At 47.3% G+C, this 72089-nt stretch overlaps 1 protein-coding gene across 1 annotated transcript; it reads right to left on the reverse strand.

Annotated features, from left to right (window-relative positions):
* Positions 1 to 3952: 3952 nt before the first annotated feature.
* On the reverse strand, positions 3953 to 48040 carry PRAG1 (PEAK1 related, kinase-activating pseudokinase 1). Its single transcript, XM_036250647.1, has 5 exons — positions 47720 to 48040; positions 43692 to 45511; positions 22792 to 22949; positions 11537 to 12294; positions 3953 to 5190 (listed from the first exon to the last, which is right to left on the reverse strand). The coding sequence occupies exons 1-5, from the start codon at positions 48038 to 48040 to the stop codon at positions 4042 to 4044; spliced, it is 4206 nt and encodes a 1401-aa protein (XP_036106540.1). The 3' UTR covers positions 3953 to 4041.
* Between the last annotated feature and the right edge of the window lie 24049 nt (positions 48041 to 72089).

Below are 72089 nucleotides of genomic sequence, written 5' to 3' on the forward strand. Positions count from 1 at the left end.
TCATAACCTCCTTCTCAGGGCACGAGTCCTTCTAGGACACGTCCTGCCAGGAATAGTTCTCCTTGTCTGTCCTTTACCCTCATTAATTAGCATTGGAAAAAAGAAAGAAAAAATAATTTGTCAAGACATTCACCCCATGGAACTTCCCCCAAACATTCTATTCTTGTCTTTTATTTTTAGCAATGACATCAGTTGGGTTAGATTTGGGTTTCTAATGATCAATTCCATTCACATTGCCCTCTATTAAATATGCCAAACAGATTTTACATTACAAAGCTACTACTTTTTAATGAGATTTATTTAATAAGCTTATCCTCAGATCTTCAAGGATTTATAGATATTCAGCAGAGTGGGAAAAGGCTGCCTCATTTATTGGCGATACATTTAAAGAACAAATTTTGGAGAAGCCATTCAAGTAACATGTGTCTTCCCTCTTCAAAACCCTCCCAGTTGCGTGGTGTACATGTGGGCGTCACAAAAGAGCGTCTCCAGCCCCCTTCTTGAAAACCAGGAAGTGTTACACAGAACCACAGCTCCCCAGAGCCCTGTCTTTTCAGATCCGAGCCATGTGTTATGAGAAAGAAGTCATCTCTGAAGTGCTTATCTTGCTTCTGGCAAGGATGTAACAATTCAGATGTACAGCTTCATAACGCCTACAGGAAAGGATTTAGGAGAAGAAAAGAACCCACATTTCGGCATGACAAAGGGGAAGGCACGCTAGCAACAGAAATCACCAACGTGGAGAGGCTGTAGGGTGACTTGACTCAGAGCGGGAGAGGAAAAAACCTGGAGTTCAATACCAGTAGTTGGGTCTAAAGCCAAGAAAAAAGGAGATGAACTCACAGATACCAGGAGTATTAAATAACCAGATGTTATGAGACTGTCATCATAGCATCTGGTTATTTAATACTCTTATTTCTGAGCCTCAGTCCTGTGGAATAAGCTGTTGTTTCTGGACTTAATCTATTTAGGGCTGAGCTTTCTGTGAGATGAAGCCATGCATCCCAGGTGTATATTGAGGTTACAAAAACTTTGTATCGAGCCCCTGACTTTAGTGTGATTGAAACTGTTTGCCAAGCCTGGTATTTGTAGCCAGGTACATTGCCAGCCGTTTATGCAAAAAGCCAACCCATGGAGATGAATGGATGGCAGTTACCCTGTAGAATTTCCCTGGTGGACCTGGCTTGAACGCTACCTAACTGGATTTTACTGACGATGGATATGAGAAATTGCTCTATCTAGGAATATGTCCTAAGATTCTTTTTCTTTATTGTTGAAAGTATTACAGGTGTCCCTCCTCCCCCCGCCTCCCCCCACATTTACACCTTCCTCCCCACCCCCACCTTCCCTGCACTGTTGTCGATGTCCATTGGTTGTGCATATATGCACATAAGTTTTTTTATTTATCTCTTTCTGCCCTTCCCCCTCCTTCCCTCTGAGGTTTGTCAGTCTGTTCCCTACTTAGGAAATGTCTTTAACGTAGACAAATCCCCTTCAGAACCAACCACTGGGAATGGGTTTCTTCCTCAGGATCAGCTGAAGTGTTTTCCTAAAACCACACATGGAATTGTGCAACCAGCTGTCGTCTGCTTTTTCTAGTTGGTGGGAAGCTCAGAAGTACGTTTTATGTTTGATTGTTAACATTCTCCTCAATCAGAATTTATTGCTGTTGTTTTTTCCTCCACTTTTACTTTTTGGTTCATTTTGGTTCTTACAAACTTTTTTACCATCTCATTTCCCCCCACCTAAAGTGGGTGGCATATAAAAAAGATGCAGTTAGCCCTGGCCGGTTTGGCTCAGCTGTTAGAGCATCAGCCTGCGGTCCAGAGAGACCCGGGTTCGGTTCCCGCTAAGGGCGCGTTCCTCGGTTGCAGTTTGTCCCTGGCCCTGGTTGGTCGTGTGGGTGGCAGCCACTCAATGTGTCCCTTTCACATCGATGTTTCTCTCTCTCTGTTCCTCTCTCTCCCTCCCACTCTACCTGAACAAAAAGTGAAAAAATGTCCTCAGGTGAGGATTAAAAAAAAAAAGCAATTAATTCAGAGCTTTAAAGTGTGCCTCCGGAGACGTGTGTTTTCAAGTGGCATTGCCTTCCCCTGGCAGAATATGTGTTTCCTCCCTCCCCATTGTTTATTTACCCGAAGTGAGAAAGGACAAGAAAGCAAGAGAGCAAATCCAAGGTGGAGGATTTGCCTGGAAAATTCTCAGGAACAAACAACTGACAAAATAACACACGCTGAAACGAAGATAGGTCCTGGGGAGAATTATGATTTCAATGTTCAAAGACTTTCTCTTGTACAAAAACACATAGATGGAAGCTGGTTTTAGCCAGTTCTTTCCTGAATGCTCAAGTAACAACTGAAATAAGAAGCACCCCCCCAGGTGCTGTCTGCACCCAGAGGCATGGAAACGTGGATGTTTACCGACAGTCCTGGGCAGGAAGCTGCAGTAAGGTGCAGAAGGGGACTGGGAGATTTATCGGCCCTGGTTGCTAGCCACATTCCCAGATTTTTAGGACATCCATTAAAATCTTTGCATTTGTCTCACATTGTCCAAAATTACTAACAAGGTTTTTGAAATTAATTAGTTCACAGATTGGAAGATTATCCTTTAGATAAAATACATGGGCCTTGGGCCTGTTTTCCTTCAAATGAGTACTTGTTGACTGTGTCATTTCGAAGAGGAAAGCCCTGTGCTCCCTAATGCTCTCTGCGCATGTAAAAGTAACCTTTTTGCTATTGATCTTAGAGAGGGAGAGGGAGAGAGAGATAGAAACATGGATGAGAGAGAACATCAATTGGCCGCATCCCGCATGCCCTGCACTGGGGATCGGGCCCACAACCTGGGCATGTGCCCTGACTGGTAATTGAACTGGCGACTTCGCGCGGTCGATGCTCAACCAGTGAGCCACACTGGCCGGGCTCTCTGTGCATTTTAAAGACAGGGCAAGAAACATTGCCTATCGTAGATAGTAGTCAATAAGTGTATTCAATGTATGAGTCTTTAAAACGGAAACCTGAAGGAGCGTAGACCAGCAGGTGCTGGTCTGGGAATGGGAACACAGTTCGGTTTCCACACTGCCATTACCCTCTGCAGCAGGAACAGTGAGTGTGTGCCCACTGCCACTCCATCCATTCACCCGTCCCTGCGCGGAGAGGCTGGCCCCACCCAGTGCATCACCCAAGACCCCTGGCTGTCTGGTGTCCCATTGGCCTCGGCCTGGGGATGACAGGTGGAAAACAGTTAGCAGGTGGTTCTCCCATGCCGGCCCCTGCTTTTGCCTCATCCTCGCTGCTTCTCTTAACCATGCCCACTCCTCTCTAAGTGGCCTCGTTAAGGCTTTCACATTGGAACCATCTGGAGTGAATCCTATTGTCAGCCAGGCCTCTGAGTGACACAAACAGCAACCAGCACCAGCACACTGGAACAGTGTGGAGCAGTGTGCTGCGCCCCCAGCTCGTGGGAGCTCACCAGCCACGCCGGGACTGCCAGGTAGGGAGAGAAGAGGGACGACTGGCACCGGCCAGCCCGGCCCTACGGCTGCTGCTCCATCTCCCCGGACGTGTAAGACCAAGGACACTCCCAGGGCCCAGCCACGGCTTCCGAGGCTTATATTCAGTGCTACCCACCAGACACACTGATGAACTTGGGCATTTGGGGAGAAAAGCTTTCTTTGCTCACGACTCAATCCAAAAAATTTTAATGACTTTTTTTTTTTTTTAAATAACATTCGACAGGAGGGTGAAGAGATCCCATGGTGGGCAGCGAGGCTGGAGTCCAGGCTTCATTCTGTTTGCCCCGCTGTCCTCGGGACCTCGACTCAGCTAGAAGTGTGCACAGTGCGGAAAAACGGGAGATCCGGGCAGAGGCGGCCTGAGTGCGCAATGACATCCCCAGTCCATTATATTTATACATTTTATATATATATATTACATCCAAGTAGACAGTCCTTTGTACCATTTCCCAGGGAGGCGGGAGGTTTCTGAGGCAGGAGGGCTCGGCGGACAGGGTGGCGCAGGGAGCTGGGGGCTGGGGCGGGCTGCATCACAGGAGCTGCAGGAGCTTGAGGGACTGCAGGAGGGCCGCGGGCTCTGCGGACGCCAGGTACTGGCAGCACAGCCAGTCCTCCAGCTCCACCCCGCGCCTGCGGTCCACCGCCTTCTCGGCGAACTTCATCATCATCAGGGCGCGCTTCATGTCGATCCAGTTCCGCAGCGTGCCGCTCAGCGCCTCCTCCGAGGGGCCCCGCGGCTCCACCAGCTCGCGCCGGGGCCCCCACAGCAGGCACTGCAGCACCCGCTTGGCCTCGCCGATGCGGATGCGCTTCACCGGGTCGGCCTCCAGCAGCAGGTGGGCGAGCTGCTGCAGGCCGGGCGAGTAGAGGGACAGCGCGGGCAGGGGCGGCAGGTCTTCCTGCCGGTAGTCCTGCTCCCACAGCTGGGCCCGCACCTCGAACGGGTTGGGCTGGTGGAGCAGCTCGTAGATGAGGATGCCGGTCTGGAACTCATCGAACTTGCTGTACTGGGAGGCAGACACGATCTCGGGGGCCAGCCGGGCCTGGCTCTTCTTCTGCTGCAGGTTGGTGGTGCCGCCCGGCTTCTGCTTGGCCTTCAGGAAGTTGCTGATAATGAGGCGGGGCAGGTGCTTCTCACTGGGCACCCCCTGACAGGTGGGGGCGGATGGGGGGTGGGGAGCGACACTGGCGGGGAAGGTGGCAGAGGGGCAAGGGGAGGGAGTAGCGGCAGGGGCTGTGGTGGAGGGAGGGGCGCTGGAGGTGGCCGAGGAGACAGGGGCACCGGGGGAGGCCTGGGGGGTGCAGTGCACCAGCAGCAGGTTCTCCAGGCACAGGTCTCGGTGGATGACCCTGTGCTCCTTCAGGTGCTCCAGCCCGTTGCAGAGCTGCAGCAGCAGGAAGCACACGCGCCGCTCGTAAGCCTCGGGCTCGGACTGATGGTGGCTGGCGGAGTCCCGCACAAAGTCAGAGGCAGTCTGGTGGGGCACCTCTCGGGTGATGACCACCACGCAGTCTTGCTCCTGAGCAGGGGGGGGAGAGTCCTTGGGCACGTCAGGAGAGGCGAGCATGCTGGAGGGCACCGAGGCCACGAAGTGGCCGCAGTCCTGCTGGATGTTGAAGTGCACGGGCACCGACGGGCTGCAGTAAGAGGCCATTTTGGGCTCAGGCGTCTTGCAGATCTGTCGGGAGAAGGACAGGTAAGGTCAAGAGCGGGATCCCTCATCTGTTCACCAAATGGTGCTGGGACATTTGGAAATCGCCAGGTGAATTCTCACTTCACGTCACACACACATCAACTCAAAGTGGTCACAAAGACTTTGGTGTGAGAGCCCAAACATATATGTTTTAGAAGAAAACCCAGGAGAGAACCTTTGAGACCTTGGGTTGAACAAAGACTTCTGATATCACACCAAAGGCATGGTCCATAAAAAAAGAATTGAAAAAGTTGACCCCCATCAAAATTCAAAACTTTTGTGCTTCAAATATAATTTTAAGAAAACAGAAAGGGCCCTGGCCAGTTTGGCTCAACGGTTGGAGCGTTGGCCTGTGGTCCGGAGAGACCCGGGTTCGGTTCCCACTAAGGGCATGTGTCTCGGTTGCAGTTTGTCCCCGGCCCTGGTTGGGTCGTGCGGGTGGCAGCCACTCGATGTGTCCCTTTCACGTTGATGTTTCTCTCTCTCTCTCTCTCTCCCTCCCACTCTATCTGAACAAAGAATGAAAAAATGTCCTCGGGTGAGGAGAAAAAGAAAACAGAAAGGCAAGTAACAGACTATGAGAAAATATGCACAAGACACATATCTGATAAATGATTTGTATCCAGAGTTTACAAAAAGACTTACTACTCATTAATAAGACAAACTTCTCAATCAAAAAGTGGGGCAAAGATATTAATAGGCATTTCACCAAAGAAATATGTAAATGACTGTAGGCACATGAGAAGATGTTCAACATCATGAGTCATTAGGAAAATGCAAATCAAACCCACAATGAGATACTGGCTGACGCCCACTAGAATGGCTGTAAGAAAAATAACAAGTGTCTATGAGGACGTGGAGAAATGGGAACACTTATGTATTGCTGGTGGTTTGTAAAATGGTGCAGTCATTTTGGAGCACAGTTTGGCAATTTCTTAAAAAGTTAAACATAAAATTATCATACAGCCCAGCAAGAGTGGGGTGCCAGTAACAGCACGCAGCGTGGCCTCCTGGTATGGGTAGGAAGACCTCCCTCTGCCCAGTGAAGGCCGGACAAATTCTCAGGAAGCCAGATCAGAGCTGACACGGCCATCAGCCTTGCTGCCCACCCCCCGCACCTGAATCGGCAGCTACCAAACAGGGGGTGTGCTTGACTGTGGGGGTGCACCGTTCTCAGGGAACCTCGGGGGCAGATGCAGGCCCTAAGCTTCTAGGCCTTGGCCACATTCTCTGAGGCTGCCCTAGATCCAGGTAAATGTGCAATGCCTACTAGCTGGCATGATCTGCAGGGCTGATTCAATGAAACTGCTCTGTGGAAACCTATGTGAGTCAGAACAGCTGAAAGAAAACAGGGCCAGGGAACCCGAAGGGCCAAAGGCACCCTCTGAGCAGAAAGCAGGAATAAACCAACAGCTGATCTCAAGCTCCTCTGGGGAATTCCCACAATCGCCTCTTCAACATTTTCTTGGACTGAGGGCAGCACCAGCCACCTGAGGACCTTTGGCCACACTGATCCTCACTGGGCCGCCACCCCACTGGACAGCCTTGAGCCAGACACCATGGGCCTCACGTAATTACACTGGAAGGGACCGAAGAGGGTCTGTGCTCTCCTCTCTAAAAGGCTATTGTGCAGCCTCAGCCACGCCTTACAGAAAGGTAAGGATCAGCATGTAATCCCGAGAAGAAAGGCATCTCGCATCTACCCAGAAGAAAACATCATCCTGCGGAACAATCCTGAAACAACCCTCGGGGCTGCGGCGCTGCCTCCCTCAGGTGACCACGGCGGTCACGAGGTGCCAAGATGCTCACGGGTGCTGGTTTTAGAAGTTCCATGGCAAGCCCCTTTCCACGGAGATTTATTTATATTGCACTATACAAACCTCAGCGAAACCTGGGATACAAGAGTTCAGCCTCTTAGGAAACTTTTCTCAAGGTAATTGGGAGGTGGGGAGGTAACGCATTAATACAGTGATGTCTCTGTTATAGATAGAAATAAAAGAAATACAGTGATGTCTCTGTTATAGACAGAAATAAAAGGCAGTGCATTTGTCCCAGACACTGGTTCCGGTCGCACCAGCAGGCATGGTTTTGGAAAACGTATCTGAAAGGCATCGTTGCAGGCTCTTTCTTATTCTAGCCCACCCAACAGTGTTCAGCTTTTAAATGGCTGGCTTTGGGAATACTATTCAATTAAGTAAAATTTGAGAGGGTGGTCCTCACAAATAGTCTTGCATATAAATACCAACCACTGGGTATGGGCCTGTCTTGCTACGGGTATGTGGGAATGCAGTACTGATGTCGGGGTCACTCGGACCCGTGAGGGCTTCCCAACCACACGGACACCCACTGAACTCTTGCATGTGCGAGGAACCATGCCTCTGCAGCACGTAGCAGTGTCTCATTAACTCTCAAACCACCAGATGAGGCAGATGGTATTACAGGGGAGGAAAGTGAGGGTCCAAGAGGTTAAATTATTTGCTCAGGATTATACAACTGAGAAGTATTTGAAAAGTCCAAGTATGGGCTCAAGGGTGCAAAAAGACCTGGTTTAAATACAAACTCTGCAAATACTGACAAGTTACAATGGAGTCTGGCTACTTGCAGTAGTTCCGTTCTAAGAAGTAGCCGTAAACACTGCACTAGTGAATACTGAGCCACTGCTCTGGGGAAATGCAATGTGAAGTCCTAGAAGGCTTGGGTTACATTTTCATTAACTGGCCAATATATAACCTTATTTCATGTGAGTTTCTATTTAAAGATGCCTTTTTAATAGATATTGTTGATTCATTAACAATGAACTCATGGTCAACAGCACTATACCTCATGCCTGAATGAAGCTGACCTAATACTCTCCCAAAGGCATACCACAGCCTTCTCTTTTGCTTTATTGATTTTAAAGAGAAAGGAAGGGAGAGGGCGAGAGAACGAAACACTGACGAGAGAGAACATTGATTGGCTACCTCCTGCCCACCCCCAAATGGGGATTTGGCCCACAACCTGGGCATGTGCCCTCCCTGGGAATCCAACCAGCGACCTCTTGGTGCATGGGTCGATGCTCAGCCACTGAGCCACCCTGGCCAGGCATACCACAGCGTTCTTGCACTTAGCAGCACTAGACAGGACTTCAGTGCTCAGCTCCACCATTTAAACAGCAAAATCACCACCAGTGAGCAGAAAAATGTGAAGAATGAGGCTCTAACTAGGCCAGGGAAGGGACTGTCCACAGTGAGGGCTGGAACAAGGCAGAGTACCTCCTGTGCCTCCTCAGCTGGGAATCTGCATGTCGGGGGACTCAAATCCCCCTACTCTGTGCATGTCCAAAAATGACCACAAAAATGCCACAAGTATTGATTTGGGTTACAAATAATTAGCAGTGAATTCACAACATGGGGTCCTCGAATAACGAGGGCCGCCTGTATTTATCTCAAAGGCGGCTCTCTCCTCTGTGCATGGGGCAGGGCCAGCTCCTTCCTCACTGGGCCACTGGGGGCATTAAATGACACAACACAGGTGTGGCTTTCAGCACAGTGCCTCGCCCAGGTGAGCAGTCACTGGGAAAGGTTGCTATGGTGATTGCTCTGGCAGGCTTGGCTGCAGCCAAGCCCAGTGCACAATCCAGAGCCAGCCTGTAGGTTACTGTACCAACCCCGAGGGCGCAGCTGCCCTGGGCCTGGGAAGTGTTTCCAAGGATCCCTTTTGTCAACGGTATCAAAGGCCTGGGCCCAGCAAACACTCCCGTGGAGGGGCTGGGCTGACAGTTTGCACAGAAATGTGGAGAAAATGGCAACTGGGCTGGATGTGGTTCAAAGTCAGTGAGCTGGTCCTCTGGCTGCACAGACAGCTGGGTGGAGGGACAGGAGACAGGAAGGGGGGCAGGAGGCTTCCTTTCCATTCCCATCTGCCCCCACCCCCTCATTTCATTTTCAGGGGGCCTGGACTTGGGTTTTGGTTCAAGACATTCACACAAATCTTTGATTCAGCTCAAATTTCAAATGTTTGAGCCAAGTCTCCGTTTAAACTTTGCAGCCTGGGCCTTATTCACTGTTGAAAATCTGGGCTAAGTCACGTCTGTTAAATAAAAAAGGCAGCCGCTCAACACAGGTCCCTAATTACTCAACCGAAGTTCCCGGTGACGGAAGAATGAACCAGGCTTCGAAACCTCACAGGCACCTAATGCTTTTTGCTGCCGTACACGCGTAGAGGACAGGGCCAGAGCGCCCTGCTCTCCTCGCTGCGCAGGGCGCCGAGCCGGAGCGGGCCCAGCATTAGTGGGAGCAGGTGCGAGCCCGCCTTTGTTCCTGCGACTTCCAACCAAGGTTCCTGCTGGCCAGGCGCGGATGAAATGTGCTCAGCGACAGACAGGCTTCGCAAGGGGGCCCCGCTCCCCCTCCCTCGGATTGCAGACGACGTCCTCCGTCTAGACGCCCAGCTAGTGAAGTGGAACAGCTGCACGTGCGGAGGACGCTCCGCCCCCGCCACCAGGCCGGGCACATGTGCAGACTGATATTGTTGTTACCCAGACTGAACATTTCAAACTCGTCTCCACACTTCCTTCTCAACGGTGCAGAGGTCATCTGTGAGTCGCCAAGTGTCTGGCAAAATCCTATGGGAGACACGGGCCCCTCCTCCTGGGAGGGCCAAGTGGTAACAGGCTAATCACGTTCGGCTCCCTGGAGGGTCTGCTCACTTCTTCCTCTGCTGGATACAGCACCATGTTAATAAGAGGCAAAAGGCCAGGGTTGTTTTTCTTTTCCTTTTCTCTTTTCAGGCGTGGTTGGGGGAGTGGCAGGGAAGGGACCTTACCAAGAGAGTAGCGGCTGGGTTTAGATGTAAAGAGGCGATGAAGCTCAGGAAATCCAGACTCTCATGGGCATCTGCCTTTTCTTCCGCCTTGCGCCTGCCGTCTTGGCCACACCCCTAGTCTTTCGGGGACCTTGATTTCTGTACAAGAACTGGATCCTCCTGGTAGCCACCCCCTCGCTAGTGCATCATACGAAGGCAGCAAGTACTTACATATAATTCCTTGAACACAGAAATCAGTGGTTCCCAATCTATATTTTATGGTGCCACCAATTTCTTAAAAGAAATTTGAAAATAAAATGTATTGCAATTTTCCTTGGCTAATAACTGTAATAACGCGTAAGTAGGAAGCTGCCCCACCAAGGCTGTTTCACGGTAGTTCACTATTTACTTTTTTTTCTAACTGGAAATAAAATATCTTGGGACAGGTGATGGCCAAAGAGAGCTCAGGGTTCCCCTCCTCATTCCCAACAAAAGCCTACACTTACAGAAGGGCCACAGCCTGGCAGGTTGTGGGCCTGATCCCCAGTGGGGGGCATGCAGAAGGCGGCCAATTGATGTTCTGTCTCATCGATGTTTCTCTCTCTCTCTCTCCCTTCCTCTCTCTCTAAAATCAATAAAGAAAAAAAAAATAAATAAAAAAGGACTATAGACCCATCAAGGGATACTAAAAGAAGATGAAAGAAGTCAGACAGAAAGGCTCGAGTCAGTGGCCAAGATCAAGTGGCCAGGTGTGTGCAGACGCTTAACCAGCTGGCTCAGATCTGCACCCCGAGAGCAGTGGGGTGTGGTAGCCAACAGCCCTGGTTGAGTGGCAAAGATTAAAGAGCTGTGTTACCTTCTACTAATCACTTAACTTCTCTAACTTCATTTTTCTTAACTGACATGCTGGTAGCATGGGCTTTGGAGACAAGACAAAGCAGGGTTCAAATCCATCTCAGCCACCAGCTAGCTATGGGCAACTACTGAATCATTTTAAGCTCAGATCCTCATCTGTAAAACCTGCCCACCCTGTGAGGATTCGAGGTCATATAGTTAACACACCCAGCAAAGAGTCTAGCTGTACAGTAAATGCTCAAGCAGTGTTCTTCCTCTTCTTGTTCAGGATGATGCCGAGGTCTAGCTCTTCTTCTGGCTCTATTTGAAAACAAAATACTCTAACTGTCCATCTTCCCTACTAGATTATAAGCTCCATAGGGACCTTATGTCCACCTCTCTACACTCAGACCTTGACAAAATAGCTGGCATGTAGGAGGCACTTAGTAAAAACTCACCGAATAAATGAAGGAACTCTCTGTTGAATTAAAAGGCAACTGTTTTCTTAATCTAACCAGATCACATACGTTCATGCCTAAAAACACAGAGTGAATCACCTGCTCATAGCACAGACCTCATTATGCCATGCCCCTCTCCAGGCAGAGACTCAGCCCTCCAGGAGAAGCCTGGAGAGGTGGAGGACTTGCTCGAGCCACAATTCCACCAAAGCCAAGGACAGCTGCTTATACTGCAGAATAGGAGGGGTGGTACCTACTTTCACAGCATAGGTGTTGCCAGGGTCCTCGGAGCAGGTGGCACAGTAGTAAATGGCATCCCCGGAGTCACAACAGGGCTTGTTGCAGGTCAGCTTGAAGAGCGACCAGTTATTCTCATTGAAGTGCAGCTCCTTTTTCTGGCCGCCCATGAAGAGGTCCTCACACTTGGCCACGAGGCGGACCAGGGACTGGGCGTAGAGCCCCACCAGCTTGGCGCAGGTGCCCTCCTTGCTGCTGATGCTGCTCAGGAGGCTGTGGAGCTGAAGCTGGGTGCTGCTGGTGGAGGCCTGGCTGGCCACGCTCAGCTGGGAGGACGAGGCCGAAGGCACCCCTTTGCACTGGAGGCTGGGGCTCCCGCTGCCGCTTCTGCTGCCTGCCAGCCCTGGTGCTGGGACCCAGTGGCCATTGCCTTTGAAATTTTTCTCCAGAGGCTCCGAAGAAGAGAAGGTATGATGGTGGCGGCTCCCGTGGCTTGAGGAGAAGCCGAAGCGGGACTCGTCACGCACACAGACGCTGATTTCTGAGTGGCTGAGGTTCAGCTTGGGACTGGCTGCTCTTGGTCTGGGCGAGCCCTGGGTCCAGAAGAAGCCATCTGGTGAAGAGGCTGCCCGGCTCACTAACTTCTTCTGGGGAAGAGGCGGGGGCTGCAGAGGGCCGCTGGGGGACACGTCCTCAGTGGAGCCCGAAGGGAATGGAACAGGAGCGAAGAGCTTCTTCCCGCTGTTGGTGGGCGAGGGAGCTGGCTCAGATGATGGGCCTGAAAATGAGAACAGAAACAATCAGGCTGAGGTCAGTGCATTCAGTTCCAAAGCCCTGTGGGCTTGCTTGTGTCTATCCATGTGTCTGTCCGTCCGTCCGTCCATCCATTGCAAAGCAATTCACTTATTTTATTATCTCTTGAAATGACAACATATGCACAATGAAAAAAATTTAGCCCTGGCTGGTTTGGCTCAGCGGTTGGAGCGTTGGCCTGTGGACCAGAGAGTCCTGGGTTCAGTTCCCGCTAGGGGCAGTACCAAAAAAAAAAAAAAAGAAAACAATTTAAATGCAAAAATGGTGTACAGTGCCAACGAAGCCTTCCTCTGCCCCTGGCCCTCTCGTTCGAGGAAACCACCGCAGCAATTCCTCACAAATCCTTCTGGAGATACGCCCAACAAACCAGCAAACGGGGTGCACACCTCTACATGGAAAAGAGCAAACGTGCCCACTGCTTGGAATATTGCTTTTGTCACTTGATGCGTCATCTGAAAGCTATTTCGCAGCAGGTGTACAGAGCTCACTAGCTCCATGTAACAGCTATCGATCCTACATCATCATACACACGTATCATAATTCATTTGTCCAGTCCCCTCTTGATGGACACTGAGGATGCTTCCGATATTCTGCAGCAGCAACCACGAACCTAAACGTGTGTGGTTTGGCTGGATTTTTTAAAAAGTCAGGTTTATAGAGGGTACAATTTACCTACAGTAAAATTCCCCCTTTCAGCTCCTAGTTCTGAGTTTTGACAAACACTGTAGTGGCTCAGGGGCAGCGCTGGCCCACACACATTTTAGAAGGCACAGGAGTGTGATTGTATTTAAAAAACAAACAAATAAAAAACCCTAAATCCACCAGATTTCAGGGGAAATTGAGTCTTTCCTGAGACCCGCAGTCCCAGAGCGGTACCCATGGACACTGGTTCTGATGGGGGGGGAAGGTTCCAGATGGCCACAGGTCTCCACAGACCAGGGGGACAGCCAGGAAAGTCCCCGATGATGGGATGAGGGCTAATCCGGACGGAGGAATGCTACACGTTACTCTTAGGACAGCGTACACAATGGAGGTTTCCAGCGAAACAAGAACGCAGATGATAAGACAGGGAAGAAAAAGCCACGGACAATGGAAACAGGAACAGGCAAATTGAAATACTCATTTCTTTCATTCTAAGAACTGACTGGAAGATGTACCCATTATTTTAACTACAGCTTTAAAAAAACCCACATTAACTGTATTCATAGAATGCATCCTATAATCCCGAAGGAACAGGGATCTTAGACTCAAGGGGAGAGGTACTTAGCTGTGCACCCCTCACTTAGCTCGCTGTGCACGTCACCTCATGGGCAGGCTGGCGGTGCCTGCACCACTGCCCGCCTTAGCAGAGTGGCCGGAAGGAGGAGGCAGGACGCACAGGCCCAGGCGAATGGTGAAAGGCCCCCCAGGAAGCACATCTCCAGTTCTGTCTCCCTCAGATGCACGTGCCTTCCTAGGGCTGCTCCTGAAGGGGAATCATTTCCCTGCCCACACTGAGTCCCTCTCTGCTTTCTCCAACCCAAATGGGGGCAGAATGGCCCCTTCAGGCCAAGCCCTGGCACCGGGCCCTTCAGATCAACACCGAGGCTCCTGACGGGATGCTCCACAGGGAGGAGGGACCTTCTTAGGAGCAAGATGAGTGACCAGGATCTTAGGGCTCGCCTTGCCCTGGGCAGGGGGGGCACTACATCCATGCCCCAGCCTCACTGCCACCCGGACACACACCAACAGTGTGTGACAGCAGGGGGCCTCCTGCCTGGTACAACCCACATGCAAAGCTCACAGGACAAAGCTGGTGCACACAACTTGCTGAACACAGGAGCTGGGAACCAACAGGTTCATGCAAAGCGAAGCCGTGTGCAGCAGAGCGAAGCTGTCAGGCCCCACACCCACCAGCGCCCGTCCTGGCTCCACCATCTGTCACCGGGCCCAGGAGGAAGCATGCTCCGGTGTCGGCAGTAGGCTGTCTTGCTTCCCAGTGGTTGACCGCGATCCTAGAAAGTTACCCTACCCACCTCACCCTGCTGGCTAGTAAATGAGCGACTTCTACCCCTTCCAAGAGGCCCAGGTTAATCATAAATCAACAGTAGTGGCACAGGGGGGACCAGCCCACTTCACACTCTTCCCTCGACAGTCTGAACGGGGCACACAGGGAACAGCCAGCCTCAGAGAGCAGGGGGGATCCTATTGCACTGATCTCCGCAGGCTGGAGCCCTGGAGCCCTCTGGCCCCCCACCCTGTGCTCCCCAGAAAGAAGCTTTTCTCCTCCCAGGGCTCTGTCAGCAATGGGGACAGGTGAAGGCTGGGCTGGTGAGTCACTTCCTCCCCTCCTTCCTCTAGCAGCAGAGGCCGAGAGGGGGAGGATCACTTACTAACTCTTGGACTACAAAAGGGAGGAGCGGGACCCCTTATGTATGGGGCTCTCCAAGGACACTAAGCCTCAGCCACCAAGCACCCATGTGATGAGCCAGGGAACGGCCGAGGGGAACCATGCCCATTCCGTGGCCTTTCTGCATCCTGGGTAGCAGAAGCCCACCCCACTGAGCTGTCGAACCCTCAGTGTATTTATTACCAAGACACAGAAGATGCAGGGAGGAGACACAGCGGGGGGCGACGAGGAGCCCTGGGGAAAGCTTTCATCAGAGCCTCCAGGGATAGCGACAGCCTGGCTCTGCTCAGGACTCCTGCTCCCCAGTCTGGCGGCCGGGGAGGTTCGGACAAAGCAGTCCCTAGTCCCCTCTGTAAGTTTTGTGCTTATTTGATTTCCCAATACTTCGTGATTTTTCCTCTTTGCCTTCCTTGTAAGCTTCTTGATGCCTCCAGCATGTTCCCTTCTGCCTCCGCTCTGCTGCCTACCTCCCACCGCTGAGTTTCCTCATTTAAAAACAGACTGGATGGCATTACCATGAAGTCCCCTTCCAGCTCTAATAGTCTATAATTTCAGCCACTCCCTCCACTTGCGACCTCTCCTAACATGCACTTTTGTCTCGAAGCTGCTCCTGAAATAAAACACCTCCACGCAGATGGGTATGTTGCTCCAACCCTTCCACTCCCTATCTCTTCCCACAGCTGTGATGGTGAACTTCTCCATCTGTAGGGACAGCAGGAATCCTTAAAACAAGTAATCTGTACACATACTCCGTAGATTGCCAAAGAGATTCAGGAGCTTCTGATTTACTACAAAAAACTATCGTGTGCTCAGGCAGTGGGAAGGAAATGACTTTGCTGGGGACTTTGAGGACTGAGCTAGTCAGTGGCTTTGATCAGACCCATGTCCCATAACCACTTGGGGCAAGGGGTACTGGGTATTAGGAGGAGGCGTGGCTTCGAGGGTCAGCCTGTGGACTGGTTCGTTTTTCTTTATTTCTGAGATGTTACAATCCCTGCACAAAGCATGTGCCAATCAGAGGACGGCGCTGCAGGACGACGCTCCCCAACCATGCATGTCCCACGACAGCAAGGACCGTACTTGGGTGAGTGCAGCTCACGGCTCATCTGAAGTGTGCACTTGACCCCGACGATGGGGCATTACATAGGCCTATTGTGCTTTTTGTAGTCAGAGAAAAAGATACTGCCTACTTCTGTAACGGGCACACTACCTTCCGACCTGAGGCATCATTCTGAATTTAGGGGTCCCTGAAGCTGTTCTCCAGATGTGGACTGGAGCCGGTGAGACCATAGGTCACTCTGATAGCCCCCAGTCACCTCAGGACAAGCTACTGATATTCTTAGGGCTATTCTGAAAGAGATGCCAATATGTGGCCCTTCTCGATGAAACGGATTTCTCCACCACGAGTCAAGCAGTAGCTGGCACCCCTAAAGACCCACTCTGACTCTCATTTTCTTGACTCTTACAGGGGAACCTCCTCCTAAACACAGCAGCTAGGTCCTTATTATTTCGGCAGCTGCCACCCTCGTTTAGAAGAGCCGAGAAGAGGGAACACGTATGCCTTGACGCCTAAAATAATTTCAGAATTCACAGCAAACCACTGGTTTAGGAAATTGTGCCTAAAAACATCCTGCAACACTTGGGCCAACAGCCCATATTCTTAGGACTCAGCTCCAGCAGCACATGAGACAAATCCAAATGCAGGCAGACCTTGAGAGACCGCGGGTTCGGTTCCAGACCACCGCAGTAAAGCCAGAATCGCAGTAACGTGGGCGGTAACCTTTTTGCTGGTGGAGGATCTGGCCTTCGATTTGTAAAAATGCATCTGAAGCGCAACACAGCGAAGCGCAGTAAACCGAGGCGTGTCTGTATATCCTGGTCTTATGCTGGCATTTCATCCCCCCGTTTCCAAATTCTGGCTTACAGTTAGGGTAAACAAGGGGTGAGGATGGAAAATACTTTTCTGGGAAGTCTGCCTATGTCACAGTTACATCACTGTAGGTTTTTTTTTAATGATGCTGCATGCTAACTGGGACAGAGAACTCCAAATCCCAGCTCTTAAGTTCCCCACTTCTGTTTGTGCACGTGAAGCCAGGGACCGACCACGGAGAACACCTCTGCATCTTCAGTGTGCGTGCTTCAGGGGCGAGAGACGGCTTCCTGTGGGAACTGCCCACCGCACATGATGCGCTGGGCGCGACCTTAAAAGAACGCCGGGGAAGGGACACCACTTAGTGCCATCACATTCAGGGAGAAGAGAAATCGGGATTTCAGTGGTCAGGAAAAACAGCTTAACCTCTGTGGAATGCGGGCCAAAAGTTCAAATCTGGTAGTGCTGTGAGGTTTTCCTTATTATAGAGTCCTTTTCTTGCTGGGTTTTAATAGGCACTTTCATTGTTCTCTGTAGACCAAATGAGGGCTGGCTTGAGGAGGAAGTGGTCAGTCCAGTTCTGAGCTGCATGAATGAGCACCGCTGGGCGCTGGGTGCACGGCTCAGCAGCTGGGCTGCAGCAGTGCGGAGGCAGGGGGCAGAGACCAGCAAAGAGCCCCCAGGCTCCAGACTGGGGCTATTGTGGCTGAGTATCCTTCAACTTCCAGGACGGTAAAACAAATGGAATTTTCTTTTGCTCAAAAACTTAGACTATCTTTTTTAAAAAATGAGGATAATAAATTGTACGGCTGGAAATGACTGTCCATATACATTTACCCACTCCTCAGCCAGTATTTCTTGAGCCTCGACTAAATGAAAGGCACAGGGAACAAAGCAGGCGGCGGAGACCTCACCCACGCCCTGCAGCTCCTTCAATCCCTCCTGTCCAAGGTGAGAAAACTAAAGCCATCTGTGTGGGCCCCTGGCCAGTTTCACACAGGAAGTAACAGTCCTGCAGAATTCTGCCCGCCGTTTCCCCACCCCCAGAAGAGGTGAGGGGTTCAGGCAAGGGAATGTTCTAGCCTCACATGTAACTTTTTCCTCCCAAGGAAAATTGTGCAACTTCTTGTTTGGTCCCACAGTCTGAATAGTCTCGACTCCGAACATGTGAAAAGGAGCAACAAAGCATTCTTCAAAAGGAAGCCTTGCTTTTTCAAGAAGGTAAACGTGGTCTGAAAATGGAAGCATGTTATTAGCATTTTACAACTGGATGGCAAATGTGGCATTTGTGAGGAGTCTCTCTGGACCACTTAATCATCCCAAGAAACAATAATCAAGACATGAATGCCATTTACATGCAAAAGAGCCGCACCGTCTCCGTCTGGAAAAAAGGCTCACGGACAACATTCCATGCCTACAGCCCAAGTGTGCTCAGGAATCACGCTCTTTCAATCCCCTGCTCTAACACAGTCATTAAGGTTTTCTTCCAAATGAACAGTGAAATTAAAAGTTAGCTCAGAGCACTTTTACACGCTGTGGATGGAAGCGTAAATTGACATTTTTTTTAGAGGATAATTTGGTAACATCTATTTAAGACGCAGATATATTTTGACACATAATTCCCACTTCTAAGGATTTATCTTAGAGCTATATCCACAAAATTACTTCACGGTATGTCACAGAATCTCACTGTAGACTTTTAATGAAAATAACCTAAATATGCACTGATAAGAGAAAGGTTTAACCAATTCATACAATGAAAAACTATGCAGTATTAAAAGAAAATGAGTTAGATCTAGAGGTTGTGATTTAAAAGATTTCAAGATATATTAAGAACAAAAATGCACAGAAATAAAGTTTATGACATTTAAAATATGGATAGAAATTTCTGAGATGATACAGAAAAAAATGTTCAAAGGGGGTGTGGGAAGCTGTGATGGGGGTGTCTGGGGACTGTGACTGTTGATTTCATACCTCTCTCCATTGTTGGAATTTACCATAGACATGTGCTGACTTTATTAAAGTACTTATATGTATTTAGAATTCAGTTTGAATGAAAATCGTTTAAACAAAGATGAAGCTTCACTTTAGTGATTTTGTAAGGGCTCAGGCCACACACAATCTGAAAAATGAATATTTTTTCCCTTTGGGATATCTTCTTCATCCTTCATTCTTAATAGCTCTCCCAGAACAGAACCCATGACAATATAATATAGTAGATTAAACCCATCAATTTAGGATCAAATGCTTTAACAAGCCTGGTTAATAGTCAGAAAACACACTATTTTTTTTTTTTTTATCATCCTCACCCGAGGACATTTTTCCATTTTTTGTTCAGGTAGAGTGGGAGGGAGAGAGAGGAACAAAGAGAGAGAGAAACATCGACGTGAAAGGGACACATCGAGTGGTCGCCACCCGCACGAGCAACCAGGGCCGGGGAAAAACTGCAACCGAGTACGCGCCCTTAGCGGGAACTGAACCTGGGTCTCTCCAGACCGCAGGCCGATGCTCTAACCGCTGAGCCAAACCGGCCAGGGCAGAAAACACACTATTTTTAGCTAGAGAATTTTAGACGCCTTTTTCAAGACCGCCTTAAAAAACAACAACTATGTCTTCTTACAGAGTCTCAGGTAACGGTCTGAGAGGGGGAGCAAAGCTTGGTGCAGGACAGGCTCTCCCGTATTCTGACTGATGTCTGATCGTTGTGGACTCTGTGTCTCCCCCTGACAGGTCCTCCCAGCCTCCCTGCCGCCTTCCTGGCTCGATTTCCCCCTTAGCACCTACCAGCACCTGACACGCTGGCTACTTCACTCCTGCATCTTCCTCCCTGTCCACCTCCCCCACTGGAGTGTGAGTTCCATGAAAGAAGGGACTGGGCACTTTTTTTTTTTTGTCACTGTTGTATCTTCACAATCTGGAATTGTGCCCAGCACACAGTTTACATTCAACAAATACCTATGAAATCAATGACTGAATTTATGCATGTATTTTAGAAACCTACTTGGCATTATTATGGAGAACAACAAGCTGACTACGGTCAAGATCTTTAATTCACTTTCTGTATCTCTGGTTTGCTAGCTGTGAAAGTAAGACCGACCTCTCCCTGGTATGAACCTGTGCTCACTGCATAGCTAGACCTCTCATCTGGTGTTTGTGCCAATGGTTTCAGTGCAGTGAAGCACCCAAGCTCCTGGGCTGGGGGAACCCGGCCCCCACAGATGCTGGTGCAGGTGCTGACCTGGATTTTGCTCTCCTAAACCGGAAAGGAAGATCCTCTCAGCGGACATGAGGCTTGCACATACATAAGCAACCATCTGAAGCACAAGAGTCTTCTGATGACCATTTCATTACGGGGTCACTCCCCCTCACCCACCCGCCCAATCACACAGAGGAGCTCGCCCTTGGCAGCCGCCACGGATCTGTCCTGACACGTGTGCTCCGTCCCTCCCACACTGAGCTCAGACAACTGCTTAGACGGATCTTTCCTTCCACTGAGTTGACTCACGGTTCAAGTGCCCACATGGACAAATGGGATAACAGATGTGCTTTGAGGAGCATGAAATGTGATATAAGCATAAAGACGTACAGTTGATATGAATACAAAAATGATGTTCTGTAAACATAAAATGTAGACAAATTCGTTTTTAAAATGCGACAAAGTTATGGATTATGATGGTTTTTCTTATAAAATTTAAAATTTTCTTTTTTTGGCTACAAAACCAGAATAGGAAAAATCTAACTTGAACCATGAATCCTGATAAGCTTCCAAGAAGTCCACACATGCTCCTACTATGATACGCCTGGAAGGACTTTGTCCACCACACTCTGGCCAGCCGAGACTGGATGCAAAGGTCAGTGCATTGTTTTCACTAGTGAATTCCTGCTGGCAAAGTAAGTATATAGTCTAAAGGTAGATTACATCTATATGGAGCATGGGAGGTAGACCCTACATTCTGGTGTCCAGGAACTTCGGCCTGAACTAAGCCCACCTCTCCCACTCAGGGCCACTCTCTCAGCGTCAGCACTGGTGACATACAGTACTGGGGACGCACCGTGATAGAAGGCACCAGGGGTGATATTTCAGCTACATGGTGAAAGTGAGCAAAGACTCATGGGACTGGAAGGTGATTATTCAATAATGTATCCAAAGCAAGCAGCTTGGTTCATGATGAGAAGCTGAGTGAAGGGTGTGTGTGTGTGTGTGTGTGTGTGTGTGTGTGTGAGTGAGAGAGAGAGAGAGAGGGAGAGAGAGAGAGAGAGAGAAGGAGCCCCCACCCCCGCCTTGGTCTCTTGCTAGTTTCAAAGCATGGTTCTGGGTAAGAACCACACACAGCAGCCGTAGTTAGAACAGGATGCTCTAAAGATTCAGAGTCTAAACAAGATATGTACCTTCTTGTGGACTTGGGAATCCATATTTTGAAGTGCATTTCCATCGAATAACTAGATCGTGATAAAGGAATAGCCATAAAAATGTAATCATTTTAACTAAAAAATGCCTAGGTTTGGTGTCATCTTCACACTCAGCAACCCCCAGAGGCTCCCTTTCCCCACCCCCAGATCGGTTTCCAGGGCTTGTACACTGCAGCCTCTCCAGCAGTGTCCCCTCCCCCCGCCCCTGTGGCAGGCTGGCCTTACTCTCTGCCCTGAGCCTTGTTCCTCTTTAGGGTCCCCTTAATCTGCAAAGCCCGTTCCTCCTCAATTCTCACCACACTTCAGACAGGAGCTAAAGCCCCACTTTCTCGAAAAGCCTTCCCTGAGCCCTCCATCAGCTCTCATTGATTTCTCCTTCCAGAAGCCGTTATAAGCACCCATGTCCTAGACAGTCCGATTTCCTAGCTTACTCCATCCACCTCAATGTCCCACGTTCTAACTGTATCTTCCTAGAGAGATCTTACAGGCTCTGAGAGTGAACAGCAGGATTTATTTGCTGGTTCTGAGCGCTGAGGCGATTAAGCCGGTTCTCAGCACCGACAGCTGGCCGGTGGCCGATGGAGGGCTCCCCCACAGGCTGCTCTCTCGGAACTGGTCACAACCCCAAGAGAGCAGGTCAGGGCTGACCAGCACAGGCTAATGCTTCCCAGGCCTGGCCCAGCCCTCCGTGGAGTAATCTGCCTTGCGGAATGTTTGCACAATGGGATGGGAAAGGAAAAAGATAGAAGCCCAGGAAAATCTGCAGAAAGAAAATCCTCTTTGGTCACATCCCACCGAATCAAGGCTAAGATATTTCCTGTTTTTAAATTGGAGCTATCAGAAGTTTCCCATCAGAACACAGCACAGGCTGACGTGTAACATATGTTTTTGTCTTAGCGGTACTCATCCTTTACATAGAAAAATGGCGGTGACAGTAAGTTTCCAGCAGAACCCTCTGCTCCACAGTTGCCTACTGAGAAGAAATACTTCCACAGGAGTGAGAGAGGAAGTCATGTTAGCACATGTTAAAACCTAACCTGCTACGGCCAAGTCCAAGGGAAATGCAGGAGAGGACACACGCATGTAACAAGTGTTTCAAGGGTGAGAGATTTTAGTACTACCCATCACAACTACGGAAAAACAAGAGTTCCTTTTCAGGAATATAACCAGCCAGGACATACCCACATATTATGCCTCAGAGCTTCCTCCAGAAAGTGGGGTGCATGGTTTACCTTAATGAAGCCTGCATGCTTTTAATTTAATAGACATTTACGTAAACACCTGCTGTGTCCAAGTTGTGTGCATGTGTACACATGTGTGTGCATGCATGTACATGAGAGACCATGAGGTGAGGGGCGGGGGAGGAGGAGGAACGGAGAAAGAGGGAGAGAAACACAGAGGTTTGGCAAGAAAGAGGAAACTTGTGGTTGGCATTACCCAATCCCCTGAGAACTAATCCGGAAGACAGAAACGGAGAGCAGACCTACACATAGATGGCTCATTACCCAAGGAATCAGGAGTCTTTCAACATGCTTTCAACTTCACCTCCTCCCGCCCTGTTGCCAGGTTGCTGCGTTGTGTGTAATTAGAGAGCGTGACATGGGATAAGGCATCTTGCCGTATATTCACTAGAGAATAAAAGTCAACTGCTCCTTGGTAGAGTCTACTTCTTGGGGAAACCAGGGCCCAGAAAGTAGGTCTAGCTCAGCTCTTCAGAATCCTGGCAGTTAACCTGGGCCTGGCCTTCCAGACTCGGGGGAACCTCAGCCTCCCCGTAAAGGCAAGTCTGTTACCTCCATCGCTGCAGGTCCTGGAGTCCGAGGCCAGGCTGTCCGTGGAGCCCGTGGTGAAGCTCACGTGGGCGCTCCTGAAGGACGGGCTGAGGCTCTCTGCGGAGCCCTGGCTCGCTTTCTCCAAATCAGAGCTGCTCTTGTTCATTTTCAAAAGGTGCCTGAAAATTTGGGAACAAACAATGAAAGTGATTAATTTGGTTTCTAGTAATAAACCAGGCCGGTTGACCATGAATCTACTATGCTCTTGAAACCTGACCAATGCCAGCAAGTTTTGAAAAACTAATTTTGAGAAAAGAGAACAGGGGCTCTTTTGAAACCTTATGCACATGAACGGTGGGAGATTTCTTGAGTGTGGTTAGGAGAAGTGAGTCTATTAAATTTAGACAAATGCCAAAATCATGATTTGGGAGCAACCGCCTTTGTATTCTGACCCTGTCTGCTAAAACATGTATGTTGTCTATTATACCCTGTGTAACAACTCTACAAAGAAAAATAGAATGTTATCACGCAAGCCAATGTATAGAGATATATAGAGACTGGGTAGCTTTTGCAAGATTACAAAACAAGTGAATTGCAAATCAAGACTAAAAAAGTGGGGTTTCTTTTTTGCCTGGTACTCTTTTGACATAGATTCAAAGAATCTAGGTTGTTCCTTGGAATTAAAAGAAACTCCATTTAAATTTTGACTAGACTTCTGATGCAATGCCCAGGTAGAACCATGTTAACTGTCCCCTTTTTCCAGAGCTATGGAATAAATCTACCCTTAGGCTTCCTACGAAATCTTTTTGTTGCATCTCTAAAACGGCATTACCAGCCTATCAGGGACAGGAATATCAAGTTCAAGAACAAAGAACTTTGCCTTGGAGAAAACAGTTCCATTATTAGGTAGAGTGTTTAGCTTATTGATTTCTCCTTCCTCCTCTCCAAGGACTACATGAATATTCACTCTGATCTGACATTTTCACCACAAAGTGATACAGACCACAATCGATCCCGTTCGTTCCCTGTTGGTGGCAACCCAGGTTTGTCTGAACTGGTATTTCCTGATGACATTCTTGTTCCCCCGAAAGCAGATCTATATCTCAATATCTGCTGCAGGAAATATACAATACAGTATTGATTTGGCATCAGAACTCCTTATTTAATGCATATGACCTTACAGTCAAGAATGTATTGATTATTCTGTGTGTTCAGCGTGGCCAGGCCCTGTATAGGTCTTCAGTCACCGGACTCCCTTGTTCAGTAGCAGAGAAGTTTAGAGAAAGTTTGCCTGCTACCATGAAAAGTGCTTTCTGGAAGAATCTCTCCCTCCCTCCCTCCATCTTCAACCCTGAGAACCACCATGAAAAATGTTTTCAGATGAAGTGTGACAGCGGTGACAGACAATATTACGATTAATGCTATATTTATATTTCAGTGTCACTGTAGGGAACCTGGAAATATCAAATCCCGAAGAAGGTCTATGGCAAAATACAATCATGGATGTCTCATAAAACGTTTTTCTCATCAGATCCATTAGTAACGGCCTCTCAGATGAAGCTAAAATCTGAAGTTGTGAGTAGCGACACCTCCCAAGTCGAGGAGAGAAGCCAGCTCTCGGGCAATCCAGCTACTCCGCCCCCTCCAGAGAGGTCTGGGCTGGCTCTTGGGTCTTCAGGCTCAGCAAAGTGCCGAGGGAGAAATTCCAGCACCAGGGTTGCTGAGCTGGCACCGCTCACCACTCCACACATTTAGAAAAACACTCGATGACATGTATATAAATAGATAAAACTAAAAAATACATAAATATGTGTATGAGCACGCGCGCACACACACACACAGTTATTTAAAGTAACAGCAAAGCACTGAAAGAAAAGAGGGAACTCAGTACCAGAGCATTACGAGATCTGCTTCAACACCAAGTGCATGATTGCTGCAGATTTTGGTAGATGCTCCTTATCAGGTTCAGGAAGTGTTTTGATTCCAAGTTTTCAAAGTGTTTCATATTCTTAAGTCATGTATAGTTATTGAATTTGATCAAATGCTTTTTCTGCATCTACACCAAAGTCACTGTTTTCCTCCTTCATTCTGTTAATGTGATGAGTTACATTAATAACTTGCACACTTTGCATACACTTAATTTACTTCACACGGCTGGATTCAGTTTTACTAATGTTTAACTGAGGATTTTTACATTTACATTCAAATGTGAAGTTAGCCCACAGATGTTCTTTTTTTTTTTTTTAATCCTCACCCGAGGACATTTTTCCATTTTTTGTTCAGGTAGAGTGGGAGGGAGAGAGAGAGAGAAACATCGACGTGAAGGGACACATCGAGTGGCTGCCACCCGCACAACCAACCAGGGCCGGGGACAAACTGCAACCGAAGTACGTGCCCTTAGTGGGAACCGAACCCGGGTCTTTCCGGACCGCAGGCCGACGCTCTAACCGCTGAGCCAAACTGGCCAGGGCGAGATTATGTGTTTCTTAAAAGATTGTTAAAACTCCAATGTACATCATAAAAAAAATGAATATATTGTAGTATAATATTATATAGCATTACAAAATAAATGCACTTGATTTTAATGTACCAATATGAAAATGATTCTTTTTTGTTGTTGCTGTTAATCCTCACCTGAGGATATTTTTCCATTGATTTCTGTCAGATAGAATGGAAGGGAGGGAAGGAGAGAAAGAGAGAAGCATTGATATGAGAGACATACATTGATTGTTTGCCTTCCGCAAGGCCCTGACTTGGGTTGGCGCTCAAACCTACAACCCAGGTACATGCTCTTGACCGGGAATCAAACCTGCGACCCTTCAGTCTGTGGGTCAACGTTCTAACCACTGAGCCAAACTGACCAGGGCCGAAAATTACTCTTAAAATGAATATTACAAGTAGCTTTCAAATGAGTCAAGTATCGTATACAAGTGGTATTAAGTACATATACCATTTATATACATTTTAAAAACAACAATGTTATATATTTTTTCTATATCACATATATGTAATAAAGTGGAAATAATACTCATCAACTTCAAGATAGTGATTCCTCTGGGTAGCAGTGGAAACTAAATGAAAATTTGATAAGAAAGGACCTTCCAATGTAATATTTTATTTTCAAAATATTTTTAAAAATGGCAAGATGTTAATACTTGAAAAATCTTAGGGAAATACATAAATGACAGTTACATTACTTTTGACCTTTATTGTATGCTTGAAATATTGGATAAACTGAAAAACAAACATTTCTAAAAGGAACAAAAAGCACCAGGGCCTGAATGAGCCCAGGGATGGCCACTCTGCGAACCTGTCGGGGAGGCTCTGGAAGGCAGGGGCACAAAGGGGTGGCCCACTGGGACGGCCAGGATGCCTCACAGCCGGACAGGCAGGCTCGGTGAGGACTGATCCCACCACAGAACAGCCTTGTGTGTGAAAAAGTTATTTCTCAGGCTCTGCAGGATAATTGTTCTGCATCTAGTCACTATGGTGGAAAAGTTACAGTTTTGAAGACTCACCAACTAAATGCAGACAAAATCAGAGTATTCCTATGATTGCAGGATACATTCTCTGCAGACTGTGTGTGTGTGTGTGTGTGTGTGTGTGTGTAGGGAAGTAGGGAGCCTCCTGTAAGTCTTAGTATCCAAGCCACAGTTATATGTCATCATGACTTCTGGGGACATCACTGTATCTCTACAAAAAAAAGGCTCAAGAAGCCCAGGTTCCCACCAGGTAACTAAAACCCAATACACGTTTGGAATGCTCAGGGGTAAATGGGGAGGGAAAGGGTGACCCTGTCTCTTAACAGCACAATCTTGGGAGTGATGACTCTTGTGTGAGATGCATCAGAAATCTTCCACCTTGGAAACCCGTGTAATCTGCCCTCCTAGAGAATTTAATTAGAGAATGTGCAAGGCCACATCAGATTTAAAAATGAAAGGGGAAGCTTGCCAGCCCACTCGAGGCTGACAACCAAGTCATTCTGTGTTTCCAGTCTGTGTGTGCAATAGGTTTCCTCAAGCTTCCTGAAAAGGGCTTAATATTCCAAAGGTGACTCTTCTGAACCCAACAGCTTATCCTACCAGACCTAAGGCCAAATGGCAATCTGAATACACGCAGTGACACATGACAAGACAATACTTATTTTTCTTAAGGGCACTTCTTCCTCATTAATGATAAGTTTTGTCCTTCAAAAAACCAGCGCAAACTATCGAGAAGGTGAAATCTGAAGTCACATCATTCAAGGAAGTGGTTTCAATGGGCTAAAACCACATAGTGGAGTCTTTCCTCTTTGAGTGGTGAGTAACATTCTTATCAGGGCGGTAAGGACACAGCCCCGAACAGATGTCTATGCTCACGTAGTGTGATAAATGCACTCCTTCTAGCTCGGACTTCCTTTCCTGCTGCCCCGTTGATGAGGCACAGCCACAGCAGAGCAGGGTGACATACAGGGCCAGTGGCACTGCGTCCTCAGAGACTGAGCCCGCAGCTGCAGCCCTGTGTTTTTAGAATGGCTTTTCCCCCCATTGTCCTCAGAGAAAGAAGCTTTGCCGGTTTTCTCCATCCTGCATTGGGAGAAAGCTAGAAAAAATAATCTAGGCGGAAGAGCCATCTGCCAGACTTCCTCATTTGTAGGAACAAGCCTCTTCTAAAAATACCCCCGAGCTTGCCGAACGTCCACATCCTAATGGACGCCGGGCCCAGAGCGTGGCACAGACTGTCTGTCCGACGTCGCACGGCTGCTAGACCCTCATTCAAGGGCGCAATTTCGAGTGTACGGACGCAGAGGTTCACTGCCGCTGCCCTCGCTTTGGTTTCGTCCAGACACTCGCTGGAGCGCTTCCTGCCTCCGGAGCAAACCTATGGGATTCAGGCAATGCCAGCGCCCTGCGGAGCAGCTCTCTGGCCCGGCTCCGTCCACCCGCCCCCTCCGGGCTGGGCCGATGCACTAAGTTCAGTGACCCCTCGGGGAGGAACGTGGAGGCAGCTCAGAAAGCAGGTTAGAAAACGCTACACACAAAAACTTGCTAAGGAAACAGAACGGGTTTAGATGCAGTTACACCAAGTCCTGCCTGAATGAAAGAACGAGAACTTCTTACCATCCTAAACGCCAGCCCGCGGTGCCGTCCTCGCCGGCCTGGCCTCCGAGCCCTGCGGCAGGCTGGGCCAGTGGCTGCCGGCCGGTCCCGGTCCGTGGAGCAGCCCCGAGGACCAAGGGCCGGTTCAGAGGCAGCCGCGCACCTTGTCAGCCCGCTGTGAATCAGCAGCTCAGTTCCTCTCTGACTTCTCTACAAAGTGCACTTCCTGCAAAAGCACAGGGAAGCAGGGAAGGCTCTGCCTCCGTGACCTGCAGGATTCAATCTCCAATCACCTCGCTGGCTCCCTCGGTAGAAGCGATTCGACTGCCTTCAAAAATACATTAGGTCACCTCATTTATTCTCTACTATTTAGCCACATCCTAAAGTCAAAATCCTTAAATGGCTCAAGCTGAAACACCAGGTTTGTTTGGTAAACAGAGCACCCCGTTTTAAACTGATGCCTGTATTACCTGTAGTGGGTCCCTCGTCCTGTCTGTCCTGAATACCATTTCCAGGTTTTTCAACAAATTAATGTTGACTACCTACTGTGTGCCGAGCACCCTGTTAAGTGTCGGGGATACAATAGTGGGTAGAGCTGACACGATCCCTTCTAATTCGGCAAGCTCATCGAAGAAAGTGTATAGAGGGTTCCACCCACATCTTCAGAAAAGATTTGCAGCCTTGGGGTAGAACGTCCTGACTCAAAATCTGTTCAAATTTTGTTCTCACAATGCTGGCCGACTCTGAAGAGTCCCACACACAGCTCCTGTAAGGGTTCTCGACCTCGGCCACCATACTGATCAACCCAGGTCCTCTGTGGTGACAAAAACACATATTCCAGATTTCCTTTTGATACCGTTGTAATGACCCACGTATTAATAACAGGAAAGGAGCAAAGGGAAGCCGAATTCAGATGAATGCCCAGTGAAGTCTGCTGTAGGGGAGGGAGGTGCTTGCCTGTCAGTCACACCTGGGAACAGGTCATTGGCCAGAGTAGGTGTGGCCACTGCAAGGTGGGAAGATTTGAGATATGTAAGCTCCTACACAAAGGAGCCCCCCACCCCCCTCCCTTACCTGCACTCCTGGCTCTCTTGTTGCAGGGGGTGTGCGCTCCTGTATTAGCCCACATGGCTCATGGCCACGTGGACCCCACAATGAGCTGATGGACTGGAAGTAGCCTTTTGCTGTGCTGGACTCAACTCCACCATGGGACGGAAACTCTGGACACTGATTTTGCTTCTAGCTCTGCTAAATCCCCAGCTGTACTTCTTCCAGGACTGGTTTAGGGGAAATGGGACTTTAGAAACTGAGGGAGCCCAGCTGGTGTGGCTCACTAGTTGAATGTTGACCCACGCACCAAGAGGTCGCCGGTTCGATTCCCAGTCAGGGCACATGCCTAGGTTGTGGACCTGATCCCCAGTGTGGGGCATGCAGGAGGCAGCCAACCGATGTTCTCTCTCATCAATGTTTCTCTCTCTCTCTCCCTCTCCTTTTCTCTCTCTCTCGAAATTCAATAAAGAAAAAATATTTTTAAAAAAGAGACTGAGGGATATAATTCCACACAAATAAAGATCACTCATCCTCTGTGCAAGTCTTAGAAAATTCTTTTTCTCAAGATATTGTAAGAACCTGACCCCTAACACCCAGTGGGGAAAGGGACCCCCAACTTCCACCAGTGAACACCCCACTTCTACCAATGACACTTTGACAATCTCGCTTTCACATATCCCCCGCCCCCCATTGTTTATACATTAGAACACATGCCTAGATTTCTTGTTTGGAAAACAAATTATCACCACTTTAGCTAATACACTGCTACCTTCCCTCATAAATCCTTTGCTCCAATTGGGCTAGTCTCTCATTATCCCCGAAGCTCCCTGTGTTCCTCTCCTTTCCCCATGCTGACTCAGGGAGCAACTCTCCCCTTCAAACCATTTCCATCCTCACGGCTCGGCCTCGGTATCACTTACCTACAAATCCCTCCCAAACCATGTCAGTCTGCTGACTCATCTGTCCCCTCTGGAGCTCACACTGAATGGCGCCTGATCCACATCACCGAGAATTCAGCTAGAATCCTGGTTAGATTAGTGTAGTTGTCTCATGTGAAATCAGCTTGTTATAAACTGTTTGAGGAGCTGTGTCACAGTCAGGACATGCTGGAACACAGAGTAATTATTAAATGCTTCTTGATTAAGTTTATCTGCCTCTGTTTCAATAACTCGGTGGCATCTGGGAGGATGAATGTTTCCTTTAAGAAAAAAATTACACTTGCCCAGCAAAACTTGCAAAAGGCAGGAACACTGAGCAAACAGCAACCCTCAGGAAAGCTGGATTCAAAGCTGGATACTTCTCATAGCTACAAAATACAACAATCCCAGAATATGCTGAGTGCACAGAGTTTGTATCTTCTGCGATGTTGTTGTTGTTGTTGTTTTCTGGGACATGAGATGAGGAAACAGATAACTAAGCTGGACAGGTTTTCATTGCTTTTGTCTTTGGTGAGATGAAAATGCTAAGGGAATCCTGTAGCAAGTGTCCGAGTCCCGTCTACTTTGGGGGCATCTTTCCTCACTGATCTGTCAGCTTGTGCAAAGACAGGAAGTCAGTTTCACTGTTGGTCAAATGACTTGATGGTGCAGGCCTACTCATTTGCATTTGCAGTTAATGCACTACAGGGCTCTACAAGCTGAAAAACCCTTTGGTTCAACCCGAAGACGAATATGCTTTGCATTCAGTGGAAACCATTTAGAAACAGGACTAAAGCCACACTTATTTTTAAACATAGAGAAACACATACACATCTAGGTTACTAGTTGGTTTTGGTCAAGGGTAAAAATGCTTAAACTGGTCAAATGGAAACGTGCAGGCATTTGCCTGACTATATACAGATATGCTTTAGCGCTGAGAGATACCAATATTTAAAAAATTCTGGTTTCAGAAAATTGGAGTGCTTTATTTGGGTCCCCAGTCTGCAGGGGTATGTACTTTGCTAAAGCAGCTTGGGGCTGCCTGGGGCAGGAGAGGGGATGCCAATGCTTGTTTGGAGTTAGCAGGGAGAGGCTTCGGCTAAGGCTGAGGAGAGGTAAGAGAGGCCAGAAGCTTGACCCCATCACCAGTCTACTACACTTTCATCTCCAACACAATTGCTTAAGAACCATGAGCCCTCAACTCCTGGCCTGGAAAGTCAAGGAGGAAGCTCTTACATCTGTTCTTACAAGGGGCAGATGGGATGGGAACATGAAAGAAAGAAATGAATAACAAATGGAGGTCAAGACCCAGCAGCTGCAATCCAGAGAGGGGCACCCCCTACCAGCTGCCCAGCCCACAGGCCAGTACTGTGTGGGAGGACCCTCAGGAGCCTTTGAGAAGAACAGTCATGGGAGGCACTTGAAAAACGTCCCAGTTGGATTTCAGAGTCACCTCGGAAGCCCATGGATGTGCTGGTTAAGAGTGTGAACACTGGGGCTCCACGCCTGGGTTTGGGTCCTGGCTCCACCGCTTATATCGGCTGTGTGCCTTGGAAAAGGCTCTTAATCTCTGTGCTTCAGCTTCCCCTCTGGGGATAACAGCACCTATCTCATGGGGCTGATAGGAAGGTTCACTGAGTGAATATTTAACGAGTGCTACCAACAGCACCAGGGCAGAGAAAATGTTAAGCTATATAGAAAGGTGAATGTAGATGGATGCACAGATGGATGGATGGATGAATGGATGGTCGGGTGGATGAGGAAAGAGACAGAAATAGAAATAGTGACACAGAAAGGCAGAGGGGACTTCGACAGCCTCCAGTAAACCCGTAATTCTTTTGGATATCTGTATAGAAGCAGAAAACAGCAGATGGGCTAGAGATTGAACTCTTTCCTGATATCTCCACTTTTATCGTGTCTTTAAGAAGACTCAAAGAAGAAAGGTAATTGAGGTGATACTTTGATTACAGGCATTATTCTAGAATTATTAAAACAGTTCATCTGTGCATCAATCAGATCTGACTTTGAATCTACACATTCAAGAGCTTGATAATTTTCAGTGTAGCCCCAGGCTCAGGGGCTGGCATACTCCTCAAATGACCAAGTTGCTTAGCTCCATTATACAAAAATTTAGAAACAGAATAACCTCTTTTATTATATTAGCTTGCCTCCCCCTACAAAAAAGAAGCTCCCATGATGCTGTCCCCTTCACACTCCTCCCCAGTCTCCCCGCCAACACACAGAGGACTCTGGTGATTGACTAAACCAAAATAGTAGCCAGTTATTATTCACCAACTTGGGACTTGCTGCTGCTCTGGAACTGACCTATTCCTGTTGCAATCCGTCCACCACGATGATCTGTGCCTGACCAAAATCTTTTTGTTTCTAGACTATTGGTTTTGGCAACCACGCTCTCAGAATTATCCCTCCTTCTCTTGATTCAGCAAATGCTTCAAGTCTACTTTGCTGACCCAGATCTTGAGCCCAGCTATTTGGCTTAAGAAATATGTGTTTACTTATATGAGACTTCATTACTACCCTCCTGGCTTGAGAGATTTGGGCTACTTGTAACAAAGCTCCTAGAAGGAGCTACTTCACTCCCACTCTGGTCCCGACTGTTGCAAAATAAGAATGAGGTCCCCTCCCCACTCCCAGGTCAGTTCTCCAGTCCTCTCTCACTTGCTCCTCAACAGCTCCATGTCCTTCTCCTCAGCCTTAGCTGAAACCCCCCACCCTAGGTAAGGACTCTGGTCATGCAAATCCAACATGGAACGGGGTTCCCACACCACCAAGCAGACCTGACTTTGAAGAGGTTCTTGGACACCAATCAACTCAATTCTGACATCTTCGATGCGGAGCTAGCATTAGTTCCCACAGGTTAAGGGCCCAGTCCCACAAGACTGTCCTCCACTGCAAAGGCCAAGCTCAAGTCCACGTTGTCACCTATTCTTCTGACTGACTACAGAATTGAGCTTCCAAAGAGTCACTCCTTGAGTTCGATAAATAGGCTAGAGCAGCTCTCAGAACTCAGAGAAAAAAAATTACTGGAAAGGATATATCTGAGGAACAGCCAGACGCTGCAGGGGGGAGTATGGGGAGAGGGTGTGGAGCTCCCATGCCTCTCCCAGTGTGCCCCCCCCACCCCCCCGCCATGTGTTCAGCGACCTGGAAACTCTCCAAACCTTGTCCTTTCGGGTTTTCATGGAGGCTTCATCGCAAAGGCACAGTTGATTAAATCATCGACCACTGGCAACTGATTCAGCCTCTAGTCCTTCTACCTTCCAAGAAGGTTGTGGGAAGAAGCTGACAGTTCCAACCTTCTAATCACAATGGTTGCTTGCCCTGGCAACCAGTTCAGTTTTCAGGTGGGTTCCAAAAATCACTTCATTGACATAATAAAAGACACTCTTATGGCTGTTGAGAAATTCAGCACTGAGGAAATCCTGAAGGTTTTAGGAGTGCTGGTGCAGAACTGGGGAGGAAGACCAAATATGCACTTCTCATTATAAATCACCACACCACACAGGTAGCTCCAAACATCTTCTCTCTTCACTCCTGCACCAGGCAGTCCAGTGCTCCTCCAGGAAAGTACACGACCAGGCAGACGGGGCCACAGTGCACTCACGCTTCCTGTCTACAGGAGTTCCCGGGGCTCCCTGGCCTTCCTGCACCTGCCCCCCATCTCCCAAAGCGGCTATTCCAAACACTCCTCACTCTTCTTGATATTCTTAATTCTTACCTCTCTCAAGTATATCCTCTCTCTCTCCATGATTCAGTTGCTCTTCAGGTTTGTATTTGCTTAAAGTGCAGAGAGATGAGATAACCATATGCCTCAATTAATTATACACTTTCAAGTCAACGTGCATTATTTTAGTTTTTCTCTTCGTCCCCATTTCTAATTCCCTCCTTTCCCAATGTCCCACTCCCAGGTACTCACACTGTGTCTCCTTGGATATATACTCTTGGATTTATGCTTGAAATATATATATATATATATATATATTTTTTTTTTTTTTTACTTGTGTGTTTTAAATTTATATTAATTACATTGTGTTACAGATCTTGTTCTGTTTCTTAGTTATTTCACTCAATACCGGTTTAAGGTCCGTCATGTTTCTGTATATACATCTATCCGTAGTTTCTGTATATACATCTATCCATAGTTCTGTATGTACAACTATCCATAGTTTTTGACTGCTATTAAGTATTTCACTTTATACTCACTATCTTTTACTTTCCTGTTTCCCTAGTGAGCCCCTGGAACTCCTAGAGATGAAGACCTGGGTTTGCCCCAGCTACCTGCTATGAACAGTGTTGAAACAATCTTCATTGCACATGCTCCCGTACTGACTGGGGTGTGTGTGTGTGTGTTTCTCCGAGGCATACACTCAGGAATAAAGACTGCTGGGGCATAGTGTAGTCTTTATACGGTAGGACAAAGGTAGGTTTACAGCTGTTCGTATGGAATACAATAATAAACAAATGATAATACAAGAATAAACTCTGTGTTTCCCATTCTCACAACTGTTAAACCTATTTTTGCCCATCTCTGCACTTAATTTTACTGGGTATTCATATCAGCTCCACCTGTACTAAGTCCTCAGTGTTCAGTTTAGAACAAAATGACTCTCAAGATCAAGCTTCTGAGCTGAAAGAAGAATGCCTTTCACGGCCTTTCTCTGCTTTTCCAGGGGGCACAGCGAAGTGCTGGAAGCAGGGTGAGAAGCGGCATCAAGGGGCTGGGTTTAGGGTTCCCTGTCCAGACAATTCCCCGTTTCACGTTTTAGAGAGGACATGACTGTAGAGAAGTCATTTTGAGAGAGTTGAAGGGAGGTGACCCGGCAAATGTAACAAATCAGGACAACTCCTTGTCCTTGTTTCTTCCACTTTCTCCTAGAGACACCTGCTCTGTCCCCAAATTGAATATCTCAATAAAACTGATCGTCTAACTTGTCACCAGTCAAGAAGACTTGAAACAATTAATGGTACTATGTATTATGAAAACAGTACTTTTATTTTTGTATCTCAAATTTAAATTTATATTACAATATGTAATTTCTATTTTTAAACTATTCCTCCCAAAGATTCTGACATACCTCCTGACCCTACCTCCTCACCCCCACCCCCAATCTGGGGCACAGAAAGCGCCTCAAGCCAGAGAGGCAGGCTAAGTGGACGTGCATTATTTAACAAGACTTAAGGGCTGAAATCTTTAACTTAAGGTCCATAAAGAGGAATAAGGCTTTAAGTCGTGGAAAATCAATTTAGTGGTAACTGTTATTTACTAACATTCTGGATTCCAAAAACTCATGGACTAGTCATAATCACTCATTAAAACTCGTGACACATTCACAATTACTCATTAAGAGGAAACAAAACATTCTGGCATGACAGTCTGAAATTTGAAGCTGTAATCAGAGGAGGACCACGTTCTGCCAGGCACTTTGCTTAGGGTCACCTGGGCTGGACAGACCACGGGTCCCCTCCCAGGTATGGAACTCTTACATCAGTATGGGGAGTAGTTATTGACCACCGATGATTTTGCATTACAGGTGGTAACTTTTAGATCGTGTCTGCCTCCGCTCTCGCCTAACTGTCCTCATGGTTCAAAAAGGTGCAGTCACGACATCTTCCTTCTCGTCTGCACATATTAATAAGAATTATTTAAGTGACAACCCACTATGACTGATTTCAAATTCCCAAGCTCTTCTAACCTTTCCTCCTGATCTTCAAGTTATACTACTCATCAATATGTCAGCTTATCTCAGCTGTTCTTGTATTTATCCAGCACGGTTGTGTTTTATTCATTCGACTGCTGGGTGGAGCTCTGAAGGGCAGGAGCCATTCCACAGGGCTCTCTGCAGTCAGGACCACACAGCGGTCACACCGCCAATTATTCGCCAGGTTTCAGGCTTCAGCTTTTATAGCACAGGCATTAGTGGCATGAAATGGCCCAAAACCCAACTACCAGGAAGTCAGGGAGGTCACTTGATAGTGATAGATACTAAAATTAACTGGAGGGTACACTGAGCAAAAAGGGAAGGACTTTTTTTAGTAGTCTTTGATCCGGAAGTTCCCTTTCCCCTGGTGAAGAACAGTTGTTTATGTAAGTCAGCCTGTTAGAGAAGCACAGAGAATAAGCTGTCCAGGCTCTAGACAGAAGCTAGCTGAAGCAGGGAATTGTACAGAGTTGTATGGAAACAGCATGAACACCCTTAATGCCCAATATTTTTAAGGATCTGACCAAAAGTCAATAAAGGGAGCAATTTCAGCACAGTGGATGAAGATGCTGATTTTAAACTCTGAAAGTCACTAGCTGCAGAAAGGGCTGCTGAATATTCTTTGCAGTTGGTCTATCAACCTTGATAGAAGGAAAATGCAAATCCTTTCATGAGCACAGTGTGATTCCCCAAATGGCAACAAATTATTTGCAACTCAAGCAGGGCAAATGTCTCACCAGTTACTGAGTTCCACACCCAAAAAGTGGGCTGGCCATTCCAGGAACAAAGTCCCTCTAATCACTCGAGGACAAAAGGGGCTTGACCATATGGCCCAGGTGTGTGTTTTCCAACCTGCCTCAGAAAACATGGAAAATCTATTTTCAGAGAAGCATAACCACACCCTAGATTTCCTTGCAACTCGTTGGTGGGGGGAAAAAGAAGTTCTTGGGCGATGACTGCCTGAAAGGAACATTCTGTGGCAAGAAAGGGCTGGCTCCACACACCTGCTCAGCTGAGAGAGAGAGAGGGAGAGAGAGAGAGAGAGAGAGAGAGAGAGAGAGAGAGAGAGAGAGAGAGAGAGAACAAGCCACAGTAAGAGAGCCCAGTAGCAACAGTGAAATTTACAATCATTGGGGAGTAATTAATCCATGAAAGGATGCATTGTGTCCACATGGCCTTTACCCACCTTAAAGCATTAATAATTATTAACCTCAGCTTCTTTAACTGAAGGTGACAATGTCTATGGAGTAAGTCTAGCAACAGAATTATAAGGGGGTGTCCAGTGAAAAATTTGTAGTTCACGCTGACCTCTTTTTTCGAATTCAATAATCTTTCATTGAATGCCTACTATAACCCAGGCACTGTGCTACGGGATCCTGTAGGAAAGTAAAGCATGGTCCCTGTTCACAAAAGCTTGAGGAGATACAAACAGGTATCCAGTTTCATACAATGCAATGTGTTAACTGCCCAAACAGAGGCATGAACAGAGAACCGGACAATCAGGGACCCGGGCTTCAGAGACAGACTTTGATGCAAGTACTGATAGCTGCTGCTCCTTTCCTCAGCATCGCTGATGTGCAAAGCATAGGGCTAGGTGCTTTTGCAGAAACTGAAATAAGCAGGGAGTGGTCTCTGTCTACAACTGTCTACTAACAAATATTTCTTGAGCATCTATTTTGTGCCAGGCACCACACAGGATATTATGGAATTACAGATGACTAAGCCTGCTCTTTATCTTTAAGGAGCATCTGGCATCTGTTTCTTTAATAAATGGTTATCTATATGCCTAGACTAAGCTTGATCTTGATCTTGGATCAGGTCAAAAGACAGTTAAAGGAAGGACTACTCCTGGGCACCCTGGGCACCAAGCTGAGCTTACTTTGCATTACTGAGCAGAAGAACAGAGGATGTGCTGAGAATCCAGGTGCTATTATAACCAGTCTCATCAAAGGGAACCAAAGCATGGGTGAGCCTTTGGTGGCCATATTACACATCTGCTGATTTAATCACATCAACTCACTCTTCAGGGGCCTTAAGGGGAAGTCACTGGCCTTTTGATACCTTGCACAAAGTGTAACAGAAAGTGGGCAATTCGTAGATATTGACGAATTAAAGAATCTCTAATCCCTAGCTTTAGCCACGGATGCATACTCAAAAATGGGGAGGATGTCATCAATATTTTAATATACTACTATTCAACTCAGTGACTTAAAAAAAAATTACAGAATAGAAAAATAGAAATCCATTTTAATTCTCAGTGTTATGGCATCATTAGATGTCCAGTGTTTTTAGGCTTGAGCCACAAACTGGGGGAAGAGGCCAACTATTAATTTGCCCCTGGCAGGGAACAGCACATAACCTCGCATTGGTGATACACGTGCTTTGTTCTGTTTGCCAAACTCTGTGTATGGTGGCGGGTGGGGCAGAGGGGGGATTCTCCCCCTGAAGTATGCCCAGTATTCATTCTCCCCTGGACCGACTCAACCTCCTCTGACTTATTTCAGTTTTGTCAAAAAGGCTAAACAGTCAGAGAAGGTTCTCTCTACTACAGAGTGTGATTTTCAAAATGCCACACGGGAACTCCCATTATGCATCGAGACTATGGGATTTCCCAGCAACTGCTCCATCCCTGTAACCCGCTCCGGGAGGACACGCCCCGAGAGGGAAAAGCATTTGGAGCTGTAAGCAGATTGGATATGTGGTTTGGAGGCCAGCACCCATCTCACTCATCTGTCCCATCCTTGGGCTCATGCGGAGACCACATTACTGAGAGACCACACAGTGAAGTCGGTCCGACGGCTCTGGTTAGCACAGTGGCCACTTCCTTAGACAGAAAACAGCTGCATTTATGACACTGTCACCACCTGTTTGCTGAGAGGCAACGTGAGAGGGAGGGAGGAAAATTAAGAGTGACCAAAAGCCCAAGGACAGACTCAGTGTCTGCTCCCCAGAATCCCCATGGGAGTGGGGGAATGTAGTTAAGTGGTGGGTGACAAGTATAATTAACATGAGTGACAACTGCAAAACAAGGTCATCCCTCACTTTCTTCAGATCAGTCTCACAGGGGTCAGACTGTTTGGAAACGAAACCATATAAATGTGTCCTATTTCTCATTTACCTGTGGCCTTTATTCCAGCTCTGAGCTCAGGCCTACCTTCCTAATTTGGGGTTGCTCTGTGAGACGTTAGTCTGCGCCAATCAGATGATTCTCACACAACTGACCTTGTCACTCAAAAGCCAGGTCATTTAAAAACAGGTTTGCAGCTCTGAAGAAATAAAAGGCAGAAATAAATTTGATTCTTTTGTATTTTAATTATTTCCCCAGGCACCTCTGCTCTCATTAAACTGCCTTCAGTCTTGCATGTGACATTTAAACTAAGACGTTCACACTTCTCGCCTGCAGGTTTTAGTTTCCTGACCAGCAGCACTTGTCGCTCCTCACCTTCTAAGTCCGCCCAAAACTGGAGCAGGGGTGACCCAGAGACTCAGTGGGGTCTGTCAGTCTAAGTAGGTATGAGCTTGTGTCTGCGGAGGTTGCCTTGGCGGCAGCGGGTAAGGAAGAACCCAGACTCTGCCCGGCCGGCCCAGGAGGGCTGGGCACATGCTTCACACCTCGAAAGCTCAAGTGCTGTCAGCACATCAGATGAGCAGTGAGAACCTGTGTGCTCCATGGCATTATCACAAGGGGGCTCTCAGGACCCTCTGGGAGGATATAGAGGACATCTCAGACAGACACAGAAGTGATTACCAAACATTCAAAATAAGACCAGAGGAAAGTCAAGTCATTCTAGCACCCATTTTTTTTTTCTTCCAAGTCAGAGTTTTGGAAAACAGGACCACAAGCAAACCCAACATCATTCTCCGTTCTTTCATAATGGCCCTAGAAAGCAGATGGATCTAAGTAAGTATAAGTAACACTGCCTGGCCTCAAAAAACTTCTTCCTCCAGGGTTCTGAGTGAACACAATACGTCATGAAATCTGTTGTCTTTGTTCGCAGGGGTAGCAGATCCTTACAAGTAGATCCCCTCTAACAGATGGCCCGAGTGAAGACATTACGTTAACCTTGTATGTTGTTCAAAGATCGTCCGACATTTTTCCATCTTTGAAAATCTTCATACATAATCTAAACATAATTGTCAAGGACAAGGAAGTTAAATAAATGTAAGAAGAATGAAACGTTTTTAGGTGGACTTTTTAAATAGCTCCCCTAAATCTTTTTGGTAACTTGAAACTTCCAAGTTTTGTTAAGATTAAGCTAAAGGATGGAATTTATTAACTATCTAGATCATTTCCAATTAAAATAAAATACTGAAACATTAATTACTGAAGAAGTTTTTCCACTTTCAGTTTCCTTTTACAGAGGATCTAAAGATATTTGGGTTTATTAGTAAACGAAATTTTCTATGAGAAAGCACGTTTCTAGAAGTTACAAAAAGTATCTATAAGTCTACCAATCCACAGAACGCTAACGTAAAAGACAGTTCACAACTGCTTACTTCTTAGTTTTCTCTAGAAATGAAAGGTTTTTAAAAGTTAAGAATTTTGATATATTTAATTAAAGCTGAGAAATAAACAGAACACCTCTATATTCAAGAAAAGTAGGATGTGTACTTTTGGTAGAACTAGTCTTCTTGATATTAAAAGAGCTAATTTTCGCTCAGAACTATGTAACCTTCTATATTTGCCTGTGAAATTTTTAATTGTCACTTTGGTTGAATGGATAAATAAATACTGTTTCACAGTGACCTATGATTCTATTTGACTAAATGTTTTTAAAACCTTTGGCTATTTTTTTTTAACCCTTACTTGAGGATATTTTTCCATTTATCTTCAGATAGAGTGGGAGGGAGAGAGAAACACTGATGTGAGAGGGACACATGAACTGGTTGCCTCCCGCACAACCCTGACCAGGGCTGGGGATGAACTGCGACCCAGGTATGTGCCATTGACCAGAGTCGAACTCACGACTCTTTGGTCCGAAGGCCAACGCTCCAACCACTGAGCTAAACTGGCCAGGGCCTTTTGCTATTTTTAACAAACTTCTCAAAATCAATTTCCAAATGACGTCTTTTGACCTCAAACTAACTTGGGATTTTCTAGAAAGCTCCTAGAACATCACAAAGGATTTTTTATCTCTCTTCTCATAAAAAGGGAGATGTTAAACTAATTAGGCTTATCCAATATGTTAATATACATGGGAAGTATAGTCAAATAACAAGTAATACTAAGCTTTCTTTATGTTGTATTAGTGTAAGTACATGTTATAATTGTTCTAGAAATCGTATGAAATTCCTCAAGTCTAGTATGTTTTGGTATAATGTTATACAATGTTGCATGTTACAGGAATGAGCAGATTTCCTTGTCAATTCTATTGAAATAAACTCTCACCAGATCTTTAACAATGGGCATTTTCAAGTCTTGTGTCACTTATAGTTACTGTTTTACTTTGATGATTTATCAAGTGTTCCTGCAAAGTGCTTTGTCTTCAAGGAGATTCATTGAGGGGACTTTTGACAAGTGCAGATTTCTGATGACTTTGAGATCGTGGAGCACAGCTGGGTGGGAATTTCCAGAACTAATTAAAATAAAAATGAAAAACTGGATTCAAAAAGAGCAAGAATTAATTACATGGGACTGAATGAACTGAGGAGGATGACTGATTTTTATCCAAACTCTTTACTACAAAGAGAAGGAGCTGACATTGATGTAGACGGCTTTTGCCCAAGATGCCGTATCAAGACTTCCTACTTTAACTAAACATAAACCCTTTCCTTCTTTTTTTCCCTCTTCTTTACTTTGTCAATGGCCAAAGTAAAAGAAAATGCCATCACCTGTATCTCCCAGACCAATGCTAAGGCAGATAACCTCTGGAATTTAGAAAACTATTTCAGGCTAGAAATATTTCAGGATGACTCCTGGCTTAAACGAGCAAAGGCAACAAGCCCTGGGAATGAACACATTAACAACACCACCTTAGTGGAAGTGAGTTGTGCCTGACAAGAGTTACCCTAAAAAATTATGAGCCCAAAGTGGTAACCTGTTACTACCAGAGATTCAGCAAATAAAAGGCTCAATGAAAAAGCTTTGGGAACTACAGAGTGGTAGCTGAGTGGCGTGATGCCTTAAATTTTGATCACATCTCCCAGACTGAGGGTTTGATCAAAAAGGAGGAATTGTTAAAAAGAAACAATAGGCCCAAAATGGAGTCACTGTGGCTAAGCCCCGCCAAGATTTCACACCCAATTTAACAGCAATTTTCGCCTCTCCCAAGAATGGAATTTTAACCCAAATCAGTCTGGAATTTCTCAACCCTAGTGAGGTCATGTGCCTGATAAGAACCCCTGTCTTCCCCTAAGGGAAGGTGACCTTGCCTAAGAGAAGCCACTCTTAACTTCCTTGTCTCACCCTGTCCCTACCTATAACAGCCTTCCATTTCCTTGTAGCACCTTTCTATTTACTAGGTGGGATGCTGCCCGGTTCATGAATGGTTGAATAAAGCCCATGAGATCTTTAGCTTTACTTGGTTGAATTTTTATTCTGTAACACATTGCTATGGTGACTGGGGTTTCTTCCAGCCCTACGATTCTTAAATGAGAACATTTTAGTTCCTTCTCCAAAGCTCAGGTGGCATTTCTGGGATTGTGCCAGGTTCATTCCTATAAGGTGTGGGTGTCCCTGCCACAGGGAACAGCGTCTGCCTAAATAACTAACCTCTGCACTGGACCCTGTTCACCTCATTGAGCCTTTTCATAAATGGTGTTATAGAACTACTGTTACTGTCATCCTCTTTTAAAGAGTGACTTGGAGGCTCAGTCATCGCAAGTGGCTTGTTCAAAGTCATTCGGCCTGTAGGTGAGACGGACGCAACGTGATTTCTAATGTCAAAGCCCGTGCTTCTCACTCACCTGCCCAGGCCTGAGACAGGCAGATCCAACGCCCTGCTTACTTCCTCTGCCTGCTGACATGCGCCCTGGGTCTAGGAACACAGACTTTGGAGCCAGACGGCCAGGTACGACTGTGTGACCTGGGAGGGTTCCTTTAGCTCTTACCCCTGTTTCGTCATCTATAAAATGGAGATGGTCATTCCTACCTCCAAGGGCTATTCTGATAACCAAATGAGTTAATACATCTAACTCTCAGCCCGTAGTAAATGCCATTTACATACATTTACGGCTGAACCCCTCATTGTTTAGGGAGTTAAAGCTGTAACCAATGAGAGTCAGCCATCCCCTGAGGATCTAGAGGATGTCTACCTTGCATGGCAGGTGGCCAGTGCAACCGGAACACAGTGGTCATGGAAGCGACCCATGTCAGAGCCCCTCACAGCCTCACATACCTTGCTGTCCAGAGTCGAGTGTCATAGCTGCTCTCTGTGGTCAAGTCCCTGCTTCTGACCTCCAGCCAGGGCACATGAGTACCGCTGGGAATGGCATGGCTAGAGATGTCTGATCAGAAAGGCTATCTCCTCCCCCCCAATTTAAATCTCATGAGCAACTCAGTACCTTAAAAAGGAAGTTTAATTTTGGGGGCCTTTGAAAGGTACTTTCAACGGGCAGGAGAGAGCCCTGAAGCAGCCATGCAAGTTGTGAGTTTCAGCCAAAATGAAACTACTTTTTTTTTTCTTTAAAAATCCTATCTAAGGCTTACGAACCATGCGCAGAGCCTCCCACTGTCCTGCTCTTGGCTCCCAGGCCCACCGCCACCGTGGTAACAGCTCTCCCCGCACACACTGGCTCTGCCCTTTGCCTCTCCCAGATCTGGAGCGCGGCCCCGCCTTTCCCGTGTTTCAGTAAGTGGATTTCAGAGTTTCCTTGGAAAAGCCTACTGAGGACACTTCAGAGAGAGAGAGAGAGAGAGAGTACCAGAATATAAAGTTATGGGCACCAGGAAAGAGCAAGTTTGGCAGTGTTTCTTGGAAAAATTCATTCCGATAGCCAATCCCAAGCAGGGCACTGCTTGTAGGCTTGTTTGCTGCCCACGGACATGAGCAACAGCTCTCAGAAATGTACAGGAGGCTGGAGGGCTGGGCAGACCCCGGTCCTGAGCGCAGGACCCAGAGCCGGGCTGCAGGCCTTCGGTGCGGGTGCAACGGGTTTCTGGAGCAGCCCCCTGTCCTGCCAGGGGAGGCCCGAGTCACACAGACACGCGTACTCACCTTGACTTCGGAGGTGGCGGAGGAGGTGAGAAGGCCTCAATCCCATTTCTGTCCTTGGGGAACTCAAAGGCAAAAGAGGCTGATTTGCTCATACCAGTCCCAGCTTTGTCGTTCTGCCTAGAGGAGCTGTCTGTGGGGCAGAGATGATGCCAGGTAGAGGAGTTTGAGGGGTGTGTGGTGCCATTTTCCATCTCTCTTCTCCAGCCTTGACCCAACAAGTCCTGCTCCACCTCCTCCTCTTCCTCTATCCGGCACTGACGACTCCAGGCCCCGGTCTGGTGCCGAGGCCGCCTCTGGTCCAAGGCTGATGCAGTGGTGGCAGGTGGGGGACACTTGACAGAGTCATGGCTGGCCACACCGTTGGCCCAGCAGGAAGCAGCGGGGTCAGTGGGGTGCCTGGATGAGGGCTGGGGCCCCATGCAGACAACTGAGCTCCCTTCGCTGAGGTCGGACTGCGGGGAGGTGGACGGTGGTACCGGGGACCCTCGGGGGCTACTCCTGGACAGCTTGGGAGGAATGGCAGGTCTCCACTTGGAGACGTCCTCATTCACATTGTGACGGTGGCCCTCCCTGGAGCTCATCCCCTGCCCAGCTGCAGCCTCCTCACTGCCTGCCTCAGAGTCCTGGCTCTCAGGCTGGCGTGGCCACTGCACGCCCACCGCGGAGTCCGGGCTGCTCAGGTAGATTGTCCGGTGGTCCTCTTTTGGGTGGGCTGCCATGACTGTGATGGTGGCCGCCACCTTGGGAGCCATATCTAGGCCTTCCCTGTCCCGGCCCCAGCCAGACGCTGTTTTCTGAGCCCAGGTGTTGGCCGTCCTTACCTGGCCCTGGCCCTGGCCCTGGCCGGGGGCAGCTGCTGCCTGTTCTGCCTTGGCCTGCGGCCTGGAAGGCACTGGCACCGCCTTCTTCCTCTTGGTGCTCTCAGCATAGATGGGTTCGGGCTGCACGGCCTCCCTGGGGTGGGCTGGGGGCTGGGGCTCCCCAGGCAGGCCAAGGCCCCTGCTAGAGGTCACCATGTGGCAGCCAGAGTGCTGCTGCTCCCCCGGCGCAGGTCCCTTCACGAGGGAGCAGTAGTCGCTCTCGAGGTGGGGAGCGAGGGGGCTGCTGGTACCGCTGCTGGTGCTCCCGCACGAGAGCCCATCCGAGGAACCCGCGGCCTCGGAGGGAGGGGGCAGCTTCTTGGGGCCCAGATGGGGCGGGTTCTCAGTGGGGCCTTGGCTCAAAACCTGCTTCATATCCTCAGCGGGCCCCGCACACATTCCCTGCTCCCAGCAGGGTGGAGAGCAGTCCCCTCCGCCAGGTCTGAGCTGGGGTCCCTCAGCCTGAGAGGTGTCTTTAGCAGCAGGGCTCCCGGGGCAACAGTCCAGGATGGAGCAATATTCTCCCCCTTCACTGTCCCCGGAGGGTGAGCACCTTTGATCGCTGTCATCCTCTGAGGGCAGGGACTCCCGCAGGGGCTGTGCAGAGGGGTAGAGCCCAGGGCCCTTGTGACAGCCAGATGTCATCCTGCCAAAGGCAGCCAGTTTCTGGCGGAAACTCTCCTGAGTGGAGGTCAGCTCCTGGTAGGGAAACGGGGGTTTTTCTTCTCGCCCGGCCTTCTCTTCGGGGAAGCTCAGTGGGTGGAAGGCCGTGCTTCGTTCCCCCCGGGCCCCGGGACTGTGCAGGCCGACCATGGCATATGCCGGTGGGCAGCGAGGGTGGCCATCCCCAGAGGCGGAGGGGCTGGCAGGCTTCTGGACGCCACGGAAGCTGCCCAGGTAGACCACAGGCACATCTTCCTGTTTCGGGAGGGGGAGCTTGCTGGGGGGCCGTCTCCAGATCTGGTCAAAGAGAAAAGGGCGAGGGAAAAGTGAGAGGGGAGAGGCATGACAACGACAGTCTCCGCGCTGAGCAGAAGCTGGGCGGTGCGCCTACCTTCTGACCTCCTCGCGCCCTCTGGTCCCCGCTGGGCCCGCGTAGCCACCCCGCACCCTGAGCCGCCCTCCCACCTCCGCCTGCCACTTTTTTGGCTTAGGTCTGTGAAGCAGGGGCAAAATCACTCTAGAAAAGAACATTTTGCCTTCTCCCCCCACACCGCAAGATGGATAAGTTCTCCTATGGGCTCTGAAAAGAGAGTTTTGGGTTTTGTTGAATTTTTGTGCTTGATAGTCTTTTGATAACCGGGTCATGATACTTTCCTAAAGAAACCAAGGTCATGAGGCTTTTTAAAACACCTTGGATGAGTGGCAGGGGCAGGAGGGTGAAGGGTGGTATCTGAGCTGTACTGAGCCAAAGACCTGCCAGTTACAGGCAGCGACCTGAGCCCAGGCCTGCATAAGTGGCTGGATTAGCTGCACTACGAGAAATAATGTGAACTGGTCATTCTCATCCCTGAAGTCACTGTCCCCTCCTTCTCCCCTTCTAAGACTTCCCCTACCCCCACTTTTAGCAGCAGCCTCAAAGTAGGACCCGGATCTGGCTCTTTTCCAAGATGACTCCGAATGAAGAGTCCCTGGCTTATGTCTGTGAAGGTTGACCTGGTGAGTGGATGCAACCAGCTTACCAAAAATTGAGCAGCCCTGAGGGCACACTGAGCTCAGTACCACCAGGGGAGACGCCTCTCCTCAACTAAGCCTCCCCTGGCTGAACGCTGACCTCTGATGTCACAGAAGCTCACACTCCTTCATCCACTCACTACGATGGTTTCGAAAAACTAAAACAGGCAAAGAGGTCAAAGAGTTTGCAAGCAGTTCTGAGAACATGTCCCAGACATATAGCTCCGTAGACATGTCTGGAGGCAGCAGGCTGTCCGTGCTGTCTAAATAATTACGCTTTTGCGAGCGTTAGCTGTGGAATGAGCAGAATGGTCTACCCTCTAGGGATGTAACTGTTTTACTTAGTGATCTTAAGTCTAAGCTTCACAACTGGAAATATGAGCACTGGCTGAAAATGGGATCATATGAGGAAATTACTGCTAATATTTTTAAGTGTGATAATGGTATTGTGGCTTTAATTTTTAAAAGACTTCATTTTTTTTTAAAAGAATACCAAAATAATTCAATGACTAGGTTTGCTTTAAAATCATGAAAGAGCCCTGGTTGGTTTTTCTCAGTGGTTAGAGCGTCCACTTGCGGACCAAAGAGTCCCGGGTTCGGTTCCCGCTAAGGGCATGAACCTCGGTTGCAATTTGTCCCTGGCATGTGGGTGGGGCAGCCAGTCGATGTGTCTCTCTCACATCGATGTTTCTCTCTCTCTCTCTTCCTCCCTCTCTCCCTCCCACTCTATCTGAAGATAAATGCAAAAATGTCCTCAGGTGAGGATAAAAAAAATAAAAATAAAAATAATAAAATCATGGGAGAGGGAAGGTGGGGTCATGACTGGTCATGAATTGAGGATTGCTGACACATGCTGAAACATGGTGGATGCATGGAATTCGTCATGTAATGTTGCTCTTTGTGTATACATTTAAAATTATTGATTAAAAAATCTTAAAAACTTTTTTTTCCTGATCATCCTCACCGGAGGATGTTTTTTTCCATTGCTTTTTCGAGAGTGGAAGGCAAGGAGAGAGGGAGGGAGGGAGGGGGAGAGAAAAAGAGAGAAACATTGATATGAGAGAGACACATAATTTGGTTGTTTCCTGCACAAGCCCTGACTGGGGCCAGGGATCAAACCTGCAACCCAGGTATGTGTCCTTGACTGGGAATTGAACCCAAGATTCTTTGGTCCATGAGTCAATGCTCTAACCACTGACCTACACTGGCCAGGGCTTAAAACCTTTTTTAAAAAACGCTTCATTTTGTGTGTCGTGATATTTATTCAAATAAATAATGAGCACAGTCTCCAGATAAACTTCGAGGGTACGGACTAAGGGTCTTTAGCCTAAAGGAACAGATAGGAAGGAAGGTAGCAGCCAGGAAGGAGCAGTCTCAAGACAGCCATCCTGCAGGAGTCTTGCTCTAATAGCCCTTCCTGGCTGCCAGCCAGCCACCAAGTGTTACCACAGGAGCAGCCCCTGTAAAAATACCACAGGGGTGAGTCAGGCTCACCTGTGAGACGTCGGCACTCTGATCCGTCCACACATCAGAGGCATCGGAGCTCAGCATGGTGGGCTTCACGGCGATGGTGGGCTTGGAGTAGGGCGAGCTGTTCACACCTTCATCTTCCAGGCGGCAGTGCTCAGGCCTGGGCGGCAGGCGAGGAGGGGGCAGGCTGCCTGCTCTGGGCTGGGGACAGCTGGGCGACAGCTGATGGTCACTCCGCAGGCAGAAGCAGTTCTTGCAGGACCCGGGCTTCCAGATGTGCTCCACAAAGTCACTGCACGCAGACATTTTCGGGCTCTCGGGGTTCAGCTGGATGGTCTGGTGCATCTTGGGCGGACAGCGAGCTGCCGGTTCATCCTGCACCCGGCTCCCTGGCGTGGTCTTACGGGAGGCAGGTGTGGGTCGCAAAGTAGCTTCCTGGAAGGGAAGAACACCGGCCGGATCAAAGCTCTCCCTGCCAGAGGACGGGTGCTGTACCACTTAGGGTCTGATTGTTTGGGGAGAAGACGGGGAGGAGGGAGGAAAGAGGGAGAAACAAGCTAAAGATTAGTATTCCATTTATTCCCAGGCCCTCACCCATTTCTCATAAGGCTCTTAGTCACTCTCTCATGGTCTTATCAGAAGCTGTAAAAACTAAACACAACTCTGTTACCTAAGTAGGGAGCATAAAAGACCTTTCAGTCCCTGAAAGTCCTGAGCACCTGGAGCTTGGGGGATAGTTAACCAGAAGAACTCACAAAGATGAGAAGCCCATTATGTCGTCCGTGCATTCCCTGCCGCGAGGGGTCTCCAGCCTGGGACTCTGACCCAGAGAAACAAGAACTAAGAAGCAGTACAGCAAATAAAAACAGTGGCTTCCAGAGGATAAGCCACACTGAGGATGTTTTTTCATTGCTTTTTCACACAGAATGGAAGAAAAGGAGGCAGAAAGAGACAGAGAGAAACATCGATACGAGAGATCGATTGCTCCCCGCGCACGACTCTGACCAGGGCCAGGGATTGAACCTGCAAATAAGGTACATGGTCTCGACCAGGAATCGAACCTGAGACCCTTCGATCCACAGGCTGATGCTCTAACCACTGAGCGAACCGGACAGGGCTCCATTGTTAACCAAGGATGATGTGCGCGGGGAGGCAAGCCCGGGCCCTGAAATCAGCACTGTAACCCTTCCTCGAGGCCAGGTGGAGATGGAGAGGGTGAGAAAGGGGAGAGGTGTGGTGCCAGCCTGCCCCCACAGGGGACCCTTGTCAGGATGGGGATTTACCTCCCCCCCCTGCTTCATATACATTACTCAACCCAGGGCTCAGTGAGGTCAGCAAAGAAGAAGCTGCAGGCCCACGGGAACACAGAAATGCACACGCACCACAGGGCCGTGGTCCTGGCTTGGCAGGAGAGGATCACACAATAATTTTCCCAATGATAACCCTGGAGGGAAGGCAGTCAGCTGGCTGAAAGTCAGTGGCCTCTGAGAGTAAAACTGAGAGCAGAGAGTTTGTATCACAGAACTTAGTAAACTCACCACTGGGAGCTCAAAGGGCTGCAGATATAACCACTTAGCGTGAACAACACCCTGTCAGGTAGCTTTATCCTCTTTTATTGATGGGAAGACAATGGCAACTACATAAACTAAGCCCTGTCCATAGACACACACAGTTTTGTGGTTCTGGAAAGAGAAGCCAACTTTGCTGGCAGTGCCTCCAAACTGTTGTTATTGGTAAGACCAGTGAGTTTCAACCGGTGTCTGCAAGGATTTTTAAAACATGCAACACCTGACTATTTAGTCAGGGCCACTGACCTCTTTTCCCTTAGACTGTCAAATAAAAAACTGTCAAGAGCCAACACAACAATAGCTGTTCGGTGTGAATAAATAAAAATTATTCCTATTTTTTTTTTGTCATACCGGCAAATATATATATTTTTTGGTGTGTTGCAGAACGTTAGTAATTAGTTTATGTGCGCCATGGGATCAAAAAGGTTGGAAATCGCTGGGTTAGAATGAGAGTTCTTTTCCCCTGATTTAAATAAACAGACTTCCTCATAAGGAGACTGTCGTGAGAAAATAATCCTGAAGAAGCTAAAGTGAACTGATTCTCATTAAAGAGGGAGGGTTCTGCCCTAGGGTTTGCTCTCCACTTTCTTCCCGTGAGAATTTGCTTTGAGGCTGATGCTCTCTAAACTATCAACAGAACTAACCAGATGTAATGAGCCAGGTGTCCCCCAAATCATTCCAGAATCTCTGTGGGAAGTGCTATCTTTCTGATCTCCCCTACTCAGACAGGAGTGTTTGTTCAACGAGCGCTGAAGCTAAATGTGTCTCCTTTCCCTCCAACGTTAACCTTGAGGCCTATGCATCTTTAGGCTAAATGAACACTCTGAAATAAAAGACAAATATTTGTCTTTCAGCAACCTTGTCAGGACCGCATGCATCCCTCCCTCTAAGATGACTGTAGGCTAGGTTCCTCTCCCTAAGTGCACCCAAGGAGTAGGCTCATCCCTTGCCAAGTTGCCCAGAAGAGGTCACTAAGCTTCAACAAGCAGAAGAGGATAGCAAGGATTTTCCCTTCTCCTACAATCCCAGGCCACAGAGAGCCTGAGCTCTGCTGCTAAATGCTGGAAGGGGGAAACGTGGCGGAAGCGTTTTGGTGTTCAGTAGGGCAAGTTTCCATACTCCTGCCCCGAAGTGAGGAGTAGTTCCCTTCCCGGGAGCTGATGAAGCTACCTTCCAGCCACAGAAAAGGTAGCCCCACGGAACTGAAGGCAGAGGCTCCAGAGCCCCTTAGTGGGCCGGAGGAAGAGAGCTTGGATGCCAGTTCTGTGAGGGCTCCTCACATCCCTACTGCCACAAAGAAGCAGTTTGGGGTGGTCACATCTCATTTTCGCAACAGGCAACTGAGAGCACAAACTTGTTACAGTTGCTTGGTGCCAGAGGTCGGCCTCCTTTGTAGACCAGGGCCCACTATAGCCCTGGGACTTCTGCCAGGCTCTGGATTACCAACATGGGGGGCGCATCCTTCAGAACCTCTCAGTTTATGCGCACTTCATCCGAGGCTCTGAAATTCTCTGATAATGGGTACAACTTTCACCCACACGATGACTCAGAGATGCAAAGGTTAACAAAGCCCTGGGCTTCTCACCATCACTGCCTCACTGCATCCTCTTACACCTGGTTTCTCAGTCACAGCAAACAATTTACCACCCTGTCAAGCTAGAAAATGTTATTTTCCAGTTCTATCTATCCAGAGAGGGCCTGAAAGGATCTCGATTTGTTTTAAGTAAAAGATGGTGAAAAACTCAAGTGGCACTCACAAATAGGGAGCCGGCCTCGCCCACCAGCTAGCACTCCACAGCCTGGGAATGGCACCTTCCCAGCCCACATTCCTTACCTCTGAGGGAAGGCGGCCCCCAGAATTATGCAAATTCCCCCATTTCTGTAGGAGGCAGCAGTGTGAGACTAGAAAAAGATTTCAGCATTCCTTCTGATCCAAGTCATGATAAAATATCTTTGCCTCTGCAAACTTGTGCACTAGACTTGTGGCTACAATTTGCAAAACTGAAGTTGTCAGATACATTCCCACCTCCTTTTAAAAAGAATATGAAGAATGCTGGCTGGATCCAGATGCATAAAATTAAATATTTTGGCTCAAAATATTGCCCCTCATACTTGCATCAAAAGTTGATAATGCCTTACCCTGAAATGACAGAACACCTGAAAATATTCATCTACTGCATTTATATATATTACAGTTAAATTAATGCAACATTGGGGAAAAAAAATATGTGTGTGGAAAGGGTCTGGATTTCAATAATTCATTGGCAGGGGTTGCCCAGGCTGAGAGGAGAAAATGACAACCTTAATACACACACACACACACACACACACACACACATGGTAAGGCATGATATTCACGCAACTTTTAACTTTAACTTTATTTTTTCCTTCTCCAATGCTATGTAATCTAATCTCAGGAGTAGGAATACTTCCTTCTGGGTTAGATCCACTACAGTCTAAACCAGTAAGGATACTGAGTTCCACAAGACCCCACGAAAAGAAAATAACTGCAGAATTCCCCAGGGCTTCATGTCCAATTTCATTTTCAAAAAGGTAAGGGGTTCTTATCATCATCAGTTCAGGCCAATGATCAATAAGGTCTGCCGAACCTGACTCTGGACGGGACTTATTGCAAAACTCCTTGTCCCTAGACCTTTGGGCTTGGCTATCCTATGGGCTCTGCAAAGCTATTGCTTGCTGGCTAGGCTTTACCTGAGAGAAATATACAGTTGGCCGGCCCTGCCTCCATTTCCATTCACAGGACCTGAAAGTAGAAAGGTTCTGGGTGTGTGTGTGTGTGTGTGTGTGTGTCCTGCTGGGGAGGAGGCAGCAGAGGCAAAGGTTAAGAACGTGCCCAGGGCATGCCTTTCACAGGGCTCAGCCTTGGCTCAGGAAAAGGGCATCATCATCTCCGGAGACTCCGAGGCTAGCACCTAACCCGGTGCCGCATAAAGGGCAGCTGCGACCGTGGGGCCCAACCCATCACCCCTGGGGTCCTGGTCGGGGCAGCCCGGGCGGCCTGTCGCCCTGCACTCCCTTGACAATACTGCTGCGACAGAAAGGAAGTCCCCACACTAGCGACCCCAAAGCTCTTCAGTCTTGCTCCGAACGGAGCAGCGGGACCAGCAAGACCGGTACAAGAGTCGGTTCCCCCTCCCGAACTCCAAGGAAAGTTTCCCCGTTTTCCTGAGCGCAATTCTCGAATGAATTGAAAACACCCCTCCGGCTCCCGTGCCCTCCAGGCTCGGCGCCTCCACCTCCGGCTCAACCCCGAGCGCACGCGGTCCCGACGCTCCACCCTCCCCGAGCGGCCGCCTGTCACCGGGGGACGCCGACAGGGGATCACCCGCCCGGCGCCCGCAGCGCTCCTCTCAAGCTCCCCTCCGCGGCCACGTTTGCCAGACAAAAAGAGGCCGGGTTTGGAGAAAGCGTCGCAGGCTCACCTCGGGGCCGCGCTCTCCCGGCCTCGCCGTCGGTCGCCGAGCCGCCAGCCACCCCGCCGGGCGCCTCGGAGCATTGTTTGGAGAGTGTGTGCGCGCGGTGCGTGCCCGGCCGCGGGCGGGTGTCGTCTGCCGAGCCTGGCGGCGGGGTGGCAGCTGCGAGCGCAGCTCCGCCCCCTCCGCCTCCGGTGACGCCGCGCGCCGGGCTCCGCACTCCCCGCCGCGCCGACCTCAGTCCCGCACGCCGGCCGCTTCCCGCGGCGGTCCTCGGCTCAGCTGCCCGACTCCTCCAAACTCTCCGCGCTCGACCCCTCCTCCCGGGCCCCTCCCGCTCCCGACCGCGGGGCTCCGCCCCGGCCCGAGACTTGGCGCCTTCTGATCCCGAGCCAAGCCCCCATTTGCACCCCCCCGCCCCATGGCTGTGCGCATTTCTGCAGGGCCGAGTTTCGGTGTGCAGCCTTTCACGGTGTATGTGTGCATAGGTGTCCCTCCATCCAGTCGGCTCTGCGGGGACGGGGGGGGAGGGGGCAGGGAGGGTAAAGCACCAGCTCTGGAGTGGGGAAACCAGAAAACGAGGGGTCGCTAGTGGAATGATGAGGTCAGGATCCGAGACGGGATCCGAAAGCCGCGTGGGCACTGTGATTGTCAATTACTGTTGCCCTTGGGAGGAGGGTGGCGCCAGACGGAACCCGGCTGGGAATCCCGACGGCGGGTTCCGGGCCCTGCTCAGTCCCTGGACCGATTCGAGGCCTCAGGCAAATTGCTTAATCTCGTCGAATTTTACTTTCCTGGATGTGGAATGCAAGGATTGGACTGGAATAGCTGATCTTCCAGGACTCTGGGACTGTTAGGTCTTCCGAAGGCCAATATTACACCTGTATTTACACTGTAACCACCAAGTGACTCATTCGCTGAATTGGAACGGGTTCGAGATAGTCCTGGGGCTAAAAATCTTTTCACCGAGAGTGTGGCAGCCAAAGGCCCTAGTCAGTCCCCTCCCTTCCTTTTGCTGCCTAAAGCAGGATCACACCTTGACCTGGGTGTGTCCTCAGGCAGCCAGCTCCTAGGTGGCTCAAACCTTTCACCTGGCCTGGGTTGGGGGAATGTGGTGAAATGGAACAGGAAAAAGACCCTGTAAAACACCTGCGGCCTCCTCCGGGCTCCAGGCCGTCCCAGGGAGTCAGTGCATTGTAATTCCAATTAGGATCCTGGTGGCCGTCAGCCTATCCGGATGAACCATGTCAGACCCCACCCCGCTGAGAAAAGGAAGGCTGGTCTCTGCTACCCTTGTGATCTGGCTTGACAGAGCAAGACAGGGTGGGAAGGTAGGTGGAGGAGAGAGAGGGAGAAGACAGGTTTTTGAGGTTTGGCTTCTGTGAAAAGAGGAAAAAGGTGGAAGAGACGGGGAATATTTCCTCATGCTCCAATATCTCTGATTTCTCCCGAGTATGAATAGAATTTTGGGGAAGGCTAGAGGGATGGAAGTGGAACTACCATTTGTTAAGTACCTACCCTGTGTCAAGCAATCCCATAAGAGGGACATCATCCCTCCATCAGCTGAAAGGTGATAGTATGGGGTTGAAACCCAGAGCTGTCTGGCTCCACTGATGGGCAATTCCACTCTGCCACAATGCCCTCTCAAAGTACTGGGAATCCAGCTTATTTTTCTTTCTTTCCAAAGTGAGGGAAAACCATTTGCCCAAATATGGAACAAAAACTGGTTAGGCTCCATCAGCATCCAACAAAACCAAAGGGTCCAGCCCATTCATTTACCAACACCCAGGAGGCAGGTAGGTACAAAGAGGTCTGTGCTGGAGAAATAAATGACATCAGCAGGTGCATGCAATTTAGTTACAATGTGAGAGGGCAAATCCGAGTGTTTGAGAAGTTCTGGGTTCCCAAGATTCAGGTTAGGTTCTCCCTCTGTGAGGTGCCAGTGGGGATACCCTCCTGACAGGATTGATCATATAGGAAGCACTCACCTTCCCATTTCATTTTCTTCTCTTTACCTAATTTATCCGTACTACGTGAACAGGCTAAAGAATGCAATTGTAAGAAGCAAAGGCTTGCTAGAGTGACGAGATGGGTGGTTCTGTGGCATGGAACAACAACCGAAGGGTTAATTCAGTCTTTCTGCAAAATAAACCGTTCTCAAGTGTTTTGCTGTGCTCACACAAAATAAATGCATTATACTGTAGTTGCTGACATACAATGTGCATCTTTTTTATGCCAGCATCGTGGCCTTAGCTTGGCTTCTTCTTGCCAAATGAAAAGAATCAAAAACTACTTCAAAAGGTTCCCTTAGATCCACATAAAATGCCCATTTTCGTATGCAGCGCTCCACCAGTGACTGTTAAATATGTTACCTCCCCAGTAAAGCTACGGTGAGCTCATGCATTTTAATAAACAATTCTTGCTTGAACCTCCAAACCGCACCCTGCAATGCAGTGCAGTTCGTGTACACACCGCATCTGCTTCTATCTGCTTATCAGTTCATTTTCAGGACACTTCACTGCAGGGCTTGAGTTCCCTGATACAGATCAGATCTTGAAGAAGAATGATTCCCCTCAGGGTTTTAGTCCATAAGCACCATACTATATAAGAGATTGGTTAAATTTCAGGGAATAAGGACACAGGCTGGGACAGGTGGAGCTTAGGGGGTGGAGACAGTAAAAAGGCAGAATGAGGAAGTTCATAGCATTAAATTATAGTCATACAACCACATTTTGGTCATTGATGGACTGCCTATATGAGAGTGGTCCCATAAGATTATAATAGAGCTAAAAATTCCCTATAGCCTAGACCTGGTGTAGCCATCATAACATTGTAGGGCAATGCATTACTCATGTGTTTGTGATGCTGCTGACGTAAACAAATTCACTGCATTGCCCGTCATATAAAAGTACAGCACACACAGCGATGCACATAATACTTGATAATGATGATAAATGACTGCTACTGATTTATGTATTTACTATACTATCCTATTTATTGTTATTTTAGAGTGTAGCCTTTCCACTTCTAAAAAATGTTTGCTGTAAAACAGTATGCCATGCAACAAAAACATTAAGATACCTAGGAATAAACTTAACCAAGAATATAAAAGACCTGTACTTAGAAAACTACATAACATTGAAAAAAGAAATAGAGGGAGATACAAATAAGTGGGAGTATACACTGTGTTCATGGATTGTGAGAATTAACATCATTAAAATGTTCATACTACCCAAAGCAATCAAGAGATTCAGTGCAATCCCTATTAAAGAACCAATGGCATATTTCACAGATATAGCACAAATACTCCAAAAATTTATATGGAACCAGAGAAGACCTCAAATAGCCATAGCAATTTTGAGAAAGAAGAACAAAGTAGGAGGAATCACAATACCGGATATCAGGTTATACTATGAAGCCATTGTAATCAAAACAAGCTGGTACTGGCACAAGAACAGGCATATAGATCAATGGAACAGAATAGAGAACCCAGAAATCAACTCAAGCCGTTACGCTCAATTAATATTTGACAAAGGAGGCAAGAACATACAATGGAGTAATTGGACAAGTACAGGGCAAAAAAATGAACCTAGACCACCAACTTACACCACACAAGAATAAACTCAGAATGGATAAAAGACTTAAATGTAAGCCGTGAAACCATAAAAATTCTAGAAGAAATCATAGGCAGCAAAATCTCAGACATCTCACATAGCAGAATTTTCACCAATACATCGCCTGGGGCAAGAGAAACAAAGGAAACAATAAACAAATGGGACTACATCAAAACAAAAAGCTCTGCACAGCAGAAGAAACTGTCAACAAAATGAAAAGGGACTCCACTGTATGGGAGAACATATTTGCCAATGATACATCTGATAAGAAGTCAATTTCCAAAATATAGAAAGAACTCATACAATTCAACAAAAAGAAGACAAACAATCCAATTAAAAATGGACAAAGGGCCCTGGCCGGTTTGGCTCAGCGGTTAGAGTGTCGGCCTGCGGTCCGGAGAGACCCGGGTTCGGTTCCCGCTAAGGGCACGTACCTCGGTTGCAGTTTGTCCCCGACCCTGGTTGGTCGTGCGGGTGGCGGCCACTCGATGTGTCCCTTTCACATCGATGTTTCCCTCTCTCTCTCTTCCTCTCTCTCCCTCCCACTCTGTCTGTACAAAAAATGGAAAAATGTCCTCGGGTGAGGATAAAAAAAAAAAAAAAAAAATGGACAAAGGACCGTCCTGGTCAGTTTGGCTCAGCACTTAAAGCATTGGCCAGCAGACCAGAGGGTCACGGTTTGATTCCCAATCAAGGGCATGTACCTGGGTTGCAGGTTTGATCCCCGGCCTGGGTTGGGAGTTGTGCATCCTGTGGGAGGCAACCAATCCATGTGTCTCTTACATCCATGTTTCTCTCGCTCCCTTCCTCCCTTCCACATTATCTGAAAATTAATGGAAAAATATGCCTGGATGAGCATTTAAAAAAAAAAAAAAATGGGCAAAGGACCTAAATAGAGACTTTCTTCAAAGAGGACATACAGATGGCCAAGAAAAGACATATGAAAAAATGTTCAAAGTCACTAATCATCAGAGAGATGCAAATTAAAACAATAGTGAGGCACCACCCCACACCTGCCGGAATGGCTGCCATCAACAAAACATCAAACAACAAGTGCTGGCGAGGGTGTGGAGAAAAGGGGACTCTAGCACACTGCTGGTGGGAATGCAGACTGGTGCAGCCACTATGGAAAACAGTATGGAGTTTTCTCAGAAGATGAAAAATGAAGCTACCATATGACCCAGTGATCCCACTTCTAGGAATATATCCTAAGAATCCTGAAACACCAATCAGAAAGAATATATGCATTCCTATGTTCATAGCAGCACTATTTACAATAGCTAAGATCTGGAAACAGCCCAAATGCCCGTTAGTAGATGAGTGGATAAAGAAGCTGTAGTACATTTACACAGTGGAATACTATGCAACTATAAAAAAAGAAGGATCTCTTACCCTTTGAGACAGCATGGAGGGACACGGAGAGTATTGTGTTAAGCGAAATAAGGATGTCAGAGAAAGACAGGTATCACATGATCTCACTTATATGTGGAATCTAATGAACAAAGTAAACTGATGAACAAAATATATCCAGAGATGTGGAAGCATGGAGCAGACAGAGGAATCTCAGAGGGAAGCGGGGTGGGGAGGAGGAAAAGATTAACCAAAGAACTTACATGCATATATGCATAACCTGTGGACATAGACCACAGTGCTGTGGAGGCCTGGGGAGCACAGGAGTGGTCAATGGGAGAAATGGGGGGAGGGGGCATCTGTAATATTTTCAACATGAAGATACATTTAAAAACAAAAAACAGTAGGCTGTGTTATGCCTCATACACCTCGTACTTACCAGTGGTCTCTTGATTGCATCATTTTCTCTTGTGCTTGACTAATTCTTGTGTTGTTTTATATAGTAACCTGCTCTACAAGCTTGGAGCTAGGACCAGTAGGCTACTAGACTTGAGTGTGTAGGCTGTAGCATCTAGATTTGTGTAAGTGCACTCTGTGGTGTTTGCACAATGATAAATCACCTAACAAAGCATTTCTCAGAATATGTCAACATTGTTAAGCAGCGCATGGCTATACTGGTAGAATGTTAGTAGGAGGAGTTGAGGGTTAGATGGCATGAAGATTGGACCAAAGTGATTCCCTGCATGATATGGCCCCAGTTGGAGAATAGACCTCAAAAAACAAAGAGAGGTCTCTCACCTTAAAGTGAGAAAGGTCGTCAATTTTATATGTTGGTTTTTTAAAGTTGATTTTTTAGAGAGAGAGGAAGAGAGGGACAGAAACATTGATATGAGAAAGAAACACCGACTGGCTGCCTCCTGCATGCCCCCTACTGGAGATTGAGCCCACAACCCTGGCATGTGCCCTGATGGGGAATCGAACTGGGACCTCTGTCCATGGAAAGACGCTCAATCCACTGAGCCACAATGACTGGGCAAGGTGGTCAATATTAGTCACCAAACATTTATTGAGTGCTTTCTACTTATGAAACACTAGATGAGGTGCTATAGGAAGAAAAAGAAACACGAGTAAGAGACCAAATATAGGGTCTGTGAGAGGGAGTTAGAAGACAGACTCAGTTGTTTCATGAAGGAGAACTGGAAAGAGGAGAAGGATTTTAATTTGCGGACAATGAGGACTTTCCAGACTGAGAAAATGTATCCACCAAGGAATGGACGTGGGAGAGGCGGAGACTTTTTCTGAGATTTGCTAACCAGTCTGGCTGGAGTGTGGTTATTGGAGACAAGGCTGGGAGTGTCGTGTGACAACTGGGCAGAAGAGGCTTGGTTTCCAAGCGAGCCACCAGGACAGCGCTCGCATTTCTGAGCAGCTCTAGATCTTACATCACCGATGGGTTAGAAAGTGAGCAGAGATTGGAGATAAGGAGACTGGCTTAGAGTTTCTATCTCCGGTCTAGATGGGAGATAAGAGGCCTTGATAAGGGAGGTGGCAGTGGAGGAAGGAAGGAGAGATGTTGGGTGGGTGGTTTTGAAAGACATAAAGAGGAAGATATGGGGACTGGCTACATACTGACTCATTATGAGCAATAAAAATAGTGTATGTATGACCATACTTAAGAGAATGTTTATTGCACCATTGTCATGGGAAAAGGAAGATTCGCTGGAAATGGAGAGATGTCTATAATTCTTGGTTAATTGCAAAAAGCGAGTGTCAGGTCCAATTTGATCCAGTTTTGTAAAATCAAAAGACGATAAATGTATACATGTATACATGTTTTATAATATACGTGTATGTACACGTGTACTTATATATACATACATATTTTCAAGGAAATCCATGTAGAAGAATATATATACCAAGCTGTTAATGTCTTAGAGAGAGAGGGATGCAGACATTATGGACTTTCATTTCTATATCCATTTTTGTATTGTTTCCTAGTTTTAATAAAAGGTATTACTTTAAAAATAAAAAAAGATATTCATTAACCAGAGTTTACATTTTGGAGCACTTACTCTGTCTCAGGCCCTGGGTGCTAAGTGATTTATATGCCTTGTTTCATTTAAACCTCCCAGAAACCCCGAAGTAGGTGCTGTTACTGAGGGAGAGAAAGGACTCGAAGATGACCAACAGAACTTGAGCCTCAGAGACAGGCGGCACTAATGCCGGGATCATCAGTACAAACAGGACGTCAGAGGATTCCGTGTGTGGTCTCCTGAGTCTGAAATGGGAATGGAGTTTTCCTGCCACGTGTGGTGTTTGGAGCCATAGGAGAGATGAAAGAAGTTGGAGAGTGTGGTGAAGAGGGAGCAAAGATGATCTGTAGAGGTGAAAACTGGGGACACAGGAATCTAGAGGAAGCCATGAGAAGAGGAGCGAGGACCCTCTCGTCCAGACTTGTTGAACCTGGCGCAGTGTGAGGTGTCTCGGAGAGGAGAGCCAGGAGGAGGTGTGGTCCAGGGAAGTCGGGGTTTCAGTGAATCGTGTGAGGCGGGGGTGTTCGAGACCGGCTTGAGCGCTTAGTGACTAATAACAGCCGAGGGGTCCAGAGATCCCATGAAGGAACTAAACTAGAGAGAGAAAGATGGAATGGGAAAGGGGGGCTTGACAGAAGCCAGAGGGACAAGGAGCATTAACAAGGGAGGAGGGTGACTCCAGGGGAGAGAGGATGGAGCACCTGGAAGCCATGGGCATGTCTTGGACCTGCATTGGTGACATCTGGGTTCCAAAACCAGCCATGGAGGGAATTGGGAAAGTAGAAAGGGGAGGGAAAGGTCTTTTAAAAATTAGCTGTGAGTCCTTCTGGATTCCTTCTAGAAGATGATCTCAGCACGCCAATTAAGGTTGGCCTAGCAAGCAAGCCCGGCTCCTGCCCCGCCCTCTCCCTGGTCATCAGCTCTTCTGTCGGCAACCCAGGTTTACCTTTGTCTTCTCCCAGGTGGGGAAATCCAAACAGTCCTATTGGTTAATCCCTGTCCGGTGTCCCAACCGTTTTAAAATACATTTTCCACATTCCATTCTCCCTGACTTTAGTCCTAGGCAGTTCTCCACAGGACGAAATACTCTCAATAATTTACAGTATCGCATTCCAAGCACTGAAAAGACCCCCCCCCAAACTGAGAGCTATTGTTTCAATGACTTCGGGATATCAGAATCTCAAACCACATGGGACTGAGAGCCAAGGGTTCAAGATTGTTGCGATCTTTCTTTGGGATCAAGTGTCAGATCTCAGATGGCAGGTGTTGAGAAGAAACACAGTTTGTCCCCCCTTTACAATATAATGACAGTTAAATGTATGTTCAGTGACAGTTACCTTATTGCCATCCTCATTTTCCACCCCCAAAATGTTACTGTTATGGGTTGAATTGTGAACTGCCCCCCCCTTCCAAAAAAGATATATTGAAGTCCTAACCCTCAGCACCTCAGAAGGTGACTTTATTTGGAAGTAGGGTCTACGCAGATGGAAAGTTAAAGTAAGGTCATTAAGGTGGTCCTTCTCAATACGATGGGTCATTATAAAAGGGGGCACTTTTGGACCCAGAGACAGACACATGCAGAGGAAACACGGGGTGAAGACAATGGGAGAAGAGGTCATGTGGCTGAAATGATACACCTACCAGCCAGGGAACCCCAGGAACTGCCAGAACATACCAGAAGCAAGGAGACAAGGAAGGATCCTTCCCTGGAGCTGTTGAAAGAGCCTGGCCCTTGCCGGCACCTTGATATTGGACGTCAGGCCTCCAGTGCTGAGACCATACGTTTCTGTTGTTTTAAACTGCCCAGTTTTTGGTACTTTGTTATGATGGCTGATATACTAATTAGGAAACTGATGTAGTTACTAAAATGCAAATGTCCCAATGAGTGATATATTGCTTCTGGACAGAAAATAAAGATTTTTCAAAATTTAACTCAGGCCCTGGCCCGGTAGCTCAGTTGGTTAGTGTCGTCCCGGTATGCCAAGGTTGTGGGTTTGATCCCCGGTCAGGGCGCATACAAGAATCAACCAATGAATGCATAAATAAGTGGAACAACAAGTCGATGTTTCTCTCTCAAGTCAATCAATAAAAAAAAGAAGTGACCTACAGGAGACATATCAATTAATGCCCACTGTGGAAGTAACACCAGACAGTCCACTGTGAGGTCAGAGTATCCCTTCATTCAACCTGCCCCAGGACAAGGACGCTCATTCTTTCATTTATACCCCCTTTTCTCCAGTTTTTAGGGTCTCGGTTAGGGGACAGTCCCAGTTCCTTAACTGAACCAGGAGCTCAGTTAGGGAAACTGCACAGTGGAGAAGCTCTACCTCCTCACACAGGCAGTGTGGACAAGGGCAGAGCTCAAAGCCCATCAAGGGATCCTTCTGGACCACACACATTTCCAGAGATGCCATTAGTGGACATTAGAGATCACCTAGGTGAAATCTTTCACTGACAAATGGGGACGCTGAGGCCCTAAATGACCAATGTGACTTGTCCAAGGTCTCATAGGACATTTCATAACACGGTTCTTCTGAATTTCCAAGGTTGTTTGCTTTTAATGGGAACTCAGCGGTGTGTTAAGAATGTGAAAATGAGAACTATTTGAGGAATTAATTCATAACTCCTACTGCTCGGCTTTCTGGCTGAGCTGGGGTCAAAGTTGGAAAGAAGCAGAATATTTTACATTAGGAAGGGTCACAGAGAAAAAATAAATCCATTTGAAAGATCTGTTTAGTTACCCTAAAGGACATCTCCTTATGGTACAGTCACTTTGGAAAACATTTCGACAGTTTCTTAAAGAGTTCATCATAAATTTGTCACAAGGCCCAGAGATTTCACCCCTAGATATCTACCTAAGAGAAACGAAAATATGTCCACGTGAAAACTTGCAAACAAATGTTCATACAGCATTATTTATAATAGCTAAAGAGTGAAACAACCCAAATGTCCATCAACTGATGAATGAATAAACAGTATGTTAAATATCCATATTATGGAATTTCTTTTATCCTCACCAGAGGACATTTTTGCATTTATCTTCAGATAGAGCAGAAAGGAGAGAGGGAGGAAGAGAGAGAGAGAAACTTCGATGTGAGAGAGACACATTGAGTGACTGCCACCCACTTGACCCCAACTGGGGCCGGGGACAAACTGCAACTGAGGTATGTGCCCTTCGCAGGAACTGAACCTGGGACTCTCTGGTCCACGGGTGGATGCTCTAACCCCTGAGCCAAATCAGCCAGGGCTGCATTATTGAATCAGTATTAAAAAATAATGAAATACTGATAAACTGATATATGTGAAAACATGGATGGATCTCAAAAACGTTATGCTAAGTGGAAGGAACCAGACATAAAAGACCACTTAATATGTTGATTCCATTTATATAAAATATCCAGAAAAGGCAACTCTGTTAGGGACAGAAAGTAGATTAGTGTTTGCCTACGTCTGAGGTGGGAAAGGGTATGGGAACAAGGATTACTATAAATAAGCATGAGGGATCTTTTGAGATGATGAAAATGTTGTAAAATTGGATTGTGATTATGATTGAACAACGGCAAATATACTAAAAATTATTGAATTATATACTTAAAATAGATGAATTTTATGGTATATAAATTGAACCTCAATAAAGTTGTCCATTAAAAAATAGAATATTATCGCCTGGCCAGTGTGGCTCAGTGGTTAACCCATGCACCAAAAGGTCACCGGTTCAATTCCTGGTCAGGGCACATGCCCAGGTTGTGGGCCCGATCCCCAGTGGGGGGCATGCAGGAGGCGGCCAATCAATATTCTTTCTTATAGATGTTTCTCTCTCTCCTTTTCCTTTCCTCTCTCTAAAATCAATAAAGAAAAAAATTTTTAATAGAATATTATTTAACCATAAAAAAGAAGGAAATTGTAGCACATGCTGCAGCATGGATAAACCTTGAGGACACTATGCTAAGACAAATACATCAGTCACCAAAGGACAAACAGTGTAAAGTTCCACTTATGTGAGGCTCCTAACTAGTCAAATTTATAGAGACAGAAAGTGGTTGCCAGGGCCTTGGGGAGGAGGCAATGGGGAATTACTGTTTAATGGGTAGAGATTCTGTTTGGAAAGATAAGAACATTTTCGAGATGGGTGGTGGTGACGGCCACACAGCAGCATGATGGTGCCCCATGCCATGGAGCTGGGCACTCAAAACGTTAAAATGGTAAACTTTGTGTTTGAAAGAGAGAGAGAAACCATCCATGTTTTTGTAAGTAGAGAGCCTCTTTTTGAAAGATGAAACTGTTCTGAGAAATCTCCTGTTATCTTTAGGTGCATGAGCCGCACTTAGTCATTGCAAAGGCTGTTCGTTATTAAACTCCTGCAGGGAAGAGATCGATCCATAATTCCATCAAATCTCAGAAACTCCAGGCCGATTGCTGCCTGATAAATCATGGATGAAAAACATCCCTAGCTTTGCTGTGTTCGACGGTCCCATGGCTTCCCCTGGTCTTCTTCTCCAAGGCGACCTGGTTCCGGTTTCACCAGGTCAGCAGGCTTCCCAGGGCCCTGACCTTGGTGTTGTTTTCCTTGACTTCTCCTGGACGCCTTCTGTGTAATGTTACCTCTGAGACCTAGTTATCATCTGCCAAAACCCAGCCCTGTGAATGTCATTACATGGACCGTATCTTAGCGGTTTTACTCACAAAGGTAAGCCAGTGTTCTAAATCACGTTTTCCTGAGGATTGTTCAATGGGAGGAAAACAAAAACAAAAAACGTTTCTATTTATCTAAAAAAAAACATATCATTTGCCATCTGTTGTAAAGTTTTATAAACTTGTTGAAAACAAAGTGTTTCCTTTGCTTCCTCACCCTTAAAGTGAGGTGGCCTTCTCTCTTTTGCTACTTTCCTCAAAGGAAATACACCATGACAGCAGCTTAAGACAGCCTGTTGGGCACTTACAGCATTTCACCAGTAACCAGCGTTAGCCCTTTCCAGGACTAGAATTCCATTTTGATACAGCACAAGTAACTCTGGGGACATGCCTATTTCTTTCCATGGTACCCCACATGGTGAACCCCCACCCACAAAAACAAAAAAACCTTTCACCTGCTTCCTCCTTTCAGGTTTCCGAGAGCATGAACTCAGTCATGAGACAGTTGTTGCCTGATTTCTGCATGGGGCGGGGTAGGGTGATGTCGGGGAGCTATAAACCTTCCCATCTAGGACGCAGATACGGGTACATAATTGACGTAGGTTACCTATAACCTCTATGCCAACCCTAGAGCATTCTACAAACACTGACTTTTATTAGCAAACCAAATGTCATAAGATTAATATTCTCATTTTGAATCTCAACAAAGTGAGGCGGGGAAGAGATGCCCAGTGAAACCAGTCACTAGTCAAGTGGCAAAGACTGGAGGGGGAACCATTCATTTGCCTCCGGATCCTCTGCAAACTCCCAGAGAGCATCACGCACACGTCTCCATGTCTCTCACTGGGGTTAGCATGATCTGCTTGAGGATTTGCATCCTCCCCGGTTCTGACATACAGAAGGTGGCCGAGAGGCGTCCAGAGGGACCCTTGGTAGGATGTCCAGTGGCCACAGAATGTAGCAGTTAACAAACTTTGCAGTGACCAATGAATGGGGGGAAGGGGTCACCACGTCTAAAAAGGGGGAGGGGAGCCAAAGCTTGAACTAATTTACTGGAAAGCCCCAGGCCCTGTTAAGGAGTCTTTAGGATAATAGCTCTTTGAACTGGCTGTTCAGACTTTTCCCTTTTAGAAGTGGCAGTGGTGGAGAGCAGGGTAGGAAGGGGGTCAAAAGACACGTGATGGGCTGATTAACAAGCAGGCTTTGTATGCAGCAGCCAGGGACACCTGCAGCTCTTCCAGACGGGCCTGCCCGGTAGGGGTTGTTTGAATGAGAAAACAGCTTCCAAAAAGATGTAACACGGGAGCATAAAAGGGAAAGAAAAGTGTGCATGTGCGAGATGAGGGAACTGTAGAGTTTTATCTCTGATTCTTCTTTAAATAAACCCTTTATTATCTAATATTCTCACCCATAGGTCAGAGCGCATGGGATGAGGAGAGCTGGCGTTGTGCTCAAAAAAGAATTTGCTTTCAAACAGACATGTATTCACAAACCTCTTTTCTTTAAAAGAAAATAAAAAAAAATAAAAATAAAACAAATACAAGATCTCATCCAACTCAGCTGACTAAGTCCTAGCGGGGATGACAGCAGCATTCACTACACAACCGCACAGAGCTAGTGTCCAGAAGGAAGATAAATGTGACTTTTCATATCAGGGCACAGTGTCGCTTTGTGTGTAATTCAGCTAAAGAACAGGCATCACAATGCTGTTGTATGACTGAGCAGATAACAGAGAACCACGTCTCAGGGGCAGTCATACAGCTAAACCGGTGCTTGACAGATGGGCATTAGTATCTTTAAAAGCCACAAAGGGACTGTTCTTGGTTTCCAAGGGGCTATACTTGTGGGCGGGGAGGAGAAAGCAAAAGGAAAAAAATCCCTATGCCTTCCATGGTCAACAGCTAAGCGCAGATCTATTTCCAGATGGTTATGTCTCATATTTACTGATATCTCCCAAAGCTAACAGCCTTGATAACCATCAGTGGTGTGACCATACATGTGAGATATCTATCTGTCTATCTATCTATCTATCTATCTATCTATCTATCTATCTATCTATCTATCATCTACCTACCCATCTCTCCCTGTTGAGATGTTAAGTTGCCAGGTAAGTTCAGCCACGTAAACTTGGTTTTAGCAGGACTTGGAAGCTAATTAAGTGGGTGTCATCAGTGTTACTCTTTGGAAAGTCTTTCCTGACTCTGGAAGTTGAGTCGAATGTCCATTCTTGGTGCTTTCACTGACTTCAATGTCCTGGTCTATAAAATACAGTTAGTGAGCCCTGGCTGGTTTGGCTCAGCGATTGGAGCGTCAGCCTGCGGATCAGAGAGTCCCGGGTTTAGTTCCTGCTAGGGGCATGTACCTTGGTTGCTGTTTGGCCCCGGTTGGGTGGCAGCCACTCGATGTGTCTCTTTCACATCGATGTTTCTCTCTCTTCCTACCTCTCTCCCTCCGCTCTATCTGAAGATGAATGCAAAAAATATATATACAGTTGGTGATACCTTCCTCAGAAGCTTGTTTTGAGAATTCAGTAAGCTCAGCTGTGTAAAATGCCTAGTTGTGAACTAGGTGCCTTAGTCCTTTAGGGCTGCGATGCTGAAGTTCTGTAGACCGGTGGCTTAGAAAGAGAACACATTTCTTTTCCACCGTTCTCGATGCCAAGATCAAGACATCAGCAGATTGGGTATCTGGTGAGAGCCGGCCTCTGGGCTCACAGGAGGCTGTCTTTGTGTTTTGTCCTCTCATGGTGGAAAGGGGAGGGAACTCCCTGGGGTCTCTTTATAGAGGCACTAATCCCATTCATGGGGGTGGCACCTTCTTGACTTAATCACCCCCAAAGGCTCCCCTACCACCATCATTTTGGGGGCTAGGTTACAATACATAAATTTTGAGGGAACTCAAACAATCAACCTATAACATTTGGCATATACTATGCTGTCAACAGATGATGGGTGTTGTTAGAGCATTCGTCAGAAAGTTAAATCCATTCCTTCACTCATTCAGCACATTTTTATGTAGAAAACAGACTCCAAGCAATGTCCTGATAATACAGCGAAGAGCCAAACAGAACTGTGTTCTGACTTTCTGAATTAAACGGTATAAAGGGTGTGTGTGTGTGTGTGTGTGTGTCAGTGACTGCTAAACAGGACCATGCATCTCTGATGGCAAATTGTGACAGCCACCCTGAAGAGATAATGCTCTATAAGGCCAGAGAGTGGGGGAACCCCATCATGCAGAGAGTCGAAGAGGTTTTCCCTAAGCCAAGGTTGCAGAGATTGTAGGGATAAGGGTTAAGCATTTGGAGGGTAGGACCTGAGACAGCACGAAGTGGGAAAGGGTGTCTGTTCTGTTGTTTCTTTTTTTTATTTTTATTTTTTTATCCTTCACCCGAGGATATTTTTCCATTTTTTGTACAGATAGAGTGGGAGGGAGAGAGAGTGAGAAACATCGACGTGAAGGGACACATCGAGTGGCTGCCACCCGCACGACCAACCAGGGCCGGGGACAAACTGCAACCGAAGTACGTGCCCTTAGCGGGAACCGAACCCGGGTCTCTCCGGACCGCAGGCCGACGCTCTAACCGCTGAGCCAAACTGGCCAGGGCTGTTCTGTTGTTTCAATGCCACACTTCCGGAGGATCAGGACATGTATTGCTGTGAACTCGGAAGAACTACATTCCAGAGCCTCTTCTGGCAGCAGCTGTCCCCTGGCACCACAGGGGTGGGTACGGAAGGAGCACAGGTGATGCAGGGGAGATTAGGGGTCTGCTGGGAAAACCTGGCGGAGGACACGGAGGCAATGGGGAGATGCCAGCGGGGGGTCCTGGGGCAAACACTGGAGCACTGGGCTGAGAGTTGGCAGAACTGAATCCTGTCCCTGGCGAGCAGCCTGTTCACAGACGAGAAAACTAGGGTTTCAGAAGGTTGGGTTTTACCCAGGATACACACCTAGTAGCTGGCGGCGCTCAGACTAAAACCCAGGTCTTTTTATTCCCCACCACAAATGGAAGATTTGGGAAATAATCACCAAGATTCCTTCTGGGTCTGAAGTTTGATATTATGAAAGATCCCTATGATGCTTCCTTGAAAGAGAAAGAGAGAGGGTAAAAAAGGGAAGGGAAGAAAGGGTGAGGTAAGCAAGGAAGGAAAGAAAGAGAGCAACATCCAGAGACACAGAGATAGAGACAGAAATAAAAAAGAAGAAAGAAAGAGGATAAAAGAAAAACTTTAAATTCTCTCTATGATTTTTCAACTTTGGAATATGTTCAATCATTTATAGAACCACTAAAAGGCACAGCAGCCTGCGCCCCAGCCAAGCGTGCCGTCTCCGTCCCAGCGTCAGGGCAGTCGCCAGGGGAGACAGGCACCTCTCCACCGGACTATCTAAGGGCTGTTCCAGCCAATGCTTGATTGTCTGTGCCAGACGCGGGGCGAGCCGCGGAGACGTAAACCTCTGGGAGAGTTCAAAACCATTCCGAGTCATTAGCGCCAATATTCGCGCAGCCCCAAAAGTGGCCAAGCTGAAGGTTTCTGCCGAGCTGCATTCCCTTAACCATTTGAAGCCTACAGGTTAAGAAATTAGAGCTAGCACCCAGCAAACAAAAAAAAACAAAAACAAAAAAACAACACAACAATGTACTTTGCACCCAGGACAGACAGCAGGTGAAATCACCCGGCTGAAATTAGGGTCCGGAGGGTAGGCAATGCCTTGTCTTTTAATTACTGTGGCCAAACTTCCTTTGTGGCTGCTCCAGGTATAAGGTGCTCAAGGCGGTCAGCGTTTTCTCCCTCCGGCCACACCAAAGACGGTGGTGCTCTTCGTGCCAACGTCTGCTTCCCTGCCCTCCCCTGCCGCACACACACTTTTCTGTTTGCACTTCTGTAAAAAATGTAAATGTGTTGCCAGGTAAACATACTATCAAAGGCCCCAGGGTGTTTATTTCTGTTTCTCTATTAAAGGAAAGGAATCATGATAAAAATAGGGCTTTGTGGTTCTAATGGAATTTAAAAGTCTTAAAAATAAAACGTTGGTAAGAGACACATATCCCCTCCTCACCAAAAGAGCCCCTCATTTTATAAAGCAAATGTTTAAAAAAGTAGAATCTGTTTTTTTGTTTTTTGTTTCCCTGCGGAGCAGTCAGGTGTGACACTGAATCGTGTCATTAACAACACCCAGCCGCAGCCCTGGGCTCGCTGGTCAGGAAGGAGAAGGTTGGCAACTGAATTGGAGACACTCTGACGTGACGCAACACACAAAAATAAGTCATCTATAAAAACAGCACATTCGTAACACACCTATTTTTAACCAAAGTTAAAGAAAAACAGAAGGATCTTCTCGACACTTATCCTGAATTCCATCCTTTTCAAGTGCTGGAGGAATAGCCAGAAATGGACAGATAGTGTAGTGGCTTTACCAGAACTCACGAGACAAAATAAGGTCAGTTCTTAGTAGCACATGGACTACTTCAAAGAAAACTGGACACTTTTTTTAAGAAGCAGGGACCTCATCCTGGGAACGAGGCCATTAGAAAACATTTCTGTTCAGAAATGTCATCTGTGTGCCGTGTTATCCCCAGTCTCCTATGTAACTCAAGACTGGATATACTGGGACTTGTCATTGGCGAGGAACCCCTTTTACTTTAGAAAAGATATTGTTACCCTTTGTGATGCCAACACCAGTACGAGCTACAGACACATGTCTAGTTTCGCCTAATAACCCGTGCTGTGTATATAAACTATGAGTTTGCACTCACACTTTTGAATGTATATATTTAGTCAGTCTCTTCTAAGCTTAGCAAGTTCTTTAAAGTTTCCAACGACTTTGCAAAGTAAGAGTTTATTTTAGTTTTCTCCCAATGCTGTCATTTTCTACCTCCAAAGGGTAATCCCTGCGGGTTCCAGGGAAGCAGTTCATATTCTCAAACCACTTAAATCTCTCTTGGTCTTCCCCTAAGCCCCAGCATACAAGTTCATCCTAGACTCGCCCCTTAAATCTGTCATCATTGACAGAACGCTCTCACCCTACCGATGAGTTCTTCCTTCCATATTTGCTATTTTAATCAGTCCTACCTATATAGCTCATCTCCTCAGTCTAAATTGTATTCATCCTTCAAAGTTCATCTCTAGTTCATTCTCCGAACTGTCCACCATGTCCCTTCCCTCTCAGTTCAATCAACTCTGAACTCCTACGCCATTTATATTGGTCCTTTCATGGTACTTCCATACCGCCTTTTATCCTTCTTAACCATTTCACAGGTTTCTCTCTTCTCTGGTCCTGACAGGAAGAGGCCAAAGGTCAGGTATCTTGATTCACACTCCTCTTACCCTGTAGGGATGAGCTTTGTATATAAGAGGAGCCATATGCTATGTTTTAGAGTCTTTGATGGTTTCCCTGTTAATCTTTGTCAAGAAAATATTTTATTCTAAGTCTGATCTCTTGCCAAGTTTACTCTCCATCTGGATCACTTTTGTTGTTGTCTGTGCACGCAAGGACACCTGAAATAACTGGGAGAGCTGCTTACTTCCATTTGAGGAAGCAGGAAGGGGATTCAGTGAGCTACCATGCTGGTAGATGAAGACCTTGCGGTATATCGAGCGTCTACAGATTGCATGGAGGCATTTGGCTAAAAATCCTGTAATATCTTCATGTGAAAGAAGGAGAAATACATTGTGTTGCATTCGAACCATTTCTGGATCCCAAAGAGCTATTATTCACTCTCAATTAATTTACTGGCCTTCTGGACTTTATATACGCTAGCAGTCTCACAGGCTTGTCTTGGCACCGACAACATGATTGACCTTCAGGGTGCTGATCGAGTCTGGGTTCTCTGCTCTGATCAAACTTACCACACATTCTCGGTTCTCATCACCACTTTCTGAGCCAGGGACCTCATCTTTTCCTTCTGCAATTTCTATCCTTTTTTGGTGATAGATTACCAAAAAGAAGTCAATACAACCTTAGCCTCATTGCAACGTAGGGTGATGACGTCCTGGCCGAGCTGAAGGCCAAGCAGAGCCAAGGGTCTGGATGCTGTTGATAAGAAATAGCGAAAGGCTGGAAGCTGGATCACCCAGAAAAGAGGATTGGATGCAGAGAGGGGGCAGCAGGATCATATTCTCTTCTACACATGTTAGGAGGTAATGTGTAATGCTAAGACTAGGGAGGTTAAATTACAGGGAGGCTCAATCGGTTTAAAAATGGAAGAAGTTGAGTTGTAATGTCCTAAGTATGCTCCCAACACTGGTGAGATGTAAGGACTTGAGTTCAGATAATTAATCAGACTCTATGGAAGAGATTCCTACATTTCATGGAACTAAAAAGTAGGTGCTCTCTAATGATACACACAAATCACTCTGACTCCAACGTTCTTCTAATCCAGGATGGTCTCCATTCATTTATGTTATTCCTGAGATGTAGCACCTTTAACAAAATTCCAGCTTCAGACGTAGAGGTGAATCAAGGTTTTATTCAAGGGCAGGATTTGGAGAAGGGAAAGGTTGTCCAGTATCAGTCTTGATGTCTTTGTTCTAGTGGATCTTTCCTAAAAACCTGGTGGTTATTCTGAAGGCAATGCTAAATTTGTTCCCTTGTTTATATCCAGTACCAAACTTGATACATAGACCAGGATGTTAGGTATTTAAAAATTCGAAATAAAAACCAGTGGTTGCTCTAAACGTGTCCAGCTTTCCATTTCTGCCCATTTACAAGGTCTAGGAGTGTCAAATAGTTAGACCTTTGGGCAATTATTATTTGGAAAAAAAGTA

This window comes from Molossus molossus, unplaced genomic scaffold (genome assembly GCF_014108415.1).
Source record: "Molossus molossus isolate mMolMol1 unplaced genomic scaffold, mMolMol1.p scaffold_m16_p_9, whole genome shotgun sequence".
NCBI lineage: Eukaryota > Metazoa > Chordata > Mammalia > Chiroptera > Molossidae > Molossus > Molossus molossus.

Excerpts from the sequence above, each read along its gene's own strand:
- PRAG1 (XM_036250647.1), bottom strand. The coding sequence starts at position 48,040 with ATGCACCAGACCATCCAGCTGAACCCCGAGAGCCCGAAAATGTCTGCG. Across the intron at positions 45,512-47,719 it reads AGAGTGCCGACGTCTCACAG|ATCTGGAGACGGCCCCCCAG; the intron begins GTGAGCCTGACT and ends CTCTTTGACCAG. Across the intron at positions 22,950-43,691 it reads CCGCCACCTCCGAAGTCAAG|GCACCTTTTGAAAATGAACA; the intron begins GTGAGTACGCGT and ends CCAAATTTTCAG.